Below are 70,962 nucleotides of genomic sequence, written 5' to 3'. Positions count from 1 at the left end.
GAACACATGAACCAAACTCACAGTACTGTCAAAAAGGCAGGTAGGAAGGGGCACCTGGGTGGCTCGGTGGGTTAGGCATCTGACTTCGGCTCAGGTCATGATCTCACAGTTCATGAGTCTGAGCCCCGTTCAAGTCTGTCTGTTCAAGTCAAGTCTGTGCTGACAGCTCAGAGTCTGGAGCCTGCTTCTGTGTCTCCCTCTCTCTCTGCCCCTCCCCTGCCCTCTCTCTCTCTCTCTCAAGAATAAATAAGCATTAAAAAAATTATAAAAATAAAAAAAAGTTTTTTAAAAAGGGGGGTAGGGAAAATACAAGCAGGGTGTACAACCATGTACCCGTTAAAGGCACAATAGGAAGAGAAGAAAACTAACATTACACGAACACGACCAAATGCTAGGTGCTCTGACATACACCAGCCCAGACGGTCTCCTCATAAACTCCATAAGGGGGATGCTCTTAGGGAACTGAGGCTCAGAGACGTGGAAAAAACCTGTCTATGTCGCTCACCTGGCAAGAGGTCCAAAGCGAGGTTTATCGGATTCAGAAGTCCATGTGATGTTTCTACTAAGTCTTTGTCCACAATCCACTTTCATTTTCATTCAAGGTAAGGAGTGGGAAGGCTACTAGTTTGGTTGAGGTTTATTTCTGTCTCACTCTGTTCCGTGTTATTACGTCCCTTACTCTGAGACCCGGGTTTCTGGCACCGTCCCTCTCTGAAATATTGCCGGTCTCGTGTTGAAGGAATGAGCTCTGGAGGGTCTCACCTAGACGATTAAATGCTCCAGCCTGAAGAGATACTCATTACTTCCATCCGCCACTCATCGGCGAGAATCAACCAATGGCTGCTTCCAACCACAAGGTGGTGGGGAAGCGGTCTCTTACCTACCATGTGTCTGGAAGGCCAAGAGCCCAAGTCCAGGGAACAGTACTAACAGATACCATGGACTTGATGCAGACGTGGAGTTCTCAAACCAGGTGCTATGGACTGAAGGTGCCCTCCAAAGTTCATGTTGAAATCCTAAACCCCATTGTGATCGTGTGAGGAGGTGGAGCCTTGGGAAGGACAACGGGGTCATGAGGACGGAGACCGTGTGATGGGATTAGTGCCCTCATAAGAAGACAGGAGAGGCTTGCCTCTCTCCTCTCTCCCCCATGTGGGGATATAAAAATAAATGTTTTCTGTTTAAGGCCTCCAGTCTCTGGTAACTTGTCACAGCAGCTGGAACGGACTAAGACACCATGTTCCATGGGATTCCTCAGGCCACTAGAGGGAGAAAGGAGAAGCCCAAACCCATCTCCTACTTTTTCTCTTCTGCATTTATAGAAAACAAACATTTCTATATTAAAAAGTGATAAAAATGGTTTTCTGTTTATATGCTATACAAACATATGTCTATGTTCCTTTCAAAACTAGCCCGGCCAGTTCTACCGTTCTGCACCCCATAGGCTCCCCCCGACCCCCACCCCAGGGCCTCATTAAAACTTGTTCTAAGATAGGGATTCTCACCTTGGTTTCACTTGAAAATCATGCAGATACTTGAAAAATCTTGATAATGCCCAGGCCTCACCCTAGACCAATTCCATCAGAACCTCTGAGCGTGGGGGCCAGACATAGACAACTCTGTAAGCTCCCCAGATGATTCCTCCATGCACCCCACTGAGCACCAGGCAGACCCCAGAAGGAGTTTGAAACTCTGTGGGATTGTTCTTGTCTGCCAGGTGAGGGCCCTCGGAGAAGCCAGGGATGGGAGTTTGCCTCAGTAGTTACCGTGACTAATGGTTCCGGCTCTTTCTCAGCAGTGGGAGCTGGGAATAATGCAGGAAGAGGGCCATGGGAGGAGTGCCTAGGGAGGAGTGCCACTCTGGGCCAGGCCTGAGGAAGGCATTCTCCATGAGCACTGTCACTCTGAGCAGAGAACCAGGAAGCACACCTGGAGACAGGTGTCTTCCGTTGGGTCCCAGGTGTTTAAAACCCACATACACTCACACACACATAGAGCAGGCCACACACACACACACACACACACACACACACACTTACATCCACACTCACACACATCTTTCTTGTTCCACAAGGGCAAATTTTAGGGCAAATGAAATGCAGCCTTTGCCTCGCCCAATCTTTTCATGTTACACGTGAGGAAAAGAAGCTTTGGAGAAGGTCAAGGAATAGGAGAAGCCCCCTTGGTCCCGGTCAACTCTCCTTAGCTCTATAAAGTACATTAGAAGGTGTTTTTGGTTTTTTGTGTTTTCAAAAAAATTTTTTTAATGTTTCTTTACTTTTGAGAGCGAGAAAAAGAGAACACACACACACACACACACACACACATGAGCGAGCAGGGAAGGGGCAGAGAGAGATGGAGACACAGAATCCAAACAGGCGCCAGGCTCTGAGCCATCAGCACAGAGCCCAATGCGGGGCTTGAACTCACCAACCGTGAGATCATGACCCGAGCTGAAGGCAGACACTTAACCCACTGAGCCACCCAGGCACCCCTGGCTTGTTTTTTAAGAATCCATTTTGTAGAAAAAGAGGCAACCATGGATTCTTCTCTCGGTTGGCAAGGCAAGGAGAAGGGGCCCCTTTGCCCTCTCTTCCTAAACAACTTGTCCTGAAAATGGAACAAGAGTCCTTCCAGCTCCATGGGTGCAGTGGGGCTTGAGCAGGGTGCTGTGTGCAGAGGAGCTGGGCCATTGCCAGCACTAAGTGCTCACAAATGTCATCATTACGACCAATCGCTGACCTAGCAGGGGCTTTGTGACCTCACGTGACAGACGTGTTTCGCTGGGAGTATTTTCCCGCTGGCAAGTTTGGGGAGGATGCAGAGGTTGGACACACACGTGCTCACACACGTACGGTGGCAAGTTCAGTTGTGAGTTGTGAAGCTGGGTTCGTGCTCAGCTCTTTTTCCTGCTGTGGGGGGAGGGGTGCCAGGCTCTGTGTCTCCCGGGAGGTTCAAGGTGCCAGGCCAAGAGCCTCAGGGCAGGTCCTCCCCCTGTGCATGGGGAGACTGCGCTACATGTCCTGCAGAGGGGGGGAGGGCAGGGCCACCGAGGGGAGAGAATGGGGCAGAGCCATCCCTAAGCACAGCTTTGGACAGAAGCTCTTCGGTTGGGGTTCTGGGGGGTCCTCGACTTACTTGTTCTGGGTCCCTCTGAAAGTGACTGGGCCTCCCGGAGGGTGGTTTTGGGGCACACCTAGAGGCTCTTAGCCCCAGCGAGACCCCCCCAGGGCCCAGGTGAGACGCCCACAAGAACTGGATCTGGGCACCTCTTGGGGTGCCCGTAGTGAGCAGCATGGAAGGGTGTCCTCAGTGCCCTGCCACTGCTCTGGCCTTGGCCTTGGGAATGGGAAAGGAGCCCCCACAATGCCTGAGTCCAGTGTCATTGATTTAAATACACAAACGTGCCTTTAAAAGGCACCTGGTTACCCAAGCAGTAGAGAAGAAAGAACTACAGAAATGTTTTGTAGAAAAGCAGAGGGTAGTTATTCTTAGGACTGAGGGAGAAGTCTGTGATTGGGAAGAAGTGTGGGGGTGCTTCTGGGGCTGGCAGGGTTCTACCTCCTCTCCTGGGAGGGTATTATATTGTTGCTTAGAAGTCATCATGGGCACAGATTCATCCTGGTGGACCCTGGTGGTCCTTCCATCACCCTCCAAAATCTCCAAAGTGGGAGGTGACCCTAGAGAGGCCATGTTCTCTCTCCCAGGTCTCAGCCAAGGAGGGGAAGCAGAGAAGGTCCAGAATTAAGGGAAGGAGGAAAAGTGAAAGGTTCTCGGAGTTTCTCTGGCTGTGTGTGGGACAATGATTTGCTTGAGTCCAGGCCACTCCTGGCTGCCAGGGCAGGCTACTTCCTGGCCCTGCCCAGAGGCTGGCTAGGCCTCCCCCTAAGCGGGTGAGGGTGGGGTGCCGAAGGTGTCTCTGCAAGGGCTGCCGTGGGTTGTCATTTCGTCCCTCTGTTGCTCGATCACTCTCAGACTCCAGAACCCCGTCCCCAGTCATCTCCAAGGCCTGGCGGTCAGCCCACCGGGAGCCACCTGGGTCTGGCCTCTCAGGATGCCATGACTCGTCCTTTGGCTGGCTTCCTCCAAACACAGCCCCCCCACCCCCCCGCCACCATGCCCTCTCTGAAATTAACCCCCAAGGGCATCTAAATTTGTGCATTGTCTAGCAAATTCCTCTTGTCATTGTTTTCTAATTATATTTTGCCAGATTTACTTATAATTAATGATGTTAAAACAGTGAAGTGCCATGTTTTCCTATCGGATCGTCAGAGATTACAGATCACTAATATCAAGTGGTGGTAACAATCTGTGAAGTACAAAATGGCACAAACTTTTCAGTGGATGATTTGGCAATATCTACCAATATTGAAACCATGCATAGCTTTTGACCCCTCCTCTTCTCACCCCTCTACAGATGTGTATATCTACATTATACCTTCATAACTACGAGGAGATGTTCATCATAACATTATTTGGGATAGCAAACGATGAAACAATTATTGGAAACAATCTAAATAACCACAAAGTTGGGCATTCGTCAAATAGTGTGTGTCACATCCAAACAATGGAATACAATGTAACCATTAAAAAGAAGGAGGTTTTCCAGTATTAACATGGAAAAACATCTGTGATTTATTGTTAGGTTTACAAAAGCAAGTTAAAGACTATAGTATGTAACTCATTAAAAAAAAAATCAAACATCTTTTTAAGGATCTGTATCTACACTCCTAAATCCAGGTGAAATCTGTGCCTGGATGACACAAAACAATTCCAACAGCATTCCCTCCGGTGAGTGAAGTGTTATGGATTAATAAAAATAATTATCTACAACACCTAAGCTTTGTGTTTATAACTTAATGAGATTTCAAAACCAGACAACGACCCCACTAAAGAGGAGAACTACAGACCAATCTTCCGGATGAACATGGATGCAAAGATTTTCAAGATACTAGCAAACCGAATCCAACAAGATGTTAAAAGAATTATTCATCATAATCAAGTGGTACTTATTCCTGGGTTGTGGAGTTAGGTCCAATATCTGCAAATCAATCAATGTGATACATCACATTAATAAAAGAAAAGAACCACATGGTCCTCTCAAGAGAGGCAGAAAAAGCATTTGACAAAGTACAGCATCATTTCTTGCTAAAGACCCTCAAGAAAGGAGGTATAGTAGAAACATACCTCAAGATCATAAAGGCCATATGAGAAAGACCCACAACTAATATCATCCTCAATGGGGAAAATCTGAGAGCTTTCCCCCTGAGGTTAGGAACACGACAGGGATGTCCACTCTCACCACTGTTGTACAATATAGGGTTGGAAGTCCTAGCCTCAGCAATCGGACAACAAAAAGAAGTAAAAGGCATCCAAATTGGCAAGGAAGAAGTCAAACTTTCATTCTTCTCAGATGACATGATACTCTTTCTACGATTATGTGGAAAACCCAAAAGTTTCCATCAAAAAACTTCAAGAACTGATACATGAATTCAGCAGTCGCAGGACATAAAATCAATGTACAGAAATCAGTTGCATTCTTATACACCAACAATGAAGGAGCAGAAAGAGAAATCAAGGAATTGATCCCATTTACAATTGCACTGAAAACCATAAAATACCTAGGAATAAACCTAACCAAAGAAATAAAAGATCTGTACGCTGAACACTATAGAAAGCTTATGAAAGAAATTGAAGAAGACACAAAGAAATGGAAAAACATTCCATGCTGATGGATCAGAAGAACAAATATTGTTAAAATGTCAACACTAGCCCCCGGCAATCTATACATTCCACACAATCCCTATCAAAATAACACCAGCGTTCTTCACAGGGCGAGAACAAATAATTCCAAACTTTGTATGGAACCAGAAAAGACCCTGAATAGCCAAAGTAATGTTAAAAAAGAAAGCCAAAGCTGGAGGCATCACAATTCCAGGTTTCAAGCTGTATCACAAAGCTGTAACCATCAAGACCGTATGGTACTGGCACAAAAACAGACACATAGATCAATGGAACAGACACTTTTCCAAAGAAGATACCCAGATGGCTAACAGACACATGAAAAGATGCTCAACATCACTCATCATCAGGGAAAGACAAATCAAAATTACAATGAGATACCAGCTCACACCTGTTCGGATGGCTAAAATTAACAACTCAAGAAACAACAGATGTTGGTGAGGATGTGGAGAAAGGGGAACACTTTTGCATTGCTGGTGGGAATGCAAACTGGTGCAGCCACTCTGAAAAACAGTATGGAGGTTCCTCCAAAAATTAAAAATAAAGCTACTTTATAACCCAGCAATTGCATTACTAGGTATTTACAGGAGTGCTGTTTTGAAGGGGCACATGATCCCCAATGTTTATAGCGGCACTATGGACAATAGCCAAAGTATGGAAGAGCTCAAATGTCCATTGACTGATGAATGGATGAAGAGGATATGGTGTGTGTGTGTGTGTGTGTGTGTGTGTGTGTGTGAGTGTGTGTGTATTGGAATATATTACTTGGCAATCAAAAAGAATGAAATCTTGCCATTTGCAACAACATGGATGGAACTAGAATGTATTATGCTAAGTGGAATAAGTCAGAGAAAGACAAATATATAATTTCACTCATATGTGAAATTTAAGAAACACAACAGATGAACACAGGGGAAGGGAAGGAAAAATAAGATAAAAACAGAAAAGGAGGCAATAAGAGACTCTTAACTACAGGATACAAATTGAGGGTTGCTGGAGAGGTGTTGCGTGGGGGAATGGGTTAAATAGTTGATGGGCATTAAGGAGGGCACTTGTTGGGATGAGCACTGGGTGTTATATGTAAGTGATGAATCGCTAAATTCTATTCCTGAAACCATTATTACACTAACTTGGATTTATTTTATTTATTTATTTATTTTTTTTTTTTTTTAATTTTTTTTTTCAACGTTTATTTATTTTTTTTGGGACAGAGAGAGACAGAGCATGAACGGGGAAGGGGCAGAGAGAGAGGGAGACACAGAATCGGAAACAGGCTCCAGGCTCTGAGCCATCAGCCCAGAGCCCGACGCGGGGCTCGAACTCCCGGACCGGGAGATCGTGACCTGGCTGAAGTCGGACGCTTAACCGACTGCGCCACCCAGGCGCCCCCTAACTTGGATTTAAATAAAAATTTTTAAAGAAGGTAATGAGAAAAACATTTTTTTAATTTTGATTCTGACAGGTTAACAGATCCTCCCTTTCTTTCACAGTCAACCCCCTTCCCAACCCTCTAGAGCTTCCCATTTCCTGAAATACCAGGAAGTACTCTCATCTCCCAAGTAGGGATAGAGATTTAATTAAGAGACTGCTTAGCAAGCAGGAAGTGTCCAGAGGAGGTATAAACAAAGGGTGTGCCTCCTAAATAGCCATTGGTCCCTCCACCCCTCCTCTGTTTTGCAAAGACATCTTTGTGTCTTTCTTTAATCCAATCGTCCCCCTCGACAGAGAAACCTTCGAATTCTCTGGCTGCAGTCCCCTCTAGAACCGCCACTGGCCTCACATTCTCTGGGCTCCTTTGTAACTTACCCCTTCCTCAGCAACTCTGTGACACTCCCCATGTCAAGCCTTGAGGAAAGAGGTCAGGAACCCCTTAAAGGATTTATCTCAGCTGAAATACAAGCTCTTCACCACTGCCATCCCCAGGTTTCCACAACTGGCTCCATCTCCTCCTTGAAAGGCCTCCTTCCCATGAGGCCCCCTTTCTAGAATTTTCCTCCCCAACCAAGGCCCATCTCCTTTTACTGAGACTCTTTGTTGACTCTTTTCTCCCACAAGATGGCGCCTTCCTTGAGGGGACCTCAGGAGACTCCAGTCTTTCCAAGATTATACTGCCTGGAACCTGGAAGCATTCAAGAGTTATTGATGAAGTTGAGAGAAAAAAAGAGAAACAGGAAGGAAGGAAGGAAGGGAGGAAGGAAGGAAGGAAGGTGGAAGGGAGGGAAGGAAGAGAAGAAGGGACTATTTTCCTTTTTTGCAACAGGGTAGACAATCTAGTTCATTTCAATATTGGTCCTCAGCCTTGATTTTTTTTTTTTAACTTTTCCTTTCTTTTCTTCTCCTTGACTTCCCTCCATGACTTTTTTCTTTTCTCATCAGTCACTGCCAAGCTCTCTTATGGTCTGTATTCTCAACCAGTCTGTCTCAACAATAACAAGCAGCCATTTATAAAGCTCCATGCCAGTAGATTATGTTTGCTACCTCCTATGTCCTTGATTCAATACTCTGAGATAGGTGTTCTCCCCATTTTACAGACAGAAGCTGAGGCTACTGAGGGTGGAGCTAAGATTTAATCCTAGGTTTATCCAGTACCAGAGCCCCTGCACACAACCCCAGTGCTCAGATTTACTTTACTTCCATTGCCTGCCCAGTGGGGCCACATTCACACCCGCCACCTTGGAGTGACATCTGCTTGGACTCGCCATTCTGGCCTTTCCCACTCTGGAATGGAATCAACACAAGAAAAGTCAAGATAAGTGCTTGATTCTTCTATTTATTAATAGGCGAAATAGTGCTATGGGGCCCTCCAATACCACCTCCGGGCAACTAGCAGGTTTTTTGAGTATTTTTTTAATTGGTGTGTCTGATTTGTTGTTGCTGTTTTGAACTCAGAGATTTTAATACCTTCGTTCTGCTTCAATTTCTTGGAGTCATCATTTATTTCTTCAATGGTTGATGTTCAAACTCTTCCATTTTAGCCCATGGGAACTTTTCAAATTGACTCTTGGGTCCTTCCCACAGAACCTAGTAGTCTCTGACGGTTTCCTTGCTTTTAGGCTGGACAAGATGTCCCAAACTCATCTTGTACATTTCCTTCCCCTAGAACGAAAGGACCTCCAATTCCTCTAATCGTTGCAACAACGTGGATGGAACTAGAATGTATTATGCTAAGTGAAATAAGTCAGTCAGAGAAAGACAAATATCATATGATTTCACTCATGTGTGAAATTTAGGAAACACAACAGATGAACCCATGTCAGATTATAGTCTCATATTTAGAAAGAAGTATACATTGCTGCTGGGATTAGTGATTTTGTTGTTGCTGCTGTTACTGACAGGAGAAGCAGTTAGGTTTGTTAGTTTCAGCTTTATTTGCATATTTTCAAGATCCTTTGTTTTCTTTTTTTCCTTTTGTTTGCAAAAAATGTAAAATGTCTACATTTTCTGGTTAAAACTATGAAACAAGATACATTCGAAAAAGCCAATGTCTCCTGTTTTTTTGTTCCTCCTGTTCTATCCCTCCACTTATAGGTAAGCAATTTTAATTTATATTTGGTTCATCCTTTGTTTATCCTACTTGAAAATACAAGTAAATGTGCATATCTATTTATCATTTACTCATGCATATATATTTACACAGAAGATAACATATGATACATTCTCTTCTATACTTCTGAACATGTTTCTCATATCCATAACCAAACATTGGATGAAAAAAGCAAAGAATTGTCTTGGAATCGACCTCATTGCTTTATATAGTGCTCTCACACTGCTGTTCCGGGGCACAAGGTACCTTGGGACAGGGGAGAGAGAGGGTGGCTGAACAGGGTGACTCTGGGACCACCATTATTTCAGCCACAGCAGCCACATTCCTGTTCCACATATTTGGCATTCCTATCAAATTTGGTCTGAAAAACAGTCCCCACTTTTTTTTTTTGGAAAAATCCAAAGAGAAAATGGTCACAGGCTAATTACCAACCCAAACTCCCTGATCCTGGTTTCTGAGAGGCTGTCCAGAGAGCACACGCTTCGTGTTAACTTCACTAGGCTGGCATAATCTTACTGTCTAGGGTTGCCTAAGCTTGAGTCCCAAGAAAACCCTGGTGGAAGAGAAACACTCCTCTGTTCAACAACTGAGTGAAGGACCTGATAAATCATCTCGTCCACATTGTCATTTGAGGGACTCTATTTTGCACATTTAGGAAACATCTTTAGCTCTAAGGAAGGGAACAAGAAAACACAAAGGCAGTTGAAGAGGCCGCTAGAATTTAAAGCAAAGTGTCCTTTTGCCTTGAGTGTATAAAATTAAAAGTGCTTTCCAGATGGGTTACTGAATTCACTCAAGAACCGGCAGCCAATGAAAGACAGGCTTGCAGACTGACTCTTTTGTACTATTTGCCATACCTTCCTCTTCCACCTGTGAACTCCATGCATATGCAGACTTAACCCACACACATGGGCAGGTCTCACTGGACGTGTCATGGCTGTACCACTGGCTCCTGACACAATGCCCGGTGCTTAGTAGGTGCTCAATAAATATATTTGGAATGGATGAATGAATGTAAATATTCCTCTTTGTCCTCATGAACCCATCAGAAAGGCGTCATAAATTTGGCTCATCACCGTTAAAGGACTGTTGTGGTTAGGGTTGTGTCCCTCCGTCCCGCAAATTATGTGTTAAAGCCCTAACCGTCCCCAGTACCTCAGAATGTGACTATGTTTGGAAAGAGGGTCTTTAAAGAGGTGATTAAAGTAAAATGAGGTCATATGGGTGGGTCCTAATCCAACATAAAGAAGTCATAAAGATCATAAAGAAATTAGGCCAGAGACATGCACGCACACAGAAGAAAGGCCATGTGAGGACACAGTGAGACAGCGGCCATCTACCAGCCCCGGAGAGAGACCTCAGAGGAAACCAAACCTGCTGACACTTTGATCTTGGACTTCCAGCCTCCGGGAACATGAGAAAATAACTTTGTTGGTTAAGCTGGCCAGTCTTTGGTATGTTGTTACAACAGCTCTAGCGAACTCCTACGATTGCCAATCTCTGCCTCAGACCATGGCAGAAGCGATGTCAAAGAAACATGTTTTCGTGGTTCGCATTTCCCATTCCCATATCATATAAGCCAGAAGAAAATTGTTCTCAGTATGTGTTTCGTGGTGCTTTGAAATCCACAGTGTATCTATGTGACTGGCCTCGCTGTAAGAAAGCCCTTTGTGAGGTCATCATGTCACTCTTGCCAAAGCTGCACAGATGGAGACATGCAGGCTTTTGAAAACACTTGAGAAGACACCATGCCTCACTTTGCAAACCCTCTTTTAAGAAACATCATTACCAGAAATCCATTCGATAACATCAAGAGGAGGCGATGCCTCCAATATTTGAAAACGCTGAAAACACTGCAAAATGATGGATTTAAGACCATATATTTTGGAGAAACCAATATTGCCGAGAGTCTTGTCGCCGGAGAAGATTTCAGTGATGGGTGTTTCATGCAAACTCCAACTTGGTGTATCGTGCATGCTGGTGGTAGTCAAGGATGGGTGCCTTGGAAGTACCAGACGTTCCTTAGAGATGAGGTATGCATCAAACAGGAAGACAGCCTCTTCTCTGAGTTCTGTGATGTGGCGAGGAAGGCCTACGGGAAGTGCGCCATTGTGGTCAAAGAGAGAAGGCAGCAAGACAAGAAGAAGCCAGAGGAAGACAAAGAGCCAGAGGCCCAGATCCATGCCCCATCGGTCATTAACCTAAAGAGCCTTGTGTGTTGCCCGGAGGTAGCCAAGTCCTGTGGCCACGAACTACTCTCTCTGCCTTCCCTTTACAATTACCTAAACCCTTTAGACTCAGCCTGGTCTTCTTTGAAATGGTTTATCATCAATAACAGAAAGGAGTTTTGCTTTCAGTACATTGACAGTGTCTATTCTTACCAGTACATACTTGTCAGAGATTTAATTAGCAAAGGGATCGAAAGGATAAACCCAAGCAAATGGAAAACACTAACCGACAAAGTGCGGAGATGGGAAAACTACTATCTTGGTAAATTTTCTTAAGGGTGATTCCTCTAACAAGCGGTTGGGACCATGCTACGGGCAGTCTTTACCAACTCTGCTGGGCTCGACTCGGGACCACTGCAGCCAAAGATACTTCAACAATGACCTCACAGGGATGCTGTGAGGACTGAGGTTTCTAAGGGTGTTGGCCAAGTGCTGTAGGTTTACTGGAGGTTCCATTAAAGCTTGTTGGTGAATTAGGGATCTCGACTCCCGTCTTGTTAAGGCCATCTTGAGGGCTGGTCAGTGGGAGGAGTACAACTAAGCCCAAAGGAGCTTGATGGGGAGCAGGGGTGGTCAGAGCTAAAGGTTGTGTGGTCGAAACTTTTAGGTCAGAAAGAAAAAGAACCAAGTGTGTGGTCACAAAAAGGTTGAAATAGTGTGCCAACCAGCTTGAGCCACCAAAACAATCTACAGGGAACCAGTTTGCCATCAGTAGGAGATGTGGTCCAGACAGTGGCTAAACAGGCTTTTTGCTTCCCGTTGCTCGAAAAAAAGGTGTTGGAGGTTGAGTGAGAGACAAGGAGGTTCCAAGGAGGTGAAAACCCATCCAGATGCTCCAAGGTAAGTTGGTGGTCCCATAAAGCACCTGGAAAGCTGTACCAGGGATTGATTCAGCTAGGAGTTGGTGGGTGAACAGGTGAAGTGAACAGGAGTCTGTGGAACCCGTTAATCCAAGAATCCTCCAAGAATCAAGAGATCATGTAACTTGCTCTGGGGTGGAGGAGTGAAGGTTTAAATGAAGAGTTCACGGGCACCTGGGTGGCTCAGTCGGTTAAGCATCCGACCTCAGCTCAGGTCATGATCTCATGGTTCCTGTGTTCAAGCCCCGCGTCGGGGTCCGTGCTGACGGCTCGGAGCCTGGAACCTTCTTCGGATTCTGTGTCTCCCTCTCTCTCTGCCAACTGCCCTGCTCGTGCTCTCTCTCTCTTTCTCTCAAAAATAAACATAAAAAAATTTTTTAAAATTCAAATCCAAAGATCATGTGCACAGCCATTATTCACACTGCCTCTCTACTACTGGGCACTCATTTAATCCCATAATGACCCCATCAGATAGGTTCTACCATTTCCCCTCTTTACAGGTGAGGAGATTGAGATGTTTTGAAGTCAGAGTCTAAAGCCCACATGCCTAACCACCATATTTGGCTTTGTTCCCGGAGTATTTGGCGTTTTTTTCCCTCCCACAACATGGCGACACCAGGCGACACCAGCTGACAAAGCAGCCGCCTCCAAGTGGACACCCACAACAAAAAGATATTTCAACACAAAATTGAGCAAGAGGCAGAATGCCTTGCAAAAACACATTATTTTGCAGTGAGAGGGGAAAAATGGAAGACTTTTAAGGTTCTCAAACAAGATAAACCAACAGACGCTATTTTTGTTTGAATACCACAATGATCTAATAAGATGAGTTTGGGGTCCTCTTCCCTTGAGACCTGGTTTCATCATTAGGAAGGCACTTAGGGGAAAGAGACGTCAGTATAACCAGAGAGATCAAAAGGACCCCCTTTAATGTGCAAGTTAGTTACATAATACTGGATGCATAATTAAGAAATGCTGCGTAATACTAAGCGTGGAAACTTCCGGCAGAAAGTCATGGAAAGTACGCTGGGCTTTGGGAGTCGGATAGACCTAGGTGGAATCTCGAGTTTCCAGCTTATGAACCTGGGGGACTTTGGACAAGTTACTTCACTTCCCTGAGGCTCAGTTAACTCATTAGTAAATTAGGGTTGAGGGCTTTAAAACTCTTAGCGCAAGCAATGTCTGGCACCTCCTGAGTGCCCCATAAACTGAAGCTCCTGTTATTATAGTCCAAGCTGAGGGCCAGCAAGGATGCCCACGGTTAGACCTGATGTTGCTGACCTCATTTCCTTTCCACTCTTTGGGGAAAATGCCTGCTGCTTTTCATCACCAGGGCATAATGAGAGTAGACGCATCTGAAGATACTTTGATCAAAGGAACTTTGTTCTCTGGCATTTCTTTTAAGACCATCTGTGATAGGTTAGGCAGCTGATGGTAATAAGAGGTTTCTTCTGATGGGGAGGACAGGGAGGATGGTGAGCATAGCCAGGACTCTTCGAGACCGATCACGTGCTACGCCTGAATGAAACAAACAGTAAGGTAACGAGGCGCAGCAACCCTGCGTGTGTGGACGAGTCCTCCGGAAGAGACTTCATGAGGTCAGTGGAGCTGCTGTCTTGCTAAGAGGTTGGCTGGTGAGATGTCCCATTCCTCTTCGGCCCTCACCGTCACCCACAACCACATCCCCGCTCCGTCTCCATGGACCATGGTGACTCCCAAGGAGGTGGTGTGTTGGAACGGTCTGTCCTAAAATGAGCCCCAAAGCAAATAGGCAAATGGAGCTGGAGCCCAGTGGATCCTGCCTTGTCCACCCGAGGAAGGTCCAAGGCCTACCCAGGAGGTGCAGACTCCTTCCACGTGTGATCGTTTTAGACATACAAACCATTTTCACGTACTTGACCTCACTCAGTTTAGACGGTCACCCTATACATAGGCAGGGCAGTGATCCTTAAGTTCATCTGCCCATGAAGACAAGTCCAGGCGGTAACCGACACCCGTAGGGGCACGGACACCTGTAGTGACAGGAAGGTCAGGCAGAATCCACATCTTCTCAAGTAACCTTCGCGCCCGTCTCTAGCAGGCTTCGTGGGTTGGTTAGGATTCGGTCATGCTGCGAGTAGTGGAGACCTAACCCACAGAGATTTAACAGAGAAGGCACCCCGGGGAGCTCCTGGGTGGCTCAGTCAGTTAAGTGTCTGGCTCTTGATTTTGGCTCAGGTCATGATCTCCCGGGTCATGGGATCGAGCTCTGCACTGGGCTCTGTGCTGGCAGCACGGAGCCTGCTTGGGATTCTCTCTCTCCCTGTCTCTCTCTCTCTCTCTGCTCCTCCCTTGCTCAGGCATTCTCTCTCTCTCTCTCTCTCTCAAAAAATAAATAAACACAAAACAAATTTTTTTAAAAGAAAGTACCCCACCTCCACCACAGAAAAATCGAGAAGTGCCAAGGTGGCAGCTCAGGGCTAATACGATGGATCCATGGTCATCAAGAACCCAGAGTCCTTCCACTGTCCTAACATGGTTCCATCCTCATTGTCCCAAATGGCTGCTGAACAAGCCACTGCATCAGCATTCCAGAGGCGGGAGGCGGGGGGCGGTGGGGGGAGCACTGACAGGTCACACATCTGCACCCGCAGCCTGGCGCCTTCGTTCGGGGCTCCCCCGGTGGGGTCTCCAGGCTCCTCGCAGGGAAGGGGAAGGCTTGGGGACACTTTGCCCCGCTCTGACTTCTCCACTCCAGGACCTTCCCTCTGGCCTCCCACCCACACCCCGGGGGGCCCTGAAACTACCAGAGCCTTTGTTTAGGGAGCAGCTCTCCGTCTGGGCGGATCCACCTGACCCCTGGCAGGTGCACCGGGGGGGGGGGGGGGGGGGTGGGGAACGGAACGGGGCGGGCCGGCCCTTCCTCCTCGCTTTAGACTCTTGCTGGTGCCATCCGGTACCCTCAGAGTAAGTGGTTAAAGGCTTAACTCTTCCATTTGGAGCCTGTTGCCTCGATCAGCTACTCGGACGGCTGGCAGCTCAGCCCCCTCTCCCAGCTCAGCTGAGCCACTGGAGCCCCCGAAGCAGGGAGACACCACAGAGGCCACGGGGGAACAGGGAGGAGGGTGCCTCCGTCCGAGGGGAGAAGGCAGACGGAGAAGGGATTGTGGAGTCTGGCCCCTCACGGGCAAGGCACAGGGGGCTCTCCCCGCTGCACGCAGCACCCCTCCCACGCTGGGAGCAGAAGGCCTTGTGCCAAGCCGGAGGGGAAACTGAGGCCACCGCCCTGGCTTCCAAGGCCTTCAGTGCCCGGTCCCCAGATGACCCCCCCTCCTCGGGCCCTCCCTGCTTCCTCGCACAGCCGGTCCCCCTTCCTCTGTCTCCTTCAGCCCTGATGGAGCTCAAGCTTCCCCCTTTCAGAAAAACTTTTCCGTCAATCCTGCCTTCCCCCAAGGCTACCGAGGTTCCTCTCCCCTCCCGGGAGGTACTCAGCCTGGTGCAAAGTTGGGGATCACAGGACAATTCTACAGTTTTCAAGGTCTCAGCTCGCTATGTTTTCAGATGAGCTACCTCCGGCTTTAATTCAATGGGGCAAGCTGTGAATCTGAAAAAAGTACAATCAGTACATTAGAGAGAGTCCCAAACATCTGGAAACACAAGGAAAATATTGAGCCAATTATTTGAAAACTAACCAGTTGTTTGTAACTAACGTGTCGTTCAGAAATGTTTTTGGGGCGCCTGGGTGGTTCAGTCAGTTGTGTCCGACTTCGGCTCAGGTCATGATCTCACAGTTCGTGGGTTGGAGCCCCGCATCGGGCTCTGCAGAGCCCGATGCGGGGCTCGAACTCATGAAACCGTGAGATCATGACCTGAGCCAAAACCAAGAGTTGGAAGCTTAACCGACTGAGCCACCCAGGCGCCCCTCTAATATATTTTTTAAAGATTTTATTTTTAATTTAATTTAATTATTCTTATTTTTTAAATGCTTATTTATTTTTGAGAGAGAGAGAGAGAGAGAGAGAGAGATGGAGTGTGAGTCGGGGAGGGGCAGAGAGAGAGGGAGACGCAGAATTGGAAGCAGCCTCCAGGTTCTGAGCTGTCAGCACAGAGCCCAATTCAGGGCTCGAACCCACGAACCTGAGATCGTGACCTGAGCCGAAGTCGGACGCTTAACTGACTGAGCCCCCCAGGCGCCCCAGGAATCTGCATTTGAAACTGCCTCTCGTGTGTGCTCACGTTGGAGAACCCATCCTGCATTCTTGTTTCCCTCCAGACCCTCTCCATTATCTCCCGGCTTCGCTCCCACACAGGGGCGACCGGGGACCGGCGCCCAAGAGGCGATGTCGAGGAACATCCACGTGATCAAGTCAGGCGAGACGCCCTGCCATCAAGGCCCAGGCATCTAGAAACCATCGGGACTAGGGCACCCGGGGGTCTGATGAAGTCAGCGGAGTGTCCCAGTTCGTCTCAGGTCGTGATTTCCCGGTTCCTGAGTTCGAGCCCCTCATCGGGCTCGTTGCTGTCAGTGCAGAGCCCACTTTGCATCCTCTGTCCCCCTTTGCCCTCCCCCCCTTGTGCTATCTCAAAAATAAATATTAAAGAGAGAGAGAGAGAGAGAGAGAGAGATCGTCGAGACTGAATCATTTAGGCAGCTATGTTTCCCCAGAGATGAGAATTTGGATACTTTTCAGGGAAGAGGTGATGCTTTTTAAATTTTTTTTTTTTCAACGTTTATTTATTTTTGGGACAGAGAGAGACAGAGCATGAACGGGGGAGGGGCAGAGAGAGAGGGAGACACAGAATCGGAAACAGGCTCCAGGCTCTGAGCCATCAGCCCAGAGCCCGACGCGGGGCTCGAACTCACGGACCGCGAGATCGTGACCTGGCTGAAGTCGGACGCTTAACCGACTGCGCCACCCAGGCGCCCCGAGGTGATGCTTTTTAACACACTCAAGATATTTTCGTTTGAACTATTCAGTTCCTGAAATACATCATATATGTCTCTGCCTCTCTGCCTCGATAAGCAAAGTAGTTGAGCCTTTTCTTAGTGACTAAGGTCATCCTTGTGAACATAAAGTCATAACGTGCAGTGGTCCCGGTGTGGGGCCGTCGGCCACTGTGTCGCCTGGCACTAGGTGATGGTACAGTGACTTCTCAGGCTCGGTACGCTTCACAAAGACCACCTCTTTCGTGCCGAGGCATTTCTCCTAACAGCCTTTTCATTTCTGCTTCCGATATGTTATCGGCTTGAAACCAATAGAGAGGTGTTAGGACAAGTTAGATTAGATGGGATCTGTGTAAGGGGTCCCGGAGCTCCCCTGCGGGGAGAGAGTAGGTTTCAGTTTTCGCTCTCAGAAACCTCTTCCGGCTGCCCGGGGGCGGGTCTTCTTGTGGCTCCACTCACAGTTAAGGTCGGAGAGCTGCTGGATCGCGGCAGACCGGCTGGGGTCCTGGTTGTGGGCGGCACCGATCTCTCCGTCCACCTACATTCATCCACGCATAGCCTGCATCCCGCCAATTATTTAAACCAAACAATACATCTACTGACTTTGTGTGTGGTGAATGATTTAAGCAGTTCAATCCTTAGGTCACCCTCTACCAAATTTTCCAAGATAAGCAGTTTTCATAACCCCATGTTCCACAAATTCCCAAAGCAGTTTTCAGTCCCCTAGGAAAGCACCTGTTTAAAACAAACGTGGACCATCTGGTTGGGCAGATTGGGATTCTCCAGGAAAAGGTTACGGCCCCCCTCCTAGGATTGATGAAGGCAGCCAGCAGGGGGTGCACGTGGGAGGAAAGGTACCCAGAGGTACCCCGTGTGCTGGAAGCCAGGGATGCCCTAGACCCGCAGAGAGGGAAGGAAGCAGAGACAGAGTTCCCAGGCCAGGGTGGGTGGGTCGCCTGCCGGGCTGGAGAGGGCACCGTGACAAAGGCAGGAGGGTTGGCCGTGGCCCAGGGTCAGTTCTGGACCCCACCTGAGGAACTCGGGGAACGTGGGGACCAGGGCGCAGAAATCCTAGGGCATTCCACTTCTGTTCTGGGTCTGTTCGTGCTCCACGAGACCCAGGCCACACGGACTCTGGGGATCTGTAGCTTGTTGGGTCAGAATCAATTCTGTACCTAGAATTTGATCCTATGGCAATGCTGCTTCCTAAATTGTGGGTAAGAGCATCCAGTAACCACAGTCAAATTTAAGAACGATAGAATTCCTTTTACCCCTCTGGTTTAAAATTCGAAGTTCTGTCAATCTGGGCCAGAGGGGGCTGGACACCCATTAATACACAGTTGCTCCTTGAATGCAGGGGTTAAGGATGCCAATCCCCTGCGTAGTCAAAAATTCACCTGTATTCTTCGTAAAACCTAATAGCCTATCGTTGACCAAAAAGTCTTACTGATGGACATAAACAGTTGATTAACACGTCTGTTGTGTATGTATTATACAATGGGTTCTTTTCTCTTCATCTTTCATATCAGCTCTTATTCTGCAAATGGTTACATGTCATTTCTGACCATGAATTTTAAAAATGGTTTCTTCCAATTTTATTTTTGAATAATTTGTCAAGTTAGCTGATGTACGGTGTATACAGTGTAGTCTTGGCTTCGGGAGTAGATTCCTAGGATTCATCTCTTACATACGACAGCCAGTGCTCATCCCAACAAGTGCCCTCCTTAATGCCCGTCTCCCATTTTCCCCGTCCCCCACCCCCCCCACCCCCATCAACCCTCAGGGTGTTCTCTGTGTGTAAGAGTCTCTTATGGTTTGCCTCCCTCTCTGTTTGTAGCTTAATTTTCACCAGAGGGTATTCTGCTAAGTGAAATAAGTCAGTCAGAGAGAGACAAATATTGTATGAATTCACTCACATGTGCAATCCGAGAAACTTAACAGAAGACCATAGGGGAAGGGAAGGAAAAATACAATGTGTTCTTCAAGCAAGCTAGGGGAAAAAAACGTTAAAACCAGAAGCAAAATACATTGACAGCACTGTATTTATGGAGAAAACCCACGTACAAGTGGGTCTGAGCCCTGTGGTTCAAACCTCCGTGGCTCAAGGGTCGATTACACACTCATGCAAATGTTCCACGTGGCCACCAGCAACGGGACCAAACCTTCCCCCAGATGTATGGCTTTGGTTACTGCTTTCTCATCCCTGATCCGCTCTCTAATCGAGGGAAGTGAGACGTCGTGAATCTTTTTGCAGGGATCTCCGTCTGTGAGGTGCTGAGTCAAAAAATCTTAGTATCGCTTCTCTCAAACCTGAAAGTCTCCCTGGTTCATCCCTCCCCTTCGTCTCTTATCGCAAATCCCAACAAGCACTCGGTGGGGGGGGGGGGGGGGGGGGGGAGAGGACCGAGTAGGCCCGCTCTTCTAACTCTGTCACAGCAGGACTCGGGGACGCGAGTTCTTCCTAGACTCCCGCCCAGTGTGGCCGATGGGTCTCACCCTGCAGCCCTCCCCACGAGGACCCTCCTGGGTCAGCAGAGGCGCCAACGTGGCTTGGGCAAGTGGGGTGCGGCCTCCCTCCAACCCAACAATGGAAACACGGCCGGAGGCGGGCCGGAGCAGGGCAGCGTGCGGGAGGGCAGCACAGCAGAGGGCCGGAGAGCCGGGAAGGGCGCGTGGCCGAGGCTCCCAGACGCCACTTCTCCCTCCGCCCGGTCCTGGGTCAAGAGCACCTGCGATCCCAAGAAAGGCCGGGAGGGGTGCAGGTTGGCAAAACTCCCTCCCCTCACAACACCGGGAGGGGGGTGGGGGGTGGGGGTGGGGGGCGGTGTGTGTCTGCGTGAGACAGAAATGCTCTGGCTCATTCCAGAGACAGAGACAACCTTTTTACAAAGGTATTTTATTTCAGTCAACAAAATACTGGTTCTTTCAAGGGCATAAAAAAATGCATACAATTTTAAGTTAAACCTATAGGTTGGGAGTCTATCCTCCGACACCCCATTCAGTAAGGGTCTCCGCTTCCTTCTCAGCTGGGATCCACTCAGGCCGACATTTAAATCGCAAACTCTAGAAAGGAAGACAAAAAGGGTGGGTATGAAATGTCTGATTGAACACTGACAGAGGTTTGACCTGCTCAGCGCTGACCCTGGCGCTCAGCCGGTTCAACGTAACAAACAGAAACCACCGCAAGTTTATCTATTAAAAGAGTGTTATTTTCAACATCCCGGTTTTCTGCCCTGGTTTCAAAGCAGGTTCGAGGCTGGCAGGAAAATGAAGTGTCAGTCTCGCGGCAGCCCCTGCGCCCTGAGGCCTCTGCGGGTGCCGGTGGGAGGGAAGCGCTCGTGGCCCCACATCCCATCTTTCCTTCTTCTTCTTGGTCTAACGCGAAATGAGGGCTCTGGGGGGGCCGGGGTGGCTCAGTCGGCTCAGGTCATGATCTCACGGTCTGTGAGTTCGAGTCCCGCGTCGGGCTCCGTGCTGACAGCTCGGAGCCTGGAGCCTGCTTCGGATTCTGGGTCTCCCTCTCTCTCTGCCCCTCCCCCTGCTCGTGCTCTGTCTCTCTTGCTCTCAAAAATCAATAAAACATAAAAAAAAAATTAGACTCTGCCTGAGACAGAAATTCAACCTACCACACATTTCAAAGAGAACTGCCCTCCCTTGATGGTTTTAGTTTCGCAATGCTCCCTCTTTCCTCACCCCAGTGCCCACTCCTGGGTTTCAGCCAGTAAAACACCATTTCCAAAAAAACCAAGGTTCTGGCCAGGGACGGCGTGAGGGGCAATGACAGAGGAGGGGATTCTGGGCCCGGGGTGAGGACCGGAGAGCCGCTGTGCTTCACAGTCTCTCAGTGCACGTCCCTGCACTCGGGAAGGTGATGCAGCCGGGGTGAGGCCCGGCTGAGCTGGGTTCGATCCTGACTCTGCTCTTCACGAGGCAGAGGGCCAGCCCTTTCTCAGTCTGAACGGGCCCCGCGGAGCTATCAGCAGAAGCAATAAGCCGGCCAGCTGAGAAATGCTGAGCAAAATGCGAGCCACACAACAGTCATTCAGTAAGTGTTGCTACGATTACTAGTCGTGTGCCATTAACCTCCACAGGTCCAAACTTTTTTCTTTTAACATTTATTTATTTATAATAAGAGAGAGAGAGAGAGCGTGGGCGGGGGTGGGGCAGAGAGAGAGGGAGACCCAGAATCCGAAGCAGGCTCCAGGCTCCGAGCTGTCAGCACAGAGCCCGACGCGGGGCTTGAACTCACGGAGTGTGAGATTGTGACCCGAGCTGAAGGCTGACGCTTAACCGACAGAGCCACCCAGGCACCCCTACACCTCCCCAGGCCTAAAGATCCTCTATGGGAGGCACCTGGGCGGCACAACCGGTTAAGCATCCGAGGCTGATTTTTGCTCAGGTCATGATTTCACAGTTTGTGGGATCGAGCCCCGTGTTAGGCTCTGTGCTGACAGCTCGGAGCCTGCTTGGGAGTCTCTCTCTCCCTCTTTTTCTCCGCCCCTCTCCTGCTCTCTCTCTCTCCCTCAAAATAAATAAATCAACATTAAAAAAGGTTTTTAAAAATCCTCTATGGGAATTCCTATTTACGGAAGCATGGGATCTCCGGGTGGAGGGGGGTTAGGAGATCGCTGGCCCAGTGGCTCCTAGAGCGACACGCTGCTGAAAGGGCTGTGTTAAGAATCCCCCAGTGCATGTTAACTAACTAAAATTTAAATAAAAAATACACCCACGTATGTTAAGAAAGAAAAAAAAAGAAAGAAGAATCCCTTAATGGTTTTTCAAAAGAACAGATGTCTACACCCACGTAATGGAATCTCTCGGGGGTTGGGGCCTGGAAATCTGCACTTTCAACAATTCTGATCAGTAGCCAAGTTTGGGGACCGCTGATCTAGAAACGCCTGCCACCGTAGTTGAATCCTCAAATTTTCAGAGCAGCACAGAATTCAACCTGATAAATGGAAGAAATCAGATCCGTGCACCAGAACTAAGGGAGGTGTTGATCATCGTCTGTTCACTCTGTGGTGGGGTTTCAGAACTACTTCCTGGTGCCTTAACTCAACAGATGTGCTCTGGGCACCTCTTGGGTGCTGTGACAGGCCCAGGGCTACCGCGACGAGTAAGACTTCACGCTTACGTGAAGAGGTTGTTGGGAAGGACCCTCTGGGACTAACAAGCCAAGGCCAAGGGGCCAGAGCGTCTCCCACGGTCAAGGAGTGGCCTGAAGAAGTGTGGGGAGTGAGCACTGGAGGGGCAAGAACACATCGGGAAGGGATTTCTATGCCATTCCTGGGAGTCAGACTTTCTCCTGAAGATCGAGCAGGGTTTGTTCATCTTAGGTATGGGCGTGGGTCTCCACAGACCTGTGACCCCACCTCCTCCCCGTCCCCGTCTGCAATTTGATGTGCAACTGTAGGTGTTTCTACTATGCGTGCTTCTGCTGGGAGAAGGTCCACGGCTCTCAGGAAATTCTCAAGAGTTCTGCGACCCAACACCTGCTCAGCCCCACTGCCCGGATAAGGGAGCAGCGCCCAGGCTTCGAGCAGAGGCGGGCACAACCTAGCTCATCTGCACCCAGGGTGCAGGGGGCCGGGATCTGCACACCTCCCCTCCCACAGATGCCCCCCATCAGACAGCAGGTGGGTCTCACGCGGCCCTCAGCCTGGAGGGAGGAGGGGTTCTCTGACCCCCATGTCTGTGCCTCGGCCCACCCCGGTCCGCTGTAAATTTTGCACGAGCAAAGTCCCCATACCTTTGGTTTTTCCCTCTAGTTATCTTTCTTCTCCGACTGCTTCTTTTTCTCAGCTTCCAGTTTTGCTTCTAATCTTTTCCGTTGGTAGATTTTGACTCCAGCAAATGCCAGGCAGAGAATTAAGGTTTTTGCTGCCAAGATATACAGCAGCAAGGGCATGTGTTCAAGGACCTTAAAGAAGAAAGCAAGCATTCTAGATGTACTACGATTGAGAAGGAACGTTTCTGTTACATTCCCTCGTTTAGCAAACCCTTACCGCACACCTATCACGTAACAGGCACCAGGCCAGCTGCTGGGGCTACGCCGGCGACCAGGACAGACGCGGCCTAGTTTTCCCTCCGCCCTCCACCGCCCCCTTGCTGCTGGCTTCGTGCGCGAACCACCCACGGGCCGCAGACAGAACTGTGGTCTCCCACGACTGGACCAGGCCCTGGGCCGGTCACCCCGGCCCCTGCTGCCCAGGAGGCACTGCGGTCCAGTGAAAGCAGCCGGAGCTGGCGGGGGGGGGGGGGGGGGAGGCGCAGGGGGGCCTGGACTATAGCTCTGCTCCGCCACCGACCGACCACGAGACCTGGGTCAGGCGCTTGACTTCTAAGCTTCTGCCTCCTCAAGGGAGGTGGGCCAGACCCCGTCTCTAGATTCTCCGATCCTAGGAGGCTACGATTTCCTCTTGGTTGTAGCTACTCATCAGCATCGGCGCTTCAATAAATATAAAAATACAGTAAAATTCAAAACATGAAAACTGAGCTACTCAGTAACTGTTCCCGTAGTTTCCGGTTAGAGGGTAAGTTCTGACCCATGGGCCACAATGGCGTCCGGGGAATAACGATGGATTTGAATTACTGTCTGTGCTAGTAGGTACGTTATGATGTTAGTGCACATAGAGCAACAGTGTCTCAAGGGAAATACTATACTTGTTTCATAAACACGGTTAGCGTGACCTGAATGATAATTGTGAGCTTTTCGCGTGAGTAAAAATTCCTTCCCGAATAAAGGTGTGCTTTAGTTGAGTGATCACTTATTCTAGAGGATTAATTAGGGAGGATTTATTCCAGTGAAATCAGTAAACTGCCAAACATAACTTATTATACGCAATTCCCATATAAGGAGGTCCTACTAGATTCTACTACAGGAAGCACATTTGTCTCTCCTTCTAACAGAATGAGTCCGTGAAAACTTTAGTTAGCCGGGAACAATATGCTCACAGAGCGGGAGGGCTGGGAGGGATTTTAAGCACGACTTAAGTCTACCACTCGTTTGCCTTACAAACAAGGAGAGTGAAGCTCATGGTCGGGGAGAGGCCTGCGTCACACAGCCGATTCACGATGAGGCCAGAGTCAGAATGAAATATTCTAACCTCGATGCCGGTCTTCTTTCCCCTGCTTCCCGAGTTTCAAGGAAACGGACTTAATGAAATCATAAATTACGTACATATGTGTTCGCACAATTTTATTACAATTCTTCAGGCTTAGACGTAGATATAGATTTCACGCTTAGATGTCGTGGCGTCAGTGAGGCCTACAGGGAGCTCACTGGGCACTACAAGCCTCCCCTGCAGGTTCCTCCCATAGCAGGCGGGCTCCTGGCTCCTGTCCCAGGAGGCAGACAGACTGTCCTAATTTTATGGCTGAGAAAGTGTAAAGCTGGAACGGTGAGGGTCTGACTGAGCTCAGACCGCTCCAAAACCTGAACTCTCTTTATCACTACACTGTAAGATGCATCATCCGCTCCCCACGCTCACCAATTTTACTATTAAATTATACAAACAAACGATGTCTGGGCTACTGAATTTACTAAAGCCGACTGGAATCACTACCTCTGAAACTATTTAACAGGCTACTTACGGATATTTGAGGACGACGGCAAGGTGGTACAGCGGGAAGAGAACGGACATCCAAAGGAGGAATCCAAATATTTCAATTGTTTTAATTTAACCAGAACAGTCAGAACCCAACAACACTGAGCAGCTGGGTAGCAGTTTCCAAGCACAAAGTCATTTTCACAGCAAAGAATAAATACAACATACACACTGAGAAAGACCACTCGAGCAACAGTAGAAAAAACTGAAAACTTTGCAGAAGTGAAACTTTTCATCGTGACAAATATAAGCAGCTTGGAATGCGGATCTTCCTCACTCAGACTTAGAGCTAACCTCCGCTACCTCCCCCCAGTAGCCCTCTAATTCCTGTATTTTCTTGAAGGTTCTCAGTCAAGATGAGGCTGGACGCCACGCTTACAAACCAGCTATGAAAGAAAAAAAGCGTTAAATGTGCTTTTATTTTACCTCCTTGGCGGCAAAAATCAAGCAGTTCAGAGGCGGAAACCCCCTTTTATGTTCATGGGGTTGATCTAGGCCAACAGAGCACTAATCCACATGGGAAAGTCACCCCTCCAGTTCTCCCCATCTCCATGGCTGAGCCCGTGGAATCCTACTATGACGGAGCCCACATCACAGCCCACGGTTCCCTGTGATCTAAACATCAAACGGCTTTACCAGTGACGGGAAATGTAGAGCTCAACGGGAAGTTAGAAAATACACTGAATTGGGAATACATCAACAAATGGACAGAGGCAAGTGGTGTGGGTACTTACTTTCTTTCTAAAGGTAGTGGAGAGGAGGCAGCGCGAGGCAGGGGTTTCAGGACCGGGAAGGGGGGCAGAGAGGCGGCAGCAGAGGTCAGGGGCCCCCCTTCTTCAGGCTTAAAGCCAAGGGTTTCAGGGCTGCACTCCTGCCCGTCTGGGGGACTGAGCTTCAGTTGTGCTAAATGTCTGCCTTTGATTTCTTTCTAACAAACCCCTCATTTTATTTAACTTTTTTAGAGTTTATTTATTTTGAGGGAGGGGGATGGTCAGAGAGAGAGAGGGTGAGAGAACCCCAAGCAGACTCCACACTCCATGAAGAGCCCAACGCAGGGCTCAATCTCACGAACCATGAGATCGTAACCTGAGTCAAAATCAAGAGTCAGCCTCTTTAACCAACTGAGCCGCCCAGGCTCTCCCTGTCTCAGTCTCAAAACCAACCAACCTTCAAGGGGGTAAGTGAATAAAATATTGTGGGAGTGGGCGAGATCTATGCCAATTTTTAAAAATTTTTAGGTCTATTTATTTATTTTGAGAGAGAGAGAGAAAGTAGGAGTGGGAGAGGGGCAGCAAGAGAGGAGAGAGTGAGAATCCCAAGCAAGTTCTGCACGGAGAGCAGCGGGCCCAACGCGAGGCTCGAGCTCACGTACTCAGAGATCACGACCTGAGCCGAAGTCGGATGCTTAACCGACTGAGCCACCCAGGCGCCCCATACCAACTTTTTAAAATAAATCCCCAAATCTTGGGTAATGAGAGTGGCTCATTTTTTGAATAATTAGCAAATACTGTCGCTAATGCGCAATATTGACTGTCACTGATGCCACAGGCCCCCTGAGCCAGAAAGGGAAGCCGACAGGATGTACCGTGGGCTACATAATCCTGCTGCCTTCCAGGGCCTCATGCAGTCAGGTGCAAAGAGAGGCCACTTCTTCCCGGCAGTACAGGGAAGGGCCCCCTCTTAAACATGAGGTGGTTCCCAGGCAACCACAGAGCTATGTGTCTGCTCGAAGTTGGAAAGGTTTGGGCAGATTCTGTCCCTGACATAAGAAAGAACGCCTTCTGTCACCAGCGGGATTGGCCTGGGTGGTCAAGTGGGTTGTCCATCATTCTACGATTAAGAACGTTCTCTGCGCCCTGCCTTAGACCAGTGGTAGCCCCAGACTAAGTGATCAGGAACTTTGGCGGGTGTGTGTTTTAACACCGTCTGTGTTTTAACAAGTCCTCAGCAAGCCTTCAGTAACAGTTACTGCCTCTTGTCCCCACTGACTGTGGCCACCACAGAGAGGACAGGCCCTTCCCTAAATCCCACCCCACGCCGTTTTCTGCTTCTTCCCCTTGTATCTCCTTGCTGCCTCGTCTTTCCTTCCCAGCCTTTCCACGGTGAGTTCTGGAATCCCAATATTTGCTAAACAAACGCTCCAACATTTTCAACCCCTTCAAGAAGTCCACACTCTGCCTCTTAAATTCAACCAGGCTTGTCCTGGAGAAAAGTCCCCATGGTCCGTCCTTCTGCATGGTCCCCCCCAAACCTTTGCCCCAAAGAGCTGGGGAAGCAGAGGGGTTCTCTGTCTCCTAGCCCCCCCTGGTCCTGCCTTCCACACCTTCCCAGGGAGCCTTGCAATGGAAAGCTGGTGGATGTTTTGAACAAGCAAATGCTCATAATTGCAAAAATACACAGTGAGATCCTAAGTTTGAAAATACACACGCTACACTTACAAATACGGACAAAACACTGGAAGAAAACACACCCAAATTGTTAACAGTAGCCATCTCTAGACGGTGAAGACAACACGATTTTTGCTGGATATCATACTTTCAAAGAATCTACAATATGATCTATTTTGGTGGCTGCTCTCTAAACCGACAGCTACCACACCCCACCCACTTTGGGGATTTGGTGCGATGAGTCTCCTTCCCTCTGTAAAACCTGCTGGCTGCGGCCCACAGCCCGCTGAATGCCCAGCAGGATTCTGCCCTTGGCCCTGTGCTCTCATCTGCTGAATCTGTTCTGCAGAGGACAGCTATGTTTATTCCCCAACTAGTTTAAGTTGTACTTGATGTTATCGTAGGTAATTTTTCTAAACACAACACTTAGTGAAATATGGCCATATTGTATAAAGAAAAAACTTGTTTCCATGAGAAGTAAATCAAATGCTTTCGATGCATTTTCGAGTTTGAGTTGAAAAAAAAAACACAAAAAAACCAGTGCTGTTGGCAACACAAATGTAAAAGATTAGGGAAGACGACATAAAAATCTGGAAAGATTTTGTATGTAGGTTGTTTCATAACATATTAACCCACTTGAAAGAAACCAAAATGTGAAACTGTAGGTAAAACTTTACAGGCATGGTTTTTGCAAGAAAAGTGGGGCAGATCTGAAGTCAGTGTACCCCCGCTCAAAGAAAGGGCCTAACCCCCCTCCAAAAGTCTGGTGACTAAATGAACTTTTATATGTTTTAACTTAAAATTAAATATTAAATAGTATTATGATTCCTGCTTTAATTCATTTTTTCTTTTTAATCAACCCACCTCTACAGCACTGTTACTCTCAATTTAAAAAAAAAAAGTTTTTTTTTAATGTTTATTTTTGGGTGGGAGAGAGAGAGAGAGAGAGAGAGAGAGACAGAGCATGAGCAGGGGAGGGGCAGAGAGAGGGAGTCACAGAATCCGAAGCAGGCTCCAGGCTCCGAGCTGTCAGCACAGAACCCGACATGGGGTTCAAACTCACGAGCTGCGAGATCATGACCTGAGCTGAAATCGGATGCTTAACCAACTGAGCCACCCTGGTGCCCCCTACTCTCACTTTTTACAATGAGGAGAAAGAAAAAACCAAGCCACAACATATAAATTCAAAGCATACTCACCTTCCAGTTCATGCTGGGCCAATTGCGAAGTCACTCCTGGTCAACGTGGGCCTGCTCAGACAAGCACATGGAGAGAGGAACTGGGAGGTCAGGTCTTGCTGTTCTGGCGGGGAGAGAAGAAACAGGTCACTTTGGGTTTTCCAGATCAGTCTACCTTAGGAAGCCTTCCCTTTGATGGAGAGAAAGGGCACATGAGCAAAGATAGCAAGCCCCACAGAGAGGAGGGTTCGGCGGGGGGGGGGCCAGCAGGGGACCCAGAGCCTGGTGGAAAGCAGATGGCCCGGCTCAGGGAGGAAGACGGGCTTGGCTCTTGGTGAGCAGAAAGGTCTCCGTGGCTGTTTTTTGCCGGGGCTGGGGGCACAGCCCCGAGCAGCGGTGGCAGTGTTGTGCCTGAGGGGACAGGTGCTCCCCCCCGCCACGCATCTGTGGACAGAAGAGCTCCCAAGTCTTCTCCACCCACCTCCTGTCCTGAGCAAAGAGCTGGCCGGCGGATGAGTGCCTCTCTTTTTTCAAGTCCTCTGAGTGTTAAGCTCATCTTGGTTTTTAAAAAATATCTGGAGGGGAGTAAATGATACGGAAAAAAACTGTCCTCAGGAAGTAATTCCTATCTAGAATCTCATCTAAAATGTGAGGAAGCAGCAGGAAATGACAGGTCAGGGGACACAGCTGGAGCACAGCATCTGCTCCAAGGCCTTGTCTGTCATTATTCTTATGCTACGGCACGTACCCCAAGAGTCAGAAGACTTGAGTTCTGGATGAAGAACCCACGCACTCTGGTAAGTGACTTCCCTCCCGGGGCCTTGGTCCCATCTGTAAATGAAGAAAGGGGGGCGTCAACCAGATGGGCTCTAGGGCCCTGACTTTTTTCTGAAATTTGGCAACTTACAGTATACTCAGAGCTTCACGTCACTGTGCCCGGCTGCACTACGGCACATTAGCTGTGCAAACTCATTTAGTTTTCACACGCGCCCCGGAGAGAGATTTATTGTTCCGGGTCAGAGATGAGGCAACAAAGTTTATGTAACGCGTCCAGGGTCGCACAGGGACTGGGATTTGAACCCATCCAATGTGGCTCCAGAGTCTTACCCTGATATAGGCAGAAAGCTTTGCAAATTCAAAAATCATGGGGACGCTTGCCTTTAAATGTACTTAGAATGGAGAAAAGGCACAAGAAAAGGTCAGGCCTTTAGAATGGGGATACTAAAATGAACTTCGGGGAAAGTGTTTTATTAAAACTTTTACTTACAAAAGCATGTAAGTATAGAAAATTCATACCTCATCGATTCAAGGTCATAGTATCTGGAAAACAGGCTGGTGGTTGGCACAAGATAACCGAGTTTTCCCCATGACTTCTTTCAAAGCCAGATAAGTTCATGATAGGAACGTACACCATAAATCTCTTTAAATGGGATGACGTGATTGAAGGTGCTCGTTTTCTTCATGGATAAATGGCCTGTTTGTCCTCAAGTAGCAGGAGATTCTGACTTGCACTGGAGAAACACGTTCCTATGACCTGTTGCTAGAATTTTCACTTTCAGTAATCTCTGATAATCTCAGGGCTTAGCCATGTTGTAATTGAACAATGTTTAGGGTTATGTAAATTTTATTTTTACAACTCTTGCTCTAACGGAGTTGTGTACAAATACAGTAGGTAAGTTTGGCTGTCCTTTATTTTCTGCGGTCATATTAATGTATTAATGTAATTAATTACAAGAATTAATGTAAGAATTAATGGATTAATGTAAGATGCATTAATGGATTAATGTAAGATATTGATTCCCAAGGTCAAGGGCAACAAATAGGTCCAAAAAGCTTATGAGAGGAAATTAAAAAGAACACCCCATGGGGTGCCTGGCTGGCTCAGTTGGTAAAGCATGTGACTCTTGATCTCGGAATTGTGAGTTAGAGCCTCACACTGGGTGTAGGGATTATTTAAGGAAATTAAAAAAAAAAAAAAAGAGTGTTGACTTAAAAAAAGAACACCCAATGGTCTGGCCCTCTGGCAACCAAATATTACATTTACTACTGGTGTGACCTTGGACAACTCACTTGGCCTCTCTGAGCCCCGCATCTCTCATTTGTAAATTCTTCAGAGATTGGATTATAAACACTAAGCACAATGCTCAGTCCATGGAACACATTTCAATAAATATCAACCATTAGTGTTATGATAAATATCTCTCCTTCTGCTAATGGACATGCCAAGCTTAAGAACCATAAACAAGAGGCAACCAGGGCAAAATGCAATCAATGCAAGATAGCAGGGACCAAGAGAACTGGAGAGCTGGACTCTATTCTTGGTGGCACCAATGGCAGGCATGTGACCCGGGGCAAGCCATTAACCTCTCTGAACCAAAATGTTCTCATTTTAAAAATCGGAATCCAAGGAACAACTCTGCAACTCTGGAATTCGTTAAGTCCCCATTTTCTCTGATATCACACAATCTGACTATGAAAATTTACTGGCAGTTGCCTCGGCTTCATACCTAGGGTGATGAAATTCAAGCTCTTTAGAAGGAAACATATTTAAAGTCAACCTGCAAAAAAAAAGTAGTGGGAGTGATGCAGTGAGCGGGTGGGAGACAAGAGGGCTGATCAATCCGGCTCATTCCTACCTGCTGCCTCCAAATGATAACTTTCCTCTTCTCCCTTCAATCGCATGCTCTAACTCTAACTTTCGTAGCACCTGGCAGGACTTCAGCAAATGAGAACTGAGACAGCTAAAAATATCAGCAGGCTATTAGCTCCACTGCCATATGTATGTCTGATGCAATATTAGCCACAGAAGGCAGCTGGTATCTGAGGGCTGAACTGCAGAAGCCAACAAGGCGTGGACACTGTTGAGGCATAAAGACTGTGAAGGGCAGGAGGTTTTAGACTTCCCCCGGAACTATGCACCATTCAAGCTAACTTAAATCTGAAAAACAACAGTGGCTCAGATAGAAGCCTTTGCTTCTATCATTTTTTTTTTCCTTTGCCAGATTTATCCTAAAAACCAGAAAAGCTCTCCGTTTATTCAGGTTAGGACAATGAAAGCCATCTGGACAAAATACTGGCCAGAATCTACGTTTTCTTCTTGGCACACCTAACAAACTCCAGGGTGGTCAGTCTCCTGCTATCTACGCTCATTCCAGCCGCTAATTAGGCCGTGTCAGAACGTTTCGGAACATGTTCGCATTCCCGGTCTCTGCCCTTTTCACCCCAGCTCTTCACCCAATCATTAGAAGTTGGGTGGTGCGAGGAGGAGGGAGTTGCAGGTGAACCCTGGGCATCACTCCGTCGACCTCTGAGCCCCACTACCAGGTCACGTGCGGTTCCCAGGGCCAGAGAGGCTGGATCTCGGCTCCTCCATAACCGACCCTTGGGGAGTAACACCTAACCCGCTGAGACCCGGGGATGAGGGCCAAAGGCGGCCGTTCTTCCCCCACCCATCCACGTAACAGGGTGTCCGGAATATTCGCTCATCCCTCCAAACCCTCCGTCCAGAACAACTGGGCCCCGTCCGGACCTCGAGCCAGCCTAAACACAGAGCCCCCGGCGCCGGATCCGCGGATTCCGCGGCGCCGGGACGACAGAGCCAGGCCGGGGCGCTCCGCGGGTGGGGCCGCGGCGGCCGTCACCCTCCCGGTCCCCACTCGGGAAGCCGGCGCCGCGCGGCAGGGGGGCCGGCTGGCGGGCATCCCTGACAGAACAGCAAACGCGGGGCCGACCACCGGACTCCCCAGAGCCCCCCAAAAGCTGTCGGGCTTCGGGTCAGGATCCCGCTGACCGGATGTCACCCACTTACAGCTCCAGGCCGCGGAAGCTCCTGCGCCGGGGCCTGCACAGGAACGGTCACTCGCTCAAGGCGGCGGGAGGACTACACGTCCCGACATGCACCGCTCCGCGCGCCGGCGCAATGGACCGGGGCCGCATTCGCGGGCGTAGGCCCGGTACGCAGGCGCAGTGGGACGCTCCGCACCGGACTGCTGGGAGCTGCGCAGGGGTCAGGGGTCACGATTGGCACGGCCGGACACGGTGCTCTGGGTCCCGGCGCGTTCCCGTTGTGACCTTACCGGAGCCGGGGGAGGTAGACGGCTGCAGGGCTGGGCGTCCCCCTTCCTCTGGATACTACCCGCTGCTGTCTGCGACTGAGGATACTTGGGTCCCCAGAAGTTTCCAAATATAGCGTTCATCTCTGACAAAATGCGTGCATTTTCCTTTGGGAGAGCGGTAGCCCGGGTACCGGGGTCCCAGCTTCCTTCGTTCACCAGACGCGAAGTACGCGCTCGGGCACGCTCAGCCCCGGCCCCGCGGGAGCGCGCAAGCCGGACCCCAGATAAATGCAAGGGTGACCTCAGGGAAGGTGCACGGAGCTCTTTCTCCGTGCTCGGCTCACCCTTCTGTGGATTAAGGAGCCGAGCAAGGGGAGAGTAAGCGGCTGGCGCAAGAACAACACCCGCGAACTGCAGGGACAGAATTTAGATTCGAACCCAGGAGGAGGTCTGACTCCAAATCCCATTATGACATTTTGTGGTGATGACGCACAAGGTGTTAGGCCTGCAGAGGACAAGGACAGTGAGGGGTGGAGGGTTTGGTTCGGCTGACCAGCGAAGTTTTCCTATAGAAAGTAACAAAACTAGTTTTGTTCTGAGCACTGTGAGGCTTCTTGTCTCACTGAAGTCTCGTAACGAGCCTATAACCGGACATCATACAACTAACTCGCAGATGAGGAAAGGGACGCACAGAGAGATTAATTTGTCCAGGGTCTTAAAGCCCGCAAGTGCCGGAGCTGGGACCCTGACTCTCAGTAGTCTGGATGTAGACCGTAGGGGCAGCAACTCCCATGGGCTCGTTTTCATTAATTTTTTTTTCAACGTTTTTATTTATTTTTGGGACAGAGAGAGACAGAGCATGAACGGGGGAGGGGCAGAGAGAGGGGGAGACACAGAATCGGAAGCAGGCTCCAGGCTCCGAGCCATCCGCCCAGAGCCTGACGCGGGGCTCGAACTCCCGGACTGCGAGATCGTGACCTGGCTGAAGTCGGACGCTTAACCGACTGCGCCACCCAGGCGCCCCCCATGGGCTCGTTTTCAAACCACTTCTGAACTCTTGGAAGAAGTTAAGAGGCGCTCAGGTCATATGGAGCCAGGAATCCAAGCAGCTGGAGCTCGAACAGCGAACGGGGTAGAAAAGAAAAACAAGTTGTTTGAAGGGGCATCTTTAGTTGCCGAGTTGAAAGTGGAAAGCCTAGGATTTGGGGGATTAATGTCGAAGTGGCAGACAGGCAAGTGGTTCCAACAGCTCTCTACCCAACATGCTTCTGAAGATTGGGCATTTCCCCCATCCCCCAAAAGGAAAGCTGGCCGATAGCCATCTATGTCACCAGCTGTCCTTTCAGTGATGATAATAAAATGCACTTTCTTCCAGAAATCTACATTTCTTTCCCTCAATTTGGTTTCCTGTGTCAAAGATGAAGCCAGACACTAGTTAAAGCATGAAGGATAGACTTCCTTCAGTAACTATTGCAACAGAGAAGAGGGTCCAGGATGAACCAAAGTCAACTTGGATTTATGGAGTGGGAACTGGGCACCTTAGGGGGAGAGTGGGGGAGTGGGGTCAGTTGAGCAGAATCGGGGAAGTGGAAATTTACAAAAACCAGGGCATTAGTGGGTCTGACTTGACTTACCTGAAAGAGAAGCTTCTGTCTTTATGACCAGAGAGAGTGGTGCACGTTAGAGCAAGGTAGCCACTGGGTGGGAAGGGTTCCCTCCTTGAGTGTTGGCGTTTCAAAGAGACAAGGCAGTGCTGGCTGGTGAAAGGTTTGTATCTCAAAGCAGGAGAGAAAAGATTTCTAATTCCACGTTTTCTAACTGCTCTCAGAGGGGATTCAGGGAGCTGATCTGCCAATCTCCAGGTTTGGGCTGGAACCAACAGTGAATTTTCCCAGCAGCCTGTTGAGTTTTCTCAGGCAGACACTCTAAATGGAGCTGGGGTCCTCTTAGGGATGAGGCCTTGAGCTGTTAGAAGCTGTGCTAATGTTTGTTCAAGTCTCTTAGTGTGAAGAGGGGGACGAAATCACTTGTACCAAGTCTCTACAGTATTTACAGGCCAAGGCCGAGACCTGCTTGCTGGCTCGGAAGAGACCGACCAGAGGTTAGTGAAGGAGATGGTCTTTGTCACCTGGTAGAAACCTTGGGTCTCTGTCTGGATCCCGACCCAAGGCCAGGATTTGGTAGCCGGGGCTGCTTCTCTGGGCACACCGGGATGAACGTTCTGTGTGCAATAGCGTTTCTGGATTCATGATTTGAGGAAGGAGGCCACTCTGGTCACATGTGAGTATCAGTGGATTTTCATGATACTGTTGTAATGCTTATGTTAGCATAATTGCACATTTGTTTCTAAGGAACAAATATCTCGTAGACACCTCCCTCTGGAGATACAATCCTTGTAGGCGACAGAAGACATCCTACAAGCCTTGAAGAAGGGATTCTTTTTTTGAATTTTGTCTTGGAACCCTGAGACTTTTTGCTTTTTAAGATTTGATTTACTTATCATCTATTTTATTTATTTATTTATTTATTCATTATTTTAAATGTTTATTTTTGAGAGAAAGAGAGAGAGAGAGAGCAGAGGAGGGGCAGAGAGACGGGGAGACGCAGAATCTGAAGCAGGTTCCAGGCTCTGAGCTGTCAGCACTGAGCCCAATGCGGGGCTCGAACTCATGAACCACGAGATCGTGACCTGAGCTGACGCGGGACGCTTAACCAACTGAGCCACCCAGGCGCCCCTATTTGTTGTTTTTTAATGTTCATTTATTTTACCTTGAAAGAGAGAGAACGAGAGAGAGTGAGTGTGCATGAACAGGGGAGGGGCAGAGAGAGGGAGACAGAGAATCCCAAGCAGGCTCCATACCGTCAGTGGGAAGCCCAACGTGGGGCTCGAACTCACGAACCTTGAGATCATGACCTGAGCCAAAATCAAGAGCTGGCCGCTTAACCGACTGAGCCACCCAGGCGCCCCTAGAGTCCTGAGACTTGAGGCCCTCCTGACAATTGCTGTGCCTTGGCTGAGAAGATGGGGAGATAGGGAAGAAGAGAGGGAAGCTGGGAGGTACGAAGCAATAACCCCATACACCCGTCTTGGCTTTGACTTCCTCCTCTCAGCTACTCTCAGAGAATACACCTTAACCCGAGTTAGGTCCTCATCCTGTCCCTGCTCTAGCTCTGCCCACTCTGTGTTGACCTCCTTCATAACCTGTCAAGTTGTCCTCATGAGGTTTACGTACCTGACTCGCTCTAATGAGCGGGTCACTCCAGCTCAGGGAGTCTCAATCATCTCTACACTCCTGGGGTCTACGCCAGTGGCCTGAGTAGATAGACAGGTGTTAAATATCGCTTGGCTTAATTAGTAGATGAAATCACCTAATGTGTGGATTGCATCTCTAATGCAATGTCTAGATGGAGTGAACTGTCTAGCTTTTCAACAGACATCAGTAATTCAGACACCTTCTGTACCGTTAGTCTCTTGAAACACAAATGAAAATCATTGTAAATGGAAGAAAATCAAGTGACTGAAAAGAATATGCTATTTATAAAGTGATGTTACAACTTTTCATGATCCTTTTCTATAATAACAAGAACTTTAAAGGGTTAGTTTTCCATAAAACTTTAAATGTTAATTTAAAAATATGTTTCTGTTGCACTGGGCACTTCTTAAAGATGCTACTTCTCTGTTGTGGGCGATTTGCCCTCGTGAAATGTTTGTTCTGTCGACAGACTTCCCAGTAAGCCAGATGCCGGGAAAACAATATACGTAAAGTCACCTGGTGATTCTGTTCATTCATCACTTCAGACTTGACATTCATGAATGAATAAATAAACGCTCTGATGTCAAGCCAGTGAGCAGGTGACACATTTTTGAACCACAGCCTCTGCGCAATACATCTGGGTTATTTATAGAGCGAATTCATCACATACAAAATACTGTTTCATGAGGAAGACAGTTCAGTGACTTGTTGGTACCTGCCTCCCCCTCCTCCCCCGCGCCTCGCCGCTAGCACACAGGCGCTGTCCTTCAAACTTGACTTTATTTCCACTCACTCGACAAAATGTGTCAAATTTGACATTGACTAAAGTGACATTTATGGTGCACAGAAAGTAAAAGGGATCTTCAGCATAAAACACGGCTCTGATGAGCAAGTCTAAATCACACTGAGGTTACCATTGTCGTCTTAGTTGAGTTGCCACAGGGTCTCCATGAAAATTCTCAACAGAAAGCAAGGAGCTTAGTGTCGTCTAAGCAGTGACAACTTGGATTTGCTCCACGGCACAGGTGTCTCTTCACATCCAGGTATCCGCTGTTGGCTTGACGCCTTTCCTCCTCATCAAGGAGCCATATTGAACCCCGCCGCCCCGAGGTTCTCGTGGATGGTGGTCTTTGATTCTTCTAGATTCAAAATTTGACTCTTGTACTTCTCTTGCCAATCTTCCACGATGTACTGGTGGTAGGGGTCGTTGGAGTGCTCTCGTCGCTTGGATTTCACCGTGCTCACCAGGATGGCGACAATGATGAAGGAGAACATGCCGATCATCACCATGAGGTACAAGATGACATAGTAGAAGTTCTCAGCATCAAGCTTGGCTTGCAGGGCCTCTTGCTCAGCTGTCGTGTTCCTGCGCCAGTTGTCCATATAAGTAATAAAAATCCTTCTGAAGACATCTTCCAGCGTCTGCGTCAGATTGGACAGGGCCGGCATGTCTCCCTCCCGCTGCAATTTAAATAATGAAACAGATGGCCAAGGTTAAGAACACTGATTCTTTCTGCATTTGCCTACTTTAAGGGATAAGGAGGGGTGAATACAAAGGGGGAGGTAATATAATTTCTTCTTTACCTGGCTGGTGATTGATTGAGTGCATATTTTTAAAAAATTATTCTTTAAGCTTTGCATATGCAGTTTATGTGTTTTTTGCATGCGTGACACCTTCCAACAGAAGTCTGATGGGAGGGCGCCTGGGTGGCTCAGTCGGTTAAGTGTCTAACTCTTAATTTCCGCTCAGGTCATGATCTCACGGTTCAGGAGTTCAAGCCCCGAGTCGGGCTCCGTGCTGGCGGTGTAGAACCTGTTTGAGATTCTCTCTGTCTGCCTTTCCCCTGCTCGCTTTGTATCTCTCTCTCTCTCTCTCTCTCAAAATAAACACTTTTTAAAAAGCTGGCTGGAGGACATAAAACTGTATATAGTACCCCAATTTACATATGTAGGTAAGTATAAACATACAAATGAAAATGGAAAAAAGACTGGAAATGACGAGTTCAAAATGTTAACAGTGATGTTAACAGTGGGTAGTATACTTAACATCCCCCCCCCCCCCGCCACGCTTTATACTTTGTTCACGTTCCAAATTCTCCTCAAGCACCTCACCCTACTTTGTTTTTAAAAAGACCAGTCGCGGGGCACCTGGGTGGCTCAGTCGGTTAAGCGTCCGACTTTGGCTCAGGTCATGATCTCACAGTCTGTGAGTTCGAGCCCCGCGTCGGGCTCTGTGCTGACCGCTCAGAGCCTGGAGCCTGTTTCAAATTCTGTGTCTCCCTCTGTCTCTGACCCTCCCCCGTTCATGCTCTGTCTGTCTCTCTCTCAAAAATAAATAAACGTTAAAAAAAAAAAAAAGAATGTTTAAAAAGACCAGTCGCCTCACGATGCCTAGCATAATGCGTCGTTCATAACAGGCGTTCAACAGACATCAGCTGAACGAAGCAATGACTCATGTCTGATCCGTGTGTGCAGAGAATCATGGGGCAGAGGATTGCAAGGGGCATTGACCTTGCAGTCTGCTCCATCCCCTTTGTCTCCGCTGTGGGCTTTTTCCAAGTATGCCCCAGGGCGGAGTGTGTCCATCCACATTTGAAAGAAACATCTTAGGTAAGTGGCACAACACGACGACCTGAGAGATCATTCGTATGCCCCAAGTCCGGCTCTCCTCTCCATCCTCACTGGCGCTGTCCAGCCACCAACACCTCTCACCTGGATGACACCATGCGGTGCAACCACCCCCCCCCCCCCGAACAGTTTCCTGGGGCATATCTGTCCCTCCCTGCCCTGCACCGCAACCACGGTGCTCTTTTTAAGAAGGAAGTGGGATCGGGAGCACCTGGGGGGGGGGGGGCTCGGTCGGTTAAGCGTCCAGCTCTTGATTTCTGCTTAGGTCGTGATCTCATGGTTCATGGGGTCAAGCCCCTGTCGGGCTCTTGCGCTGACAGCGTGGGGCCTGCTTGGGATTCTCTCTCTACCTCTCTCTCTGCCTCTCCTTCTCTAAATAAATAAATAAATAATGACGAAACAAACATTTAAAAAAAAGAAAAAACGAGATCGTATCCCCTTGCTTTTAATATGACTCAATACCTTCCTGTCCCACTTAACATAAAACCCCAGTTCCCTAGTGGGGTTTACCTGGCTTGGCCTGAGCTGGCCCCCAACCACCTCCCCAGTCACTCCACCCTCATGGTGACTGGTCGTTCGTACCTCCAAGTCAATAAACGTTCTCCCGCGTCGGGCCAGTTGCACATTCTCTTCCCTCAACCTGGAATAACTTTTCCTTTCTCTTCCCTCTGCTACCTCCTTACCCTTTTGGCCCCAGCTTAACTGTCACTTCTGAGAAAACCCCCTGGCCCCGCTCTAAATCACCCCCTACCACCACCACTTTTCTCCAATAGCATCTTTTTATTTTTATTTTTTTTCCAAAGCCTTCTTCACCATCTCTGCTGACTGTGCGTGTGCCGCTGGTGTTCGTGTGTGATCATTGGCTCACGGTGTCGCCTTTCCTGCTCAACTGCCATCTCTGTGACACAGGGCTCGTATCGCCTTTGCCTACCTTGGTGTAGCGAACGTCACCACAGAGCCTGACACATCGGAGGCACCCAGTGCATGCTCAATGAAGAAGTTAATGTGCCAGGCACGGGCGGGGCGTCGGAAGGGCAGAGATGGTGAGGGTGAGGTTTCCGCCTGTGGAAGCTCGGTGTGGCAGGAGCACTTCAGACAAACAGCCACGAGAAGCACAAAGGCTGGTGAGCGGTATGGACAAAGTGAGGAGGGACTCGGAGAGCTGAACGTGGTTCGGGGATGGAGAATGCGGGGGGTGGGGGGAGGGGAGCAGAACTGGGAGGAATGTGGACAGGAGGTGAATTGGTGACTAGCCAGGACCTACCTAGAGGTCCACCCAGGCCGTAAGAGCCAAGCAGTGGGTTTGCCAAAGGCCCTTCCGGAAACGACGCCCACTGTCTTCAACATGTCTTTCCTTTCCTCTTATAAGGTGAGATGTTGCAGACCTCCCTACCTGAGGGAGGGGCCCGAGGGGAGCTCCAGGTCTTTGTCTGATGCTTTCCCCACATTTCGCCCAGTGAGAATTAACTGATAACTCACTGTGAGAGAGTGCAGCTAGGCTGGTTTTAATCTTACCCAAGATGTCGCCACAGGCCCCCTGACCCTTACAGAGACAAGATCTGCTCCTCTGGTGGGAGGTTTATGTGTATTCATTTTGAGAGAGAGAGAGGTGGGGGGAGCAGCAGAGAGAGAGGGAGACACAGAATCCGAAGCAGGCTCCGGAATCGGAGCTGTCAGCACAGAGCCCGATGCGGGGTTCGAACTCACGGAGCCGTGAGCTCATGACCTGAGCCGAAGTCGGACCGACTGAGGCACCCAGGCGCCCCCTGCCAACTTGTCTCGGCATCTTCATCCAATAAAGAAAACTGTGATTTTTCCAGCTTATATAGTCCCCCTACTGCACCTTCTAGAGAGAATTCAGTTTTCTTTTGCAAAGCCAAATTGAAGAATGGAGAGAAGATAGAGACAGGTAAAGAAGAACCAGGAGAGCTACGTGTACAAAGTGAAGGGCTGGTGGAGGGGTGCGGAAGTCACAGAGATGAATGATGGGGGCAATTGGGTATCGGGGAGGGTGCTGAGCAAACCCAGGGCAGCAGACAACCAGCAAGGGGAAGGGGAAGCCTCTTCCAGGCAGAGAAGTCAGTCCCCTGCAGGGTTCTTTCTAAGGCGCTATCAAGATTGGAATTATTGGGGCGCCTGGGTGGCGCAGTCGGTTAAGCGTCCGACTTCAGCCAGGTCACGATCTCGCGGTCCGGGAATTCGAGCCCCGCGTCGGGCTCTGGGCTGATGGCTCAGAGCCTGGAGCCTGTTTCCGATTCTGTGTCTCCCTCTCTCTCTGCCCCTCCCCCGTTCATGCTCTGTCTCTCTCTGTCCCAAAAATAAATAAAACATTGAAAAAAAAAATTAAAAAAAAAAAAAAGATTGGAATTATTACTGAGGTGCCTGGGTGGCTCAGTCAGTTGAGTGTCTCACGTCGGCCGAGGTCACGATCTCACACTTCCCGGGTTTGAGCCCCGCGTTGGGCTCTGTGCTGATGGCTCGGAACCTGGAGCCTGCTTCAGGTTCTGTGCCTCCCTCCCTCTCTCTCTCTGTCTCTCCCCCACTTGTGCTCTCTCTCTCTCTCTCTCAAAAATAAACATTAAGAAAAAAAATTAAGATTGGAATTATTCCAGTTATTTTTGCTTTTTGGACAGCCCTTTTTCTGGAGGAACTCTAGTATGCTCTGAGCACCCAAGGCCTTGCCTTGTATCTGAGTTTCCCCCAGAGAGGTGGTAGCATTGCAAGTTCCCAAGTGCTCTGAGCTCCTCCATCCACCCTGCCTCCCGTTTATCTCCTTTGTGGGCTGTGCTGCTGTGCCTGGAAATTCCACCAGTGAACGCCTCTGAGTGGAGGACATAAAGGTCCTAGTCTTTTTCTTTTAATAAATATTCAAAAACATTATGGGGGGGAGGGGGGAGGAGAGAGAGGGACAGAGGATCCGAAGCAGGGTCCAGGCTCTGAGCTGTCGGCACACAGCCCCACGCAGGGCTTGAACCCACAAACTGTGAGATCGTGACCTGAGCTGAAGTCTGATGCTTAACCGACTGAGCCGCCCAGGCGCCCCGAGGTCTTAAACGGGAAATGCGGTAGGGTAGGGCATGCTCACTGTCAATATCGCTTTGCGAATGTTTTCGGCAAAGCAATGGCGCACCACCTGTGAAAAATCTAGACCAGCCCCTGACTCATAAGAGGGCTTAATAGTTAGTCCCCTGTGTTTTCAGGCCTCTGAGAGAATGGGGACACAGGAGACCTATGTTTTGGTGCTTTCTTAGCAAAGCCATCCAGGACAGGGTGCCTCAAGGGAAGCCTCAAGATTCCACAGGTAAAATGGGAATGGGGCACTTTAAGTAAGTATTGAGGGGAAGGGGAACTGGAGCCCAAAGGACAGGGGAGAGGTCACTGAAGTAACCTTGGTCTTCTGAATGATCATCTCTGAGTTGCCCTGCAGAGGAAGAAAGAAATACAATTTCTATAAGACAGAGGAGCTGAGTATCTCCAGACTCACCTGTGAAAATGGCGGTAGGCTGGGGCACCTGGGTGGCTCAGTCAGTTAAGCGTCCGACTTCGGCTCAGGTCATGATCTCACAGTTTGTGAGTTCGAGCCCCGCGTGAGGCTCTGTGCTGACAGCTCGGAGCCCGGAGCCTGCTTCCGATTCAGTGTCTCCCTCTCTCTGCCCCTCCCCCACTTGTGCTCTGTCTCTGTCTCTCAAAAATGAATAAATGTAAAAAAAAAAAAATGGCAGTATGCTCTTGTAGTTGAGAAAACCCCATCAGTGGCCACCTCACCCGCAAGCTCTTCCCCAGATCTCTGAGTTGGAGATCCCTTTCTGTGCTGCTTCTGCAAACTGTCACGTGTCCGTCTGCTTGTTTTCCATTACCCATTTATTGTGTGCTCGTGCATGTGAGCACTGTCTATGACACTGAGATAATTACCTCCATTTTGCAGGGATGCTTAAGTGATTTGGATCATAATTACATGACAGCTTGAGCTGCTGAAGGGCAAGGATCAGTCATTTTAGTCACCTTTGCTTTTTTTTTTTTTTAAAGTTTATTTCTTCATTTTGAGCAGAGGGTGCAAAGAGAGAGGGAGAGAGAGAATCCCAAGCAGGCTTCACGTTGACGTGGGGCTCGACCCCACGAACCCATGAGATCATGACCTGAGCTGAAACCAAGAGTTGGACGCCCAACTGACTGAGCCACCCAGGTGCCCCCATTCTGTTCATCTTTGAATCCCAGGGCCCTACATGGTGGCTGGTGCATCATAGATCTTTACTAAATGTTTGGTGAATGAATGAATGCTCCTCTCTAGTGTACTGTGGATTCCCACTAGAAACTGCTAGAAAGGGTGATTCTCAACTTACTTGCAGGAAAGGAAGGGATTTGACTTTATTCTTCTCCCCAAAAGTATACACGTGCACATACTCTACATTCAATCTCCGGGAACTCCCTAAAGCCCAACCAAGCACCTCTGCAGCAAAATATCTTTGAGTTGAGGGATGTCAGTGCTGGGTTCCACTGGAGCTGTTTGGGTTTGAGGCGTGAGCACGGCAGCGTTCTCCAGCCTGCTGGAGCCAATACTACTGATTATTTGTTCAGTCTGCTGACATGGACAAAGGCTTGTGGCAGAGAACACATCAGGAGGTGCTTCTTGATAAGACTTAATCTTAGAGTGAAAAGGGCCCAGATAGATAAAGTACCTGGTCCCCAGCCAGGCTGACAAAATTGGGTCCAAGGGGGATTCGCATTTTGAACACTGTTGCAGAGACATGGCTGAACAATCCGTTGTCTCTTCCCTAACCGAGGGGAAAGCCAATCAGTAGGTGAAAGCAATTTTCTTGATGGACATGGAGCTGGAACGTTCAAATAGGTTTAAACTTATGATACCCAGAACAACTACCTAACTGATAGACATTGAGCGTATTTGGTATACATATTATCCCTCCTCTAAGTAGAATACTATAATAGGTATTTAGCAATGAGAGGACTGTTATTTATGTTCTGTTCGATCATATGAAAGTGCCATTTCTATAGGTGAAATCCGGTCAATATTGGCGATTTCATGTGGTTCAACCTAACGTATGCGGACCTATATTTTCGGCCATTTTCAATAAGTAGTCCTTGCTCAAAAGCCAGGATGGGCCCCTAGAGATTATTTAGGCTGGCCTGCTCATTTGGCAGGTGCAGTAACGATAGCCCACAGAGCTTAGATCATCTGTCCAGGGTCACAGGGCTTGCATGTCGACCACTGTGCTGGCACTCGAAACCCAAATCACGCAGGCTAGCTAGCGCCCAGGACCCACTGTGCCCTAGCAGAGGTCGCACATTCCAGCAATGCCCCATTTCAATCAGCTCTGACTGGGCAGCTCAGCTGGGTAAAAGAAATGAGACTAAGACCATGGTTTCTGCTCACACACACCAATTGGTTGTGCCCTATCTTCAGGACACATAATGACCCCCTAACTCCAGCTGCGCTTGTCAGAGGGGTGTGTAATTCACTACAAGGACAGTCTGGACACTGTGAGGAAAGTAACATCCCTTTGATCCCCAAACCTGAAGTTCTCTTCTCTTAAAAGTTCATCTTTTCTTAAAAGATGGTGGCTCCCGCGTCAGGCTCTGGGCTGATGGCTCGGAGCCTGGAGCCTGTTTCCGATTCTGTGTCTCCCTCTCTCTCTGCCCCTCCCCTGTTCATGCTCTGTCTCTCTCTGTCCCAAAAATAAATAAAAAACGTTGAAAAAAAATTTTTTTAAAGATGGTGGCTCAAAAAAAAAAAAAAAAAAAAGATGGTGGCTCATTAGCATCACGGGGGCCTGGAAAGGCAGGGAAGTCTTTCATTTTTATACCAAGAATAGAAAAAGATACGATTACTTGCATTTACCATGAACATTCCATAAAAACGCTTTCAAAATTCTCCTCCAATTATGAAGAAATGAGGAAGGAAAACAATACCAAGGAGAAGAAGAGTGAGGAGGAGGGTGAGAAAAAGAAGAAGGAGGAGGAGGAGAGGAAGAAAGAAGAGAAGAACAGAGAGACAGAGAACAAAGAAGGAAGGAAAGGCCATCTTATAACAGGAAAATAGCTCCTTTTATAAATTTCTTGAAAAAGGAAATAGATTGCTTTGTTACTTAATTTCTGAAACAATAAAGAATTCGTAATAGAAGCTTACCTAGGCAGTGCTTGAGCGGTACGAAACCCCCTACTACAAAGCCAGGCGGCTCTGAACTTCCTGGCTGGTGTTGGCAAGTTCTCGGGGACCATGCATAAATCTCAGCCTGCCGGGCACTTTCAGCTCGCGGCTGACCAAGCCTTTGTTAGCTGCAATCTGCAATCTAGGCGTTTATGAACCCAAATGTTTAATCTAATCTCATGTGGAAAGTTAAATACCGACCGGCAGTTGGGAAGTGACCTTGGTGCCTGATGGGGTGTGCCTGCTTGGAATCTGCCATTGGGTAGGGGCAGTAACAGGTCTCTCCCTTGGGCTGCTGGATGACGGCTCTACCCAGGACACTGCCTGGGCACAGTGAGCCACCGTCCTCAGGAAAAGGCTTCATGGACCACACTGTTCCCCACAGGACTTGTGCCCAGGGAGAGCATCCCAGAGAGGTGACACGAACATGGCGAGCTTTGGGTAGGTATGGTTGGAGCGGAAGGACAGTATGCTTCCAGACAAGCGCCCCTATCCTGACCACCTCCTCATGAACCTCATTTTGTTTAAATACCCCTCCTGGAGACAGTTTTCAAGTGACTTTAGAGCAACATCGTTATCTTGTAGATTGGAAGCTGGCCACAATAAAGGTATAATACCAAGGACACAGAAGCAAGTCCAGTAAAGTATGTAAAGACTTCAAAAGAACTAAACACTCTCTACTTATCAAAAGATCCTTCTTTATCCTTGAAATTGGACAGAGTGGGGCTTGGCAAGAGTTAACACCTTCTGAGAGTTACCAAGTGCCAGGCCCTTCTCAAATGCTTTAATTGTAGGAGTCTCATGCAATCATTGTCACAACCCAATGTAATGGCACTCTGAGATTTACAGCTAAGGAATCCAGGCACAGAGAGGTCAAGGTCATCTCAGGATGACATAGAAGCAGAGCCAGGATTAGAATCTAACCCTGAATGGTGGATGTGGTAGTGATACACCACTAAAATCACTTGAAGGTCATGAGGTTGCCCATTACTCTGTCACATAGCTGTGCAAAGTATTAACTTTGTTTTACAACTGAATCTTCTCATCAAAAGGTGCTCTGAGCAATGTGGCTTGAAAGGCACTGGGTGGCAAGAGGAAGATGGCTAGGATATAGAATTATCCACAAATTGTAGTAGTTAACATAGTAGGTGTGATCTAAAGAAATATAAAGATCTCTGTAACTGTTCACCAGCTTCTCACAACACCGTTTGTCTACCTAGACTGTCTTCAATGAACACGATTAGGCAACCTCAACTAGAAAAAAATGGTTTGATGGTTCTTTTGGGCTGAAAGTGTCTCCATAGAAACCGACGCCTTTCAAATGGCTCCCAGGGAAATTCCACCAGAGCAACTGTGCCACCTGCTGGTGGCAACAAGGAACAGAGACCAATCTCTCGCTCACTCCTAAACCAGCCTTGGCCACTTGTGTCTTGAACTCTCCTAGTGCAAAGGCGAGGGGAATCAAAACAGTGTGCAAGTCTACACTTCCATAATTTGAGGCAGAACTGGAAGGCAAGACATCATAGAGGCTGAGAGCTTGGCTTTGGAGGCTGAGAAACCAAGTGAGAAAATTACTTAGCGTTCCTGATCTCTGGATTCTTCATCTGTCAAATGGAGAGAATAAAAGTTCCTGCCTCACTGGGTTGTCATAGAAATTAAATGAGATCATGAGTGTAAAGCGCCAAGGACAGAACCTGATACATGGTAAGATAGGAAATGTTTAATGTATTAGTTTTTACTGTTATTTTTAAGAGAAATAAGCAAGAGGACATGGCAGTGAGAAGCAGAGCTTAACTGCACCTCACCAAGGAAAAGAACATTCTAGCACTATGTGAAGAGTAGCTCCTTAGTGGTTTATTTTTAGATAGCTCTTACTCAGGGCCTGGTACACAATTCACACAACTGGAATGAGATGTGGTCCTGACAAAATAGATGCAGAAGTGGAATGTAAATATGACCCAAGTATCAGCTGTAGGCTGAAGAAGAAAATAGGAAGAGATGTTTCATGCCTCCCCCTGACAGGCTTCAGCCACCTTGGCTTCTGCAAAAGACTCTTAATAAATTTACTCTGTATTGTCCCCAACAGGAGAGTAAAACGGTATCTGCCAGAAAGCAAGGTACATAAAAGCAAATGTTCTCTTTGAGAGTCAAATTGCAACCCACACCTTTACAGAGCTCCTCTGCCTACATATGGCATATGTTTTTTAAAGCCCAGGGAGTTGAGGTTGCCTTTGGATTTAAAATTGGATGTCATTCAGTTGCACATCCAGCACTAACAAACCCCAAACTCCTTCAAAAGGTAAGAACAATGGAAGACTTGGTTCAGAATTGAGCCTGCTTTCCAAGCTACTAGTACTGTTTTTAGGGCACCACTATGATACAAACCAAAAGGCTTCCTTAAGTGGAACACAACTGCTAAAGACAAGTAATGGGGAATGCAGAAAGTTGGGTAATTGTCTTTGGAGAATTTCAAATCAGTTAGTGCCTGTCTGCCTCAAGGCAATCCTGCTAGGAGATATCCTGCACAGGCTTTATCTACTGACCTCCTGTTATGGTAGGTAAGTCTAAGTCTATATCCTTTCCCCTTTTCCACACCCTCCCAGTACACCATAATTTGAGGGGTAAATCCAACTTCAGATTCTGCACTTCTGTGGTAACAGAAATATTGTTCTCTGAGGACCCAAGTAATGAGCTATAATTAACTCTCTCCTATGCAAGTTTTGGTTTTCAAGGAATAAATTATGATTTCATTGTTTTCATTTTTGCTATCTTTGAATCTCTTTCTATACCCCTCAATGGCTCAACATCATTACTTATTAGGGAAATTAATTTACAACCACAGTGAGATGCCTCTACACACCTACTAGAATGGCTAGTGTCCCTTTTTTTGTTTCAATTTTTTATTTAGATTCTAGTTAGTTAACATGTAGTGAAATATTGGTTTCAGAAGTAGAATTTAGTGATTCATCACTTGCATACAAACACCCAGTGATCATCATAACAAGTGCCTTCCTTAAGACCCATCACTCATTTAACCCATCCTCCACCCCCCTCCCCCCCCCCCAGCAACCCTCAGTTTGTTCTCTGGAGTTAAGAGTCTTTAATGGTTTGCTTCCCTCTCTCTTTTTCTTCCTATATGTTCATCTGTTTTTTTTTTCTTAAATTCCACATGTGAGTGAAATCATATGGTGTTTGTCTTTCTCAGACTGACCTATTTCCCTTAGCATGATACTAAGTTCCATCCATGTGATTGCAAATGGCAAGATTTCGTTCTTTTTGACGACTGAGTAATATTCCATTCCGTATATAAAACACAGCTTTATCCATTCATCAGTTGATAGACATTTGGGCTCTTTCCATGGTTTGGTTATTGTTGATAATGCTGCTATAAACACTGGGGTGCATGTTCCCCTCTGAATCTGTATTTTTGTATCCTTTGGGTAGTGCAGTTGCTGGGTTATAGGGTAGTTCTGTTTTTAACTTTTTGAGGAAACTGCATACTGCTTTCCAGAGTGGCTGAACCAGTTTGCATTCCCACCAATAGTGTAAAAATATTCCCCTTTCTCTGCATCTTCACCAACATCTGTTGTTTCCTGTGTTGTTAATTTAGAATGGCTAGAGTCCTTTTTAAAGAACCGACAACACCAAGTGTTGATGAGAATGTGGAGTAACTGGAACTTTCATACATTGCTGGTGGGTACATAAAATGGTCCAACCACTTGGAAATAGTTTGCCACTTTCTTAGGAAGTTACCACATGGGTTTAACAATCCCATTTCTATGTATTTATCCAAGATAAATGAAAAAAGGTATGTCCACACGAAGACAAGTGAATGTTCATAGCAGCTTTACTCATAATAGCTAAAAACTGGGAATAACCCAAATATCCCTCAATAGATAAATAGGTAAACAAATTGTGGTATATCTATACAACAGAAAATTGTTCAACAATAAAAAGGAACAAACCAGTGATGCATGCAACAACATGGATAAATCTCGAAAACATTACCTGAGCAAAGGAAGTCAGACACAAAAAAAGCTGTACTGTATGATTCCATTTCTAGAAATTCTAGAAAGGTAAAAAGTAATCTATAGTCATAGAAAGCAGATCAGTTGTTTCCTGGGGCCAGGTAAGAGGAAGACTGACTGCAAAAGATATAGAGAGAGCTTTATGGGGTAACTGGATTGTTCAATATGTTGATTTTGGTGGTAGTTACAGGGTATACACATTTGCCAAAATTCATTGAACTGTACCCTTAAAATGGGTACATGTAGAAGCCCCTGGGTGGTTCAGGGAGTTAAACATCTGACTCTTGATCATGACTCAGGTCATGATCTCAAGGCTCGCAAGTTCAAGTCCCGTGTTGGGCTCCGTGCTGAGCCCTCTTTTTGCCTCTCTCTGCCCCTCCCCGACTCACACTCTCTCTTGCTCTCAAAATAAACACATAAACATTCTTTAAAATGTCCATATAATTTTGTGTAAGCTATACCACGATAAAGTTGATTTCTTTTTTTTTTTTCAACATTTATTTATTTTTGGGACAGAGAGAGACAGAGCATGAACGGGCAAAGGGCAGAGAGAGAGGGAGACACAGAATCGGAAACAGGCTCCAGGCTCTGAGCCATCAGCCCAGAGTCTGACGCGGGGCTCGAACTCACGGACCGCGAGATCGTGACCTGGCTGAAGTCGGACGCTTAACCGACTGCGCCACCCAGGCGCCCCGATAAAGTTGATTTCTTAAACATCCTTGTTTATGTAGTTCGCTTGTAAATTTATGTCCCCTGACCAGTCCACTCCTCTGAACTTCAGACTCAAATATCCAAATGCTTGCTTGACATTTCCACGTGGATGTCTAATGGGAATCTCAACCTCAAGGTCCAAACAGAACTTTTAATTCTTCCACCAAATCTGCTCCTTCCAATGCTCCATCAGTTTCTTAAGCCCAAATGCTAAGAATTGGTGTTGATTCCTTTCTTCTCCTCACCTCCCTGTTGGGAACGGTCATGGAAAAGGTATGACCACCAACTGACCTGTGAGCTGGACTGGGGCACTTGGGGGCTCCTTGTTCCCCACCCTGTCCTTGGAATGTGGGTTCTGCTCTCCTTTCCTGTTCCCAGGGGCTGCTCCAAAGACATGGCCTTGAGATAGTGATGGGGTGTTGAGAACACCTGCACAGTACATGTGTCTAGACCCAATTAAGGCCTCTTTATAAACTTTTAAGATCTGGCAAGTAGGTGCAGGGATCTACTCACCTTGATGACACCTAAGGAAGGCTCATATGTTCCCTCTGGAACTTTAAAACTGCCACCTACCAACCTGGAGCCACCTCTTTCTTTGTTCTCTCCTTGCCCTCTGAGTAGAGGGATTGGTTTCAGGTTATACCAGAGAAGCTCCAAGGAGAATTGTCAACCAACACTCCCACATCCAATCCATTAGCAAACACTGTTGACTGCCTCCCATCAAAGAACAATCTTGAGCCTGGATGTATGAATTTGCCTACTCAGTGACACTGAACCCACCAGAACCTTAGCAACCCATCCCAACCTCTTTGAAAAAACATACTGGGACTTTTGTGCTCTTAACTGGCATAAGGGCCACATGCAAATAAGAATCACAATCCATTTCCTAAGCCAACCAGACACCTGTTCTCAGCATCTTGCCTTTTTTTGTTGTACTTTCTCCCTGTTGCCCTGAGCCTACGTCTTCCCATTTCTGCACAGACAAGTTCTTTAAACTTGTTTCCTACGCCTGGAAAGCAAAAACTCACTTCTCTAGTGGTTTTGTGTTTTAATTTGACATCTCAAAACACATCCCAAGTCAGCCGTGGCTCAAGGCTGAACAGTGTCATGTCTTGGCCACTGTCTTCAGCTTTCCACTCATTGTCCCCATTCATCCACTTCCCCAGGAGTGAGGAGGGTGATCTTTTAGAAACATAAATCAGAACATGCTATTCTCTGTATAAACCTTCCTACTGCTTTCCCATCATCTTCAGAATAAAGTCCAGAATGCCTGGTCCCCTCTCTGACCTCTTCTTCCTCTCGCAGTTTGATCCTGGCTTCCCTCTTCTTCTTATTTCTGCTATAGCATCTGTATTAGTTTCACACTGTGGGTATAGTAAATTACCACAAACTTAGTGACTTAAAACAACACAAATTTATTATCTTAAAGCTCTGGAAGTCAGAAGTCCAAAGTGAAGGTAGAGTGCTTCCTTCTGGAGACTCTGAAGGGAGAACTCGTTTCCTCTAGAGGCTGCCCTAATTCCGTGGCAGGGGTGGTGGCCCTTCCTCATATCATGCCAACCTCTGCTTCCACCATCACATCTTCTTCCCTCTGATTGACCCTCCTGCCTTCCTCTTCTAAGGACTTCGTTATCGTATTTGGCCTACCCAGGCAATCCAGGATAATTTTCTCATCTCAAGACCACCAAGTCAATGACAACTGCAGAGTCCCTTTTACCACGTAAGGTAACATATTCACAGGTTCCGGGGATTAAGGTGTAGATGTCTTTGAGGGGGCATTACTCAGCCTGCCATAGCACCTTTGCATCGGCTATTCTCTCTGCCTGGAATGTTCTTCCTGCAGATCTTTTTTTTAAAAATTTTTTTTTCAACGTTTTTATTTATTTTTGGGACAGAGAGAGACAGAGCATGAACGGGGGAGGGGCAGAGAGAGAGGGAGACACAGAATCGGAAACAGGCTCCAGGCTCCGAGCCATCAGCCCAGAGCCTGATGCGGGGCTCGAACTCACAGACCGCGAGATCGTGACCTGGCTGAAGTCGGACGCCCAACCGACTGCGCCACCCAGGCGCCCCTCTTCCTGCAGATCTTAACACAGCTCACCTCTTCACTTCAAATGACATCTTCTCAGACAGGTTTTCTCCTGCCGTCCCAATCTGTAATACTGAAACCCACCCTAGTCACCACTCACCCTGTTTTATTTTCCACGTAGCATTATTTATTGTCTGAGTTGTGCAAGGCTCCCACATACTGTAGCATAGGTCGGGCAGTACAGAAAAGGAGGACACCACTCAGAGTGGGCATGGAGTCTGTGCACAGCCTGCATCCTTTGTTCATGGCATCTTTGAATTCTGAAGCCACCCTATTTTGTTGCTGGCTGTTTACTTTTCTTGTCTCTAATAGAACTTGAGCTCCATGACAGCAAGCACTTGGTCTGTATTGCTTTTTTCTGAGTCTGGCTGAACAGAAGCTCTCAACGTTTCCCAAACTCTCGGAAAAGACGGCAATTCTAGATTCCGGCGCTGATGAAACAAACAACCCCATCGATTTACGAGGTACCAAGATTATTCTTCCAATCAGAAGGATACCTGGAATAGAAACTTTGTATCATTTCAAAAGCATTCACGATCCTTGGAGTTTCCAAATGGGACATAAAACAGGAAACTTCCTTTGATGGTTTTAGCACGAACATAAGGGTTTTGTGAAAAGTTGGAGCTGGCTGTGCTGAGAAACCACTGGTACTTTTGTGCAGCTGCATACAGAGCAACTGATTTCTCTGTGCCCAGCTTCAGATTCTCAAGGAGATGACAATGGTTCTGGAGCAGTGACTCAGTTTGACTGAGGAGTTTCTCAAATGTTCTCCCTTCTTTAAGTCAAACACAAGCTTGACCATTACCAACATTTATGGCTTCACCAAGAACTTCACTTCCCAAACGTGTTGGGGCTTCTTTTGTTTAGCAACGAAGGAGACAGGATGCTTTTGAGATGCTTCTTTGGAAAGAGCAAACTGGGCTTTGTTAAAGTGTATCCTTTTCAGATGGCGCCTTCACCCAAGGTGCTCCCCCAACTTTGCTGGCTTTGTGCTTCTGGGGGTGAGAATCTGGCCACCAAGAAACAGGGGGCCTACCTCGCAATGGAAAGCCAGAGGACCCCTCAGCTTCTTCGTGCTCCATTTTCCTTGACAGGATTGAACTTCAGCAGAGCACACAGAGCCAAAGACACAGAGGTAGATGTCAGGGGCCCAGTGGCAGGGCACTGTCTGCAATTTCTCTTAGGGGAAATGAAGGCAGCATGGAACGTATGAGAGCTGTATGTCACCCCAGAATCGCCCGTGGCATTTTTACCTAGGGCATTAATCTGGAGTGAAACGACACTTTATACCCTTATACTAGAGTTACTACACAAAGATGATGTTCAATGAGGAAGAGAATCCAAGCAAAGAAAGAAGAAGCCTCAGCATGAGGGTTTGTGGGAATTAAAACTGGATGGAAAGGTGAGAGGGGAGGCCTGGAGTTCGAGGGACAGCCATGGGGGCTTCGCTCCCAGGAGCTGTGGAAGGCCCGTGGGCCCTTGTAGGGGAAAACAGACCGATGTGGAGAAAGAGACAGAGGAAGGGGTCTTCTTTTTGGTTTTGCCAAGAATCAGGCCTATGTTTGCTGAGAACCCAGGTCCTGTTTGTGCGCCCAACAAAATTCTTTCCAGATGGGTCACTGGCAACGTCTCTCCTCATTCCCAAGCCCTTCACGTGGGCACTGGGTTGAGTGCGTTTTCCCTGGAGCTTCTGTGTCTAATTCCAAGACAGAAGCCTGGGGCTGGAGAGTCTGCAGAACAAGAAGAGACCCTCCCCTCCCACGCCCCCCACCCCCCACCCGACACTCCCTTGGGAACAACCACCCCACAGACTCCCAGCTCTCCTGCCCTCCTGACACACTCAGGGTCGGCCTCAGTGGGGGACATGTGTTAAACCCAAGCACTGTTCCCTTAATAAGTCTCTTCCAAGAAATGTCTCCTTGCACATTTAGAACAAACCCACAATTCCTTGCCTGTCGGGGAAAACCATCCCCAGGGCTTTGGTGGGTTCCAAAGTGTGTTAGCTTCAAGAACTTGCTTCGCCTCAGACCTGTTAGGATGGCCACTATCAGAACATCAAAAGACACATGTTGGCCAAGATGTGGAGGGATTGGAACCCTTGCACACTGATGGTGGAAAGGCAGCCTGGTACAGTTGTTACACAAAACGGTCTTCTAAAAATTTAAAACTAGAATTGCCATATGATCCAGCCATCCCAGTTCTGGAGACTCATCCCAAAGGATTGAAATCAGGATCTCAGAGAGAGACCTGCTTTCCCACGTTCATTGCAGCACTATTTACAATAGCCAAGATGCAGAAAGAGCTTATGAGTCCATCAACAGATAAACGGATGAAGAAAATGTGCTCGACACACACACAATGGAATATTAGCCAGCCTTTAAGAAGAGGAAAATTCTCTGTTACGTGACAACACGGATCAACCTTGGGGACGTTACGCTGAGTGAAATAAGCCAGTCACACAAAAACCAAACACTGCCTGTTTCCACTTGTATGAAATGCCTAAAAGAGTCAATTCAGAAAATCAGAGAGCGGAAAGGTGGTTGCCGGGCACCGGAGGGAGGTAGAAATGGGGAGTTACTACCCGACAGGCATGAAGTTTCAGCCGAGCAAGATGAAAAATGTCCAGGGATCTGCTGTCTCACATTGTACCTGGAGTCAACAATGCTGTATTGTGCACTTAAAGATCAGTGATAGGGTAGATCTCATGCAGAATGTTCTTACCACGACAGAATAAAATTAAAAATGGAAGTTTCTGCTTCTGGTTAGCAACCTCAAGCAGAAAGCACAGCTTTACCATGCATCCAGGAAAGGGAGGGCTCAGGGGCACCTGCTGTCCAGCTCTGGAGAATTCCTGATGACTTTCTTTCTTTAACTTTTTTTTTAACGTTTTTATTTATTTTTGAGACAGAGAGAGACAGAGCATGAACGAGGCACAGAGAGGAGGCACAGAATCCGAAACAGGCTCCAGGCTCTGAGCCGTCAGCACAGAGCCCAGCGCGGGGCTCGAACTCCTGGACCGTGAGATGGTGACCTGAGCCGAGGTCGGACGCTTAACCGACTGAGCCACCCAGGCGCCCCCCTGACGACCGCTTTCTATTTTACGGTCTTTGAAGCTTGATAGACAGGGTGTTTATAATCGGTTCCCCTCTGCTAGGGCTAGAGAAACAAAATCTAAACCAGAGGCTGCGGTGTTCAAAACAGCCACACTGTGTCCCCACAGCACTATTCAAGCGTACGTGACTCATAAAGCCACTAAGTCCAAAGGTGTTCAGTTGTGCGCAGCTGATAAAAACAGCCTGGGTGGGAGGAGCCCTCTTCCCTGCCGGCCCTAACTGCCAAGAGCCCTTAGCAAGGCTCTGGGTTTATTTCTTTTCTGATTTTTATTTTAGAGGGTGATGGATACAACCATTCTTTTTTATTTGATTTGATTTAAATTCAAGTTCGTTAACACATAGTGTAATGATGGTGTCGGCAGTGGAATTTAGTGATTCCTCGCTTACATGCAACCAGTCTATGTATTTCTTCTTAACTTTTATTTCGAAATCACGATAGACTCAAGAGGAAGTTGCAAAAATGTTGAGTCCCACGTACCCTTCACCCAGCTTCCTCCAGTGGTGACATCGTGCACGACTATAATATATTATCAAAACCAGGAAACCTGGGGCGCCTGGGTGCCTCAGTCGGTTGAGTGTCTGACTTCGGCTCCGGTGACGATCTCACGGTTTGTGAACTGGGGTCCCGCGTTGGTCTCTGTGCTGACAGCCCGGAGCCTGCCTGGGATTCTCTCTCTCCCTCTCTCTCTGCCCCTTCCCTGCCCGCGCTCTCTCTCTCTCTCTCTCAAAAATAAATATTAAAAAAAACAAAACAAAACAAAACAGGAAACTGACACTGATATGGTGCTGTTTTCTAGCCCACAGACTGAATTCAGATTTTCACTGTTTTTACCTGGACTCATCTGTGCGTGTGTATAATTTGATGCAACTTCATCTGACCTATAGATTCATGGAACCGGCACCACAATGAGGGGGAGAACTGCCCCATCACCATCGAGGAACTAACTTTTACATGCCTCTCTTTACGTTCACCCCCCTACACCCCTACTCCTCACCTACCCACACCCCTACTCCTATCCCTGGTTGCCTTCTTTATGAATCTGTCACTTCTAGAATGCTCTACACTGGGACTATACAGTTTATAACCTTTTGAGACTGGCTCTTTGCCCACTCAGCATGATGCCGTGAGATCCGTGCATGTGTATGTCAGTGCTAGCGGCTGAATAAATACTCCAGTAAACAGATGTTCAGCCACTCATCTTCTGAAGGGTATTTGAGTTGTTTTCAGTTTCTTGCAATTGTGAACAGAGCTGTTATGAACATTGACATACAGATTTGGGTGTGAATGTTACATGTTCATTTCTCTGGGGTAAGCATTGGAGAGTGCACTTGCTGGGTCAGATCACAGATGTGTGTTTAGTTTGATAAGAAACTGCCAAATTAGTTTCCGGGGAGGCTGTGCCGTTTTACGTGCTGACCTGCAACGCGCGGAAATTCTAGTTGCTCCGTCTCCTCGCCAGCCAGCAAACCTCTGTGTTTTGGATTCATGGGTGGGAACCCCTAGGACTCTAGAAGATTCGTGCTATACGAAGCTTTAAAGATGATGCAGTCCAGCCCATTGATTCCACACAGGAAGGAACCAGATGCCGAGGAGGGACCTGACCATCCCTTCCCCCTTAGTCCAATCCTTCCGTTATTGTCACTACCTGCCCTGTTTCCCAGTGGCGGGCAGGGCTGTCTCTGCTCTGTGACATCTCTGGAAACTTGTCAAAGGTGGGGCAGGACCTAAGAACCTTATGCAAGCCTCGGGGGCACGTCTTGCCCGGGAAATTTGACCTCGTGCTTTGTTGCCATTGAAGAAACCACGCTCCAGCTGCATTGTCCAATTCTCACACCGCACTTAATGCATTGTCTTCTCTCAGGAAATTGCTAACAGCACCAAAGTTCAAATACAATCTGAAGTCACAGCGCATGGCCAACTTTCCCAGGCTCACCCGGCCTCCTGCCCAGCAATCATGTCGACACCCATTGCTGCTGGCTGAGCTATTCATTTATTGAGAACGTACTGTGTGCCAGGCCGTGTGCGAGGCACTCTGTGTCCCATGCCTCTGGTCTTTACCCCAATCTGCAAGGCTGGTAACAGTGAGCCCCATCTGACAGATAAGGAACAATGGCTGGGAAAGTCATGATCTCGGACTCAAAGGTTTTAGAATAAAGGACCAAGGTATAGGTCGTCGTTTTACACAGCTGCGCCTGGTACAACATACATACAAGACCGTTTGGGGAGACCACAGTGGCCCTTCCTGTCATTTTCTGAGCATTAAACGAGCAGCGTGCCTCTCCCGGGGTTTTATACCTAAAACTCGCAAAGCGGACACCAGGTGGCGCCAACGCTGAGCTTTTCCCGCGGCGCGGACCAGCCAGACTTTTCACAGAAGCTTTCCGCTGATTCTCAAACCATCCTATCACCGTGCATGCCTCCGGCCCAACTATAGCATTACTGGCACATTAAACTCTTTTTTTCTTTTTAAATAGCAGACATCCCTTGCTTTCTTAGAAATCAAATCATTAAATATTAACATCTGCTCGCGTTTCTAAAAGGGTTGCACTTGACAGCAAAAAGCAAAGAAATGCGACATCTAGGTAGAGTATAGAACCTTTTCACTGAACATCAACTGTTGAAACTTGCCGGGTACTCTAACTTCAACTTCTCCATATATGGATGTTCTTGAGAAGCAGATAACTGTTCCAGACCCTTCCTGCATTTTGAATGATAAGAAGCCATGAATTTGCTTTGCAGTTCTCTGCGGAGATGAAGTTAAAACAGATCCGTGGTTGTGGTTACCACCTAGTTCTCTTTTCTCTGAAGTTACAACCAGCGGCCCAACTTGTACCAAGTTTGTCTGGGAATTCTTTTGCATTCTGCATCCTGGGAATCGTCTCGATCCCAGGCAAGGCGGGACAGTTTGTGACCCTAGCTTTAAGTTTGAGCAAAAGTTACCTTGCGTTGGATTTCAGATGAAGATTTGACTTCAGTCACTGTAGAGGGCTTCCTTCTCCAGCACAGACCTATTATTCATTCATTCACTCATTCATTCATTCAGCAGATGCGTACTAAGTCAACCTCAACTCCCTCTGCCATCCCAGGTCTATCAAAACGAGTCCTGACATTCCACCTTTGCTGGGTTTTGATGCCAAGGGTTTGTGTCGTGTACCTTCTAAGGCTCCCCATGCCGGATGTAGCATCTAATCCAAATAGATGCTTCATTAATAGTGATTAAATGAAAATTGAAAAAAAAAAAAAGAAAAAGGAATGCCCCTCTCCCCCTCGAGGCTACTGCCTCTTTGCGGTTCCAAGAATGTCATTAGTTTGGAACCTTACGAGCCCCTGCTTGGAGCTGAAGAGGGACGTCACGATGTCATACGGGGTCTTGGCTATGACAGGGACAGCAGTTTCCAGTAGGTTTTAGAACCTGCCTCGAATTCAAAATTCCTGGTTACCCTTCTGGGAGTCAACTCTCCCCAAGTTTGTTTTCCGTGGAGTTTAGATTTCTATTTTTGAGAAGCTAGCATTGAGGAGGAACCCAGAACTCAAGAGCAGTCTTAATTTTGCACCAGACCTCAAAATTTCAGAAAAGGAGGTAGTGGTTGAAAGAGTGGGAGAAAGGAATTTGCCGGAGAGATTGTCCTCTATTCCCAAATAAGTTCTGTCTCTCTTTCCCAGCCAGACTCTCTATAAAAGGGAAAACTGGACAACAGGCAGTGGGAAAGAGTGCGTCCTGGCAAGTTGCTTCGAGACGCGTACAGCATGCTGTTTACAAATTCCTGCAGCCAGCCCCGGGATCCAAATGTAGACAACTCTGTTTATGTAACTAAAATAGATGCTTATACCGTGTGATTAAGGTGGCTCGGGGAGCCGGGCCACAGTGAGGCGACATTTGCTGCAGCCAAGGCCAGAGGGGAGCACGGGGCACAGGGGCCCCTTGGACCCCGGCAGGTATAAGGTTTAGTAGATCAGTTTTCTGGTGGAGAAATCTCCCCGGGAGGGCACATCTAAGTTGCATGGGAGAGCCAGAGAAGTCATGACCCAGCATCCTTTGTCGCTGTCCGTCACAGAGGATGGAGGTTTTCATCTGAGAGGGACCAGCCCAACCCTGTCCCCTCCCGGCGACGTCCTTTTCCAGCACAATGTTTGGAATGAAGCCCCCGCTCCTGCACCACCAGGAGAGGTTTCATACCCATGCGGTTCCAGTGCCCGGGTCACTAAAGAGGCCGGAATGTTGTAGGGTCAGTGGATGTGCAGCTCGGTGAAACATTCCCTCCGCGGACCACGCCCTTCGCCGCTCTGCCCCCCCACCCCCACCCCACTCTTTACGACTGGCAGTCTTGTTCTTCTAGAAGCAATGCAAGTTTCCCCTCCAGACATGCCCCCCGGGGCTCCTGCCTAGCTGGAAGAGGTGACGGCTGGACACTGAGGTCACCCACCGCTGGGTCCACCTGCCACTTATCACCATCTTTACACCAGCCTTGGCCCCAGCATAGTGTCCAACGTGGGCCATCAAGTTGGCCAATGACTGGTCTTTCTGAGGAACAGGAAGACAACATCCAGGGCCGTGGGACGAGAGCAGGAATGGGGGTGCCACGCCTGCTGCTAATCACCCCCACGGGCTCCCTGAGCCCCAAAGAAGGAGGCTCCCGTCCACGTGGCTTCCGGGCTGCATGTGGTCACCCGAGCCGGGCTCCCCGCGACTCTTCCTGTTCCAGCCTCTCTAGTCTTCTCAGCTTTGGAAGGAGCCCGGCGCCCTTGACACGCTCTTTCTTCTCCTGAGACCTGCGGTCCCGCTTGCCTAGATCCACCCTCTGACTCATCCCACTCGCCCTTCTGGTCTCCCGTCAGATGCCAAGGAAGTTGGGGACCATGTCCTTGATGGCACCTTCCCCCAGTCTAGATTAAGTCCCTTTCTTATATGTTTGCACCACACACCAGGTGCTGCTATGTATAATGTCTTACGTGCACTCACCCCCCTCTTGAGGAACAGCGCTGGATTCTATCCCTAGGACTCTGGCCACAGCTCCCTGTGTATTCCCTCCTAGCATTACTATGACAGTACTCAATTACTGTGTAATTATAACTTACCGTCTACTTTCTCGCTCGACCCTGGAGAACAGTAAATCTGGCTTCTTCTCCACGGTCTTCCCAACGCCCAGCCCAGTTACCTGCCTCACTAGAAACCAATGAACCAATGAACGGAGGAATCAGTTGATCATACAAAGGAGGCCTGGGGAAACTTAGGAGAGCCTTGAGCAGTCAGAATCAAGCCCCCGCCCTGAGAAAGGCAAGACCAAGCTAGAACTTGACCGGTGGCCCACCACCCAAGGAGCTTCTAGGGCACAAAGGGTGACTGTTTTCCGGCCAAATCGACAGGATCTTAGGAGGCAACGCGTCAGGGGAGAAAAGGCAACAGAAAAACCCCACGGTTTCAAGCTGAGCGTCTCTTTCTCCTTCTCGTCGGAAAAAAATAAACAGAAGTGTTCTTCCCTGAGTTCTTAAGGGGAAGGTGGGTGGCTGGGGCATACAGCAGGAGGAAGAAAAGTTCTTGACAGTTACCATCTCTGATCGCAGATGCAGAGTCAAGGGGAGGAGGCCCCACTGAAGTCCCACTTGGATGCCAGACTCCCGGTGCGAGGGAGGCCACCGTGGCTGCCAGGACCAGCTTGGGCACACACAGGGGGTATTCACAGCCCATGGCCACGGCCGCTCCCGCCCGCCCTGCGCACCCCCAGCAGCAAACAGAACTCTCTGTCTTGGTTCCTGAGTCAAGCCTGCACGAAATTAACTGTAATAATTGGCAGGTGTGCCTCTGGCTTCTGGGTTTCAATTCACCGGGGGCTCATGAAAAAAACTGGATGTTCTGCCGCAGCCAGTATTTAGCTTGGGCTCTGAGAAGCTTCAGCTTTCCATGACGAGAAACAAACTGTGTGGCTGCAGCTGCCCTGGGCAAATAAGAGTTCCAGAACAGCCTTGGAGAAAGAGGCCCCTCTGGCCAACAATCAGTTCGCTCCTTGGGGGAAGCGGAGGAAATAGCCCTTGACCCGCTGCCCTTCTCGGGAGCGCAAAATAATGGAGAAGAAAGGAGTCTTTCCGGGAGGTTTATTTTCCACCCCCAGGATGGAAGAGAGTGATCATCACCTCCAGAGATTTTCTAGGGCATGAATGCCCTTGGACTTCTTTCCGTGAATACCGATGACAGCGAGGGTGTTCATCCCAGCCCACGGCCGAGCCGTCATCATTCAAGAGCAGCGATGCCCACAGTATAGGAACCAGCCACCTCCACTCCTGTACCTGTTATCTGCCCATTGCAGACATCACTAATCAAGAGTGGTTATCTTTTCTCCTGAGTCTTAGACGTGAGCTCAGAATCCTTCTCCACACTTCACCCCGGGAAGCCATTACAATTAATAGGAGTTGGCATGAGAGATTGAAAGTATTTGCCACTTCTATTTTAGTAACTCAGAAGAAGCCCAAGCGATAATCTCATCAGAGAGTTTTTTTTCGCAAGGACGGGAGTCAAGCGATGTCCTATGACAGACTGTGGCTTTGATGCCAATTACTGCCCAAACAGAGAATCCTTGTCACTGCTCTCCAAAGAGCTGGCTCTGCCCAGTGATCCTCGGGGAGGGGAACACCGTATGGCATTTCACTGGGGACCCAGGCACGGCGGCCCAGCAGTGGGGTAGCCAATGCCAAGAGCACACCCTTTCTGCTCGTCACACCCACACTTGAAGCTTGTCCTTCGACTGGACTTTTTGCCACCAGTTTGTAGCAGGGACAGAGCTGGCCGCCATCCTAAAGGCCTTTAGGAGACAGCTGCTCATGCACGGTGCCCCCCCCCTCCCCGCCATGTGTCACCCCACTGCTCTTTTTCAGCAGGCCTTCTTGGGCCCTTTTTTGTAGGAACTGATGTGTAGCACTGGTGAGAGAGGACTCCAGCCTCCAGGGCTGGGGAAACCCTGAAAAAGTGGCATCTCTCGAGTCGGGCCCACATTCTCCATGGAGGAGGCCCCTAAGTCACAATCCAGGGAACACCAGTTCCTCCTTCATGGACGATTGTCCTTGTGACTTTGGGCTTCCTTCCAACAGGCTTTGGGAAGGTGTCTCCTCCTAGATGCCCTTTCCCATCCCTGTTTTGCCATTCGTCAGAGACCAAACCTTTAAGTGATTACAACAGTGCCTCCCGCGCCTCAGCCCGATGATATGGGGAGCATCTTCCTCTACTATGGCAAGTTGGTGTGCGTCCCGAACTCTTACCCGATGCCCTCAGGAGATCGGAGAACTTCGCAGCCCCTCGCTCTTTCTCACCTCACCGCTGGGATCCTGAGTCACGTTCCTTGGGATTTGGTCAGTCACTTTAGCTCTGTAAGCTTGTGTCTTTCCCCTGCAAATGGGAATAATGACACCAGCTCCTAGGATTGCTATGAGGACCCGACGAGAGGGTCCACACAAAACACTAACATGCAACAAGCATCCAAAGGATACAAGCTTTATTAATATGGGGTAAATATTCCAGCCAAGACATTTCATCTTATGGATTTTATTTTAAGTTTATTTATTTATTTTTGAGAGAGAGAGAGAGAGAGAGAACAAGTTGGGGAGGGGCGGAGAGAGAGGGAGAGAGAGAGAGAATCCCAGGCAGGCTCCACATTGTCAGCGCAGAGCCCGATGCGGGGCTCAAACGTACAAACCGTGAGATCCTGACTTGAACCAAAGTTGGAGGCTTAACTGACGGAGCCATCCAGATGCCCCTCTCCTAAGGATCTTTAAAAGTTGTGTAAAATACACATAACACAAATTTTACTATTTTGAAGTGTTGTCAATTCAGTGGCATTAAGTATCTTTATAATGTGCAATCGTCACCATGATCCAGTTCCAGAACTTTCCATAACCCCAAATGGAAGCCCTGTACCCACTGAGCAGCCCCTCTGCTTTTCTCCCTCCCTAACAGCCTCTAACAACCACTAATCTGCTTGCTGGGTCTATGGATTTGCCAATTCTGGACACTTCAAATAAACAGAATCATACAATGTGTGGTTGTCTGGTTTCTTCCATTTAGCATTATGTTTTCTAGGTTCATCCATGTTGTAACACGTGTCAGTACTTCATTCCTTTTTGCGGCTAAAGAACATTCCATGGTATGGATAGACCATATTTTGTTGACCTAGTCATCTCTTGATGAGCATTTGGGTTCTTTCGAATTTTGGCTATTGTGAAAAATGTTGTGACAAATATTGTGAAAAATGCTATGAGTACTTGTGATCAAGTGTTTGTTTGAAACTCTGTTTGCAGTTTTGGGGGCATACACCCAGAAGCAGAATGGGTTGGGTCAGATGGTAATTCTATGTTTAATGTATTGGGAAATCACACACTGTTTTCCACAGTGGCTCTCCCATCAGCAGTGTATGTGGGTTCTAGTTTGACCATAGTCTCAACAACACTTGCTATTTTCCCTTTCTTAAAGATGTGGCCATCCTAGTGGGTGTGAAATGGTTTCTCATTGTGGGTTTGATTTTCATTTATCTGGTAACTAACGATATTGAGCATCTTTTCATGAGCTTTGTGGCCATTTGTAGATCTTCTTTGGAGAAATGTCTATTCAAGTCCTTTACTCATTTTTTTAGTGGGATTGTTTGTCTTTTTGTGGTTTCTCCTACAAATTTTAGGTCATCTTCTAACCAATGGGGTCAGAAAAAAAGAATCACAAGACATGAAAGTGTGTGAGCGTGTGTGTGTGTGTGTGTGTGTGTTTCCAAATTCCCTATATAACCTGGATGTGTGGGGAATAAAACTAGTTCCATTATGTTGTCTAAAACTTATTTGTCTTCCTTTTCATCTTCACTGCCGGTTAAGGGAAAAGCTTAATCTCTAATCTGATCTGCTTTATTATCTAGATCCTAAATCTAAAAAGTCCTCCCACTTATGCTCAGTCTTTTTAGAAAATAAACAAATAAGTAAACCCAAGTTCTAAGTCTCCGTGATTTCTCTTCCCTGACCCCAAGGTGGTCATGGTCTCTGAGAGTATGATGTGGTGGCGGTTTTATAACCTCAAGGCAGAGGGGACATCTCAGCATTCTTGGTGTGGTGACTTCTGCCTCCTCGGGACACCTGGGCCATATCCCTTGTCTGCTGGCTGAGCCTCAGCAGACTGGAAATGGCAGCCAAAGACTGTGGTCATGTGGTCAGTCTTCTTGGCTCCATCAGAGGTACCCGCTCCTGGTGACATGGACTCCCCTTTGAGGTCTGGCTGTGACTTCCCCTGGGCCTTCCTCTCAGGGATCCCACCTTACCCCAACCAGAACTGGGCTCCTCCTGAGTCTTATCTTCACCACAGACAGGAAAACCAAGGACTGCTCAGGAAAGCTATAGCCTCGTGCCTTCCTGCCGAGCCACCCTGCACCACCAAGTTTGTGTAGAAGAGCTGCCCCCTTGGGAATCTCCTCCTGAAGACCCAAAGACCTGGTGGTCCATCAGAACGTGGCAACCAAATAGGTCCTTGAAGGACAGGGAAGCATGTTGGGGTGGGAACTCTACCTTCTGACTCTCTTTCACTCCTCAGAGCACCTAACAGTGTAAGACATGGAAGGGATACTCAAGCCACAAACTGCCTGACTTGACCATGACAAATAGAAGCCTTGGGAGGTTGAAGGCAAAAGCTCAGTGGCTATTTCTTTTTGAATTAGAGGAAGCATTCAAATGGCTACCCAAGCCCATCTCCATCATTGACCATGAACTCCCATAACTTAGTGCCCACAAAATGACAAAGGTATAGGGTCTATACTCATATTCTTTCTCTGCCAGTCTTGTAGGTCAGAAGAAGGAATATTTCCCTCCTCTTTGAAGCTAATTCTCCCACCTGTGCTCATAATTCCCAACCCTCCATCTTCTTTAAGATGGGAACTTGAGGGGCGCCTGGGTGGCTCAGTCGGTTGAGCGTCCGACTTCGGCTCAGGTCATGATCTCACGGTCCGTGAGTTCGAGCCCCACGTCGGGCTCTGTGCTGACAGCTCAGAGCCTGGAGCCCGTTTCGGATTCTGTGTCTCCCTCTCTCTCTGACCCTCCCCCGTTCATGCTCTGTCTCCCCCTGTCTCAAAAATAAATAAACGTTAAAAAAAATTAAAAAAAAAAAAAAAAGATGGGAACTTGATCCCAGGAGCTCAAAGAGAGGACACCCTGCTCAGATCTACAGAGAAGTGGTTGACCAGTTGGTTTACTGCTGACTCCTGAGAGCAGAAACTGCTGAACCTTCCATTGCCTGCTGGTTTTGCCACTGCTTGACGAATGTGTTCACCTTGATCTGCCTGCTGGTAGACTACAAAATCAGGAACACTTAAGGATCTGGGATAAGGGGGAGAAAGATGCAGCCTTCAGCCCAAGAGGTCCCTGTTGGAGCAGGACAGACCAAAGGGGTTTGAATGAATAGGTAGTGAGAATTCTCAAGAGGACACAGAGTCTAAGAAAAGGACTTCCTGGAACTAAAAGAAAATTATTTTTATTAAAAAAAAATGTAAGTTTATTTGTTTTTGAGAGAGAGAGAGAGAGAGAAAGCAGAGGAAGGGCAGAGAGAGAGAGGGAGACAGAGAATCTGAAGCAGGCTCCAGGCTCTGAGCTGTCAGCACAGAGCCCAACACGAAGCTCGAACTCACGAACTGTGAGATCATGACCCGAGCCAAAGTCAGACACACAACGGACTGAGCCACCCAGGAGCCCCTATGTTTTATTTTTAAAACGTGGGAAATAACTGAAAGGAGGACAATCACTGCTTATCAGTGAGCTCAAGGTCCACGGGACCGAGTGGAAGAAGGAGCTCATAATATGAAAACACAAAGATTTGGAAAACAGGAGGAAATAGCAAGGGATTTAGAGGGACAAAACAGGAGATAGGACGTTCAGATAATAGGAGTGTCAGAAGGAGAGATGGAGGGGGAAGAGAAGAACAGATGGAGGAGAAGTAATATTTAAGCAAATAACAGAAGAAAATCTCCATGGTCTGATACAAGATTTAAGGCTGTAGATGGAAAGGGCCAAGTCCCAGACAGGGTTATTATTTTTTTTTTTTTGTAAAGACACACACCTAGATGTAACTTGGTGAAATCTTAGAATTCCAAGAGCAAACTGCTTACCAAGATGAGAGAGGAGGAAGGGTTACGAAGGGAGGTAGAGCTGTTTCTTTCTACATCTTCACGGTGTTTCACTAGTAAATATGAGTACTCCCTATTTCAAAATTGACAAAGAAAAAATATATGAATGGGATTCTAATGATTCTCATTTTTCAAGGGCCCTCTTGACCCAATGTCTAAAGACAGGCATGACCCTGGACCCAGTGCCTAATTGTCCTGTTTCTCTGGTTCTGCCTCTCACATCTGGGTCCTGGGCAGCTCGAGCTCCTTCAGACCATCAAGCACTTCTTGGGTCTTTATTTTGAGCCTGAAACTGTGCTTGACATTGACATGCAAAGGTGAATGAGCATGGTTCCTATGCTTGGAGCGTAAGGTGAAGCCTCTGGGCCTTTGCTCTTGGCTGATTGTCTGGGTGAATGGTGACATCACAAAACATCATGCACATTTCCCCCATCAGCCTGACTGGGACCGCCACCCCCCCGACCTGTCAAAGGAAGGTGGTCTGACTCTATAGCCCTGTGGTTTCCATGACAACCTCAGGATGGCATGGAACCTAGCCGAGGTTCTTCTGAGACAAGATGGGTGACTTGGCCTTCCCCCACCCATCCCAGCTCCTTTCCTTTCTCCTTACACCTGCCTTCCACATCATCCCAGTCACAATGTGTGTTGGGATTCCCTTATTTCAGGAACACATTCTATATTCGAAAGGCAATGGAAAACAGTCCCCAGAGACAGGCCACCGGGAAGCAGTTGTCACCCAGGAGGGACAAGAGAGGAGATTAAGAACCCAAGAGAGGAGACTCCCTGAAGAGGAAGGTTCTCCCCACGTCTTCTCTGGTCAGGAGAGTGAGATGGGGATATAGGAACTTTAAGGGAAGTCAGCAGGAGGAGCATCAGGGAGGACTAGAGAGGTAGTCTCTATCAGAAGGACCGTGGAGGGCCACCACCCAGGGCACTGACCTGCACCGCCAGGATCTGCCAGGGGCAGCTCAGGAGGGTTGTAAATGATACTCAGTGAGGCAGGAATATCACCATATCGGACACAGTCGGGTTTCCAATCACCAATGTGTCTGCGGAGCTAATGCATTTGCCTATCTGGAGGTACCAGAGGGGTGCAGCTTCCCAGGTGCTCAGTGACTCCAAGTAACATCAGATGCACCTTTAGCACAAGGCAATAAACTCACACTCCCCGCTTGTTTGCCATCACCCCTCCACAACCTATCTCTCTGATTCCCCTTCCACCTGTCTGGTCAGGAACTGGGCACGGCCTGGAGCTTGGGACCCTTCCTTACCCCAAAGCTTCTTCTCAATTCCAGAGGCCAAGAAACAAGAGCACGGTCACCCCTCCTTCCCGCCCCCTGAGATATGCATCTTAGTTAGGGCAAAGACCCCAGAGGCCCAAATGAGGAAATGTCAAGGCATCCCAGGGCAGCTCAAGGCCACGTGGCCAACCCCAGCCAAGGTCCGAGCCAAAGGACATAAAGAAATAAGCTTTCCATGGAGAGAATCTTCAAGGATTTGCACTCCTGCCCAGTTGACAAAAGCCCCAAAGTGTTGGCCTGGGGAGGGAGCGCCAGCTTTATGTTTAGTCTGGCACTGATCTAACAGGCCTGTAAGGATCAGCACGCTGAGAGTGTGGGTTTCAAGGCCCCTGAGTACCCGTGTTTATCTTCAGGCCCAGATCCAAGAGCTGAGAAATGTGTCCGTTTCAAAATAATAATTACAATAGTCTGTCTTCGGTAGGATGCAGACTTTGGAATCCATGTCAAAGTACAGTGGGACAAAACACCCTAAGAGGAAGAGATTTGTATGCCCGAAGAATGGAATTTAATATAAGAATTCTCAGAATTCATGTGGGCCTCACACACCTCAATAAGAAAAAGATGTGAAGACGTGATAATTGGAAGAGATAATGAGGGAAAAGACTGGAGCTTAATGCTTTGCAAAATTGGGTGTTTCAGCTGGTTCTGGTCATTGGACAATGGAAGGATCAGCATTTGGATATTCAATTACCTCCTGAAGCTGAGGACTAGTTGAATATATTTGGTTCCGGAAATGTCCCAATGAAGCAAGAGAAAAATGGAACAAAAGGCTTTGGCAGAGGCCAAGCCATTCTCACAGCTGCAGAAATGGAAGACAAATCCAGAGCGCCCTCCACCCCGCCCCAAACCCAGCCCCCTCGTGGCCTTAGGAAAACACACGAAGCAGAGCTCTGCGACAGCTTGGCTCACGACGGCATGAGCCCCCCCCAGGAAGACCCCCTCTGCGGGCCCACCGCGTCCCTAGGACACGCCATCTCTGCCCCACTAAGAACGAGAAATACTGAAATAACCTTTCTGACTGTTGGCACGGGGCACCCGGGCACCCGGGCACCCAGGCACTTACCAACTGGCTTCCCTGCCTCCTTATAGAAAAATGCCAACTTCTCAACCACACACTGACATTCCTGGCAGAAAGAGCCTTCTTATTCCAACCTGAACCAACGAGAAACAAAGCCAGTCGAGAAATTTGCCTGTTGGGATTGCAAAGCTTTGAATGCCATCAGTCATGTGGAAAATGTTGAGCCGAGCCTGGCAGAGCTCTCCAAGGCCTCCATGCAAACAACAAAAGGCTGCTGAGAGCTCTCAGGCCCACGTGGAGGAGGAATCGCTAATCACAAAACCAGTCCCTGGCCTCCTCCGATGGCCCTAATGAGGACCAGGTGACCGCAGATGAATGCGACCACACTGCCTTTGCGTTTGTCAACTCTGAGATTACCGCAAAGCCTGGAATGAATGAGTCTACAAACAAGAAAATCTATCTGTTCGGGAGCTGGAAAGAATAGGATGTGGAAAAGGCGGGGGGTGCCATCAATTACTTGTGGTTCTCGGAGAGCCAAGAATTATGCTTGGAAGTACAACTTCTGAGCATCTGGAGAAGTCTTTGGTCAGCATCCTCAGTCTTCTGGATAATATCAAAATCATTCAGACCATCCAAGCGAGGCCAGATGGAGGCAATATTGTGTAGTGTGCAAACTTGTCTTGGGCCCCTCTCTGCCCTCCCCCTGCTTCTTGCCTGTCTTCCTGGCGGGGGGGGGGGGGGGGGGGGAGGGGGGGGGAGGGGCACACCACCCAGAACAGCTTAGGGTGTCACCTTCTCACCTGCCAAATCTGCTCCTAAGAATGGGTCTGAAACGGGGTATTAACGTATTTATATTGTAATGGGAGCGAATGCCTTCGGACAGAGGGTCCCTGTTCTCACCGTGGAAACTGAGGAGTTAGCTGACAGCAGAGAAGGCAGGGGTCACAGTGAGGAAGATTTGGCGGAGGGAGGAGGGAGGGACACGCACCCAGCTCTTCCCTTCACTTCCTGTGGGGCCCTGGACACTGGCCTCTCTCTCTCGGTCTCGGTTCCCTTCTCTCCACAAGGAGGGACACGACTGCTCCCTTTGGCGACACATATACTGAAATTGGAAAAGCACAGGGAAGATTAGCATGGCCCCTGTGCAAGGAGGGACATGACTTAGGTGACTTGGATCTCCCTTCGATCTGGACCGGCCCACGGGCCGTGGGCCGGCGGAAGCTTCTTGTGAGGTAGTGAGGCCTGTTTATGGAGATGGGGGGACCCGACAGGAGGTGCTGCAGCGCCCCTGTCGAGCAGCCTGTCGCCGCCTCCGGAAAGGCTGACCACGGGGTCCACCGGGCCTGGGGGACTGGCTGCAAGGGGTCACCCTCACGGTACCCATGGGGGCCCTTGGGATCATACTGACGGTGTGATAGTACTCGGGCTGGGCCCCGGTGTACCTCGATTTTATTCCCCTGCAGGGGTTCCAGTCACCCTGCAGCTGAGACAAATGACTCAGCTTTGCCAGGGCGAATGACGCCCCCTGGGTTTGTGCAAAGCCACCACCACCCTGCGTCCTCCTCCAAATCATTCCCAAGCAATATCGGACACGGCAGGACCTCGACTGTTCCCGCGGACGCTGTCCCTGTCATCACGCTTCCTCCTGTCCCTCACAGCCCGCCTGCACCTCAAAGCGCCCCACAAACCCCGTGGACTTGACCGGACTAGAAGTCAGGGCCACAGAGGACCGTTCCCTGTTATTCATAAATGTAGGTGGGTTGTTTTTTGTTTTTTGATTTTTTTTTTTTTTAGGAGAGGTATGGGGGTGTCTGGGAAAAGGTTTTTAAAATAACTTTTTACAGCTAATGAAGAATTTTAAAATATCCTTTAAAACAAAAGGCCTCTTTGGAGCTCAGGCCGCAGAACACCAACACAATGAGCACCCTGTTTACTTGCTACAAATTGTTTACTTTGCTACAAATTGAATGCAGAGAGAGGGCTTTTTGTGCCTCGGGTTGCAAAGATGTCAGCCTCGAAAAGAATTCAAGTAACTTTAGCCCCGTTCCACACACCCCACCTCAACTATGTGCTATGGAATGATGTTGTGTTTGGAGCAGCTGTCCAGCGCTCTGATTTGGCCCTGCGGTGGGGTGGGGGTGGCCGGGTCTCTTATTACAACTCTGTCTTTTAGACCCTAGGGTGAAGAAAATGAATACAGCAACGTGGTGTTTTTGACCTGTGGAAGAGACTCCAGGCTCCACGTGAGATGGAAGGGAGGGCGTGTAGGAAGGAGGGGAGGAGAGGTGCTCTCTCTCCTCACAGCTTATTTTGGGGAGCTATCCCTCACCCTCTGACCACCCCCCCCCCACCCCGCCCTCCACGGTCTGCCATTAATGAAAATATATCTTCCACTCTCCAATCCCATGGTTCCCCATAGTTCACCCTAGTTGCTGTTTGCTTTGGGCTACATTGCGTCCCTCCCGTATTCGTGTATTAGAACCCCAACCCCCAGTATCTCAGGATGTATTTGGAGATGGGGCCTTTAAAGAGGTGATAAAGCTAAAATGGGGCCTTTCGGGTGGGCGCTGATCCTATCTGACTGGTTTCCTTGTAAGAAGAGGAAATTTGGACACACCCAAGAGACACCAAGGGTGCACGTGCACCAAGGGAGACCACGTGGGGACACAACGAGAAGATGGCCGTCTGTCTCCAAGCCAAGGAGAGAGGTCTCCGAGGAAACCAGCCCTGCGGGCACCTTGATCTTGGACTTCTAGCCTCCAGAACTGTGTGCAATAAATTTCTGAAGTTTTAAGCCAGCCGGTCTATAGTATTTTGTATGGAGCCCTAGCAATTTAATACCCTGTCAGAATACAAAGACCCTGGAGCTGTCTCCAAGCTTTCCTTTCTCATTCTATAAATAGAAATATCTGTCTTGTAGGACTCTTGCAAGGGTTCAGATTGCAGGTGACCAGGCATGGGGAGCAGGGGTCGGAGACAGGCACTCGCTAAATAATTAT

At 48.3% G+C, this 70,962-nt stretch overlaps 3 protein-coding genes and 1 non-coding gene across 4 annotated transcripts; 2 read left to right on the top strand and 2 right to left on the bottom strand.

Annotated features, from left to right (window-relative positions):
• The first annotated feature begins 11,034 nt into the window (after window positions 1-11,034).
• On the top strand, window positions 11,035-11,790 carry CUNH21orf140 (chromosome unknown C21orf140 homolog). Its single transcript, XM_047099191.1, has one exon. The coding sequence runs from the start codon at window positions 11,035-11,037 to the stop codon at window positions 11,788-11,790; it is 756 nt and encodes a 251-aa protein (XP_046955147.1).
• Window positions 11,791-20,178: 8,388 nt separating this feature from the next.
• Window positions 20,179-32,365, bottom strand: SMIM11 (small integral membrane protein 11). The gene is made up of 5 exons (XM_047099557.1): window positions 32,279-32,365; window positions 29,219-29,301; window positions 28,492-28,594; window positions 23,048-23,218; window positions 20,179-20,361 (listed from the first exon to the last, which is right to left on the bottom strand). The coding sequence occupies exons 3-4, from the start codon at window positions 28,501-28,503 to the stop codon at window positions 23,063-23,065; spliced, it is 168 nt and encodes a 55-aa protein (XP_046955513.1). The 5' UTR covers window positions 28,504-28,594; window positions 29,219-29,301; window positions 32,279-32,365; the 3' UTR covers window positions 20,179-20,361; window positions 23,048-23,062.
• Window positions 32,366-36,856: 4,491 nt separating this feature from the next.
• On the bottom strand, window positions 36,857-37,228 carry KCNE2 (potassium voltage-gated channel subfamily E regulatory subunit 2). The gene has a single exon (XM_047098794.1). It carries the CDS (start codon window positions 37,226-37,228, stop codon window positions 36,857-36,859), a length of 372 nt encoding a protein of 123 aa, XP_046954750.1.
• Window positions 37,229-69,043: 31,815 nt separating this feature from the next.
• On the top strand, window positions 69,044-69,148 carry LOC124527397 (U6 spliceosomal RNA). Its single transcript, XR_006965855.1, has one exon. It is a non-coding gene; the product is annotated as a U6 spliceosomal RNA (small nuclear RNA).
• The last annotated feature ends 1,814 nt before the right edge of the window (window positions 69,149-70,962 follow it).

Source organism: Lynx rufus, unplaced genomic scaffold (genome assembly GCF_022079265.1).
Source record: "Lynx rufus isolate CCGP_SWC_20201006 ecotype Redwood Valley unplaced genomic scaffold, mLynRuf1.p SCAF_5, whole genome shotgun sequence".
Taxonomy (NCBI): Eukaryota; Metazoa; Chordata; class Mammalia; order Carnivora; family Felidae; genus Lynx; species Lynx rufus.
The sequence above is the reverse complement of the archived record's forward strand: the minus strand, read 5'-3'. Positions and strand labels throughout refer to the sequence as shown.

Bases quoted from the DNA above. Each gene is read 5' to 3' on its own strand.
- CUNH21orf140 (XM_047099191.1), top strand. From the start codon at position 11,035: ATGCCTCACTTTGCAAACCCTCTTTTAAGAAACATCATTACCAGAAAT.
- KCNE2 (XM_047098794.1), bottom strand. From the start codon at position 37,228: ATGCCGGCCCTGTCCAATCTGACGCAGACGCTGGAAGATGTCTTCAGA.